This window comes from Physeter macrocephalus, chromosome 11 (genome assembly GCF_002837175.3).
Source record: "Physeter macrocephalus isolate SW-GA chromosome 11, ASM283717v5, whole genome shotgun sequence".
NCBI classification, from domain to species: Eukaryota; Metazoa; Chordata; class Mammalia; order Artiodactyla; family Physeteridae; genus Physeter; species Physeter macrocephalus.
In genome coordinates this window covers 84,368,167-84,440,255 of record NC_041224.1, presented here as the reverse complement: position 1 = coordinate 84,440,255, position 72,089 = coordinate 84,368,167, and the positions used below count along the sequence as shown (strand labels likewise).

The window sequence follows — 72,089 nt, the reverse complement described above, 5'->3', positions numbered from 1 at the left end:
AACTGTAAAATGAGGCTTGATGACCAACCAGAGGAATATTACCTCTCTCAACTCCTAAAACTGGAGGAAAAGTGAGAAGAGGAAAGAGACGAGGAGAGGAGGAACTTTCTTTTAAAAAAACAGTGTTTTGTTTTCTTTTTTATAAGAGTCAAGATACAGTCAGGACAGAGATATCCTCATGGGAAAGCAAAAAGGTCTATGGCCAAGCATCAGGCTGCACTCAAGGACACTAATTAGCAAGACTTCAGATGGAAGACTAAGAAACAGAGGCATTTGAATTCAAGGATGTGAGTTGGTTCCTTTCCTTTTTTAGGGGCTCCTGGAAACAAAGACACATGTACCCATGCAGGGTGTGTTCTCTTTTCTTTCCCCAGGGGCAAAAGCAACATTTGTCTGTATAATGCCTGCTGTACAAGTAGCCACCCAGGCATTAGTCATGAATACTATCTGTAATAAGGGGTGGGTGAAAACAGTCAGCACCTCCCTACCACTGTACTCCAATAAAATGAAGCTTGTTTATCACAGTCCATACACTTGAAACAGTCTGGGAGAGTATAGTTCTGTTTATGTATTGGGGTAACTTTCTGAAAAATTACTTAGCCCCCTGAAGAGCAAACACAGTGCACCCTCAAGTCTAGACAAGGAAGGCTCATTTTCCGACGGGCAATATGATTTAGGCCAGTAACTCGATTTTTCAGCTTCCAAAAGGTGTTCTTTTTTTTAAAACAAGTGTGGAATCTAAAGCTTAGAACCCTGTTTCTCTCAACAAGTTTAAGTTCTCTGTTTTACAAGTTAATAGCTTTAAACAAGAAGAACAATAATCTCAAGACCCTGAAGAAAACCATTTTTGAAAACTTAGTAAGTATTAAATATAAAATTACCATATGGGTCAGCACACCCATTACTAAGTATATGAAAACATATGTCCACACAAACTTACACACAGGGCTTCCCTGGTGGCGCAGTGGTTGCGCGTCCGCCTGCCGATGCAGGGGAACCGGGTTCGCGCCCCGGTCTGGGAGGATCCCACATACCGCGGAGCGGCTGGGCCCGTGAGCCATGGCCGCTGAGCCTGCGCGTCCGGAGCCTGTGCTCCACAACGGGAGAGGCCACAACAGAGGAAGGCCCGCATACCACCAAAAAAAAAAAAAAAAAAAACGTACACACAAATGTTCACAGCAGTTATTATTCACAATAGCGAAAAAGTAGAAACAATCCAAATGCACAACATGTGGTATATATCCATACAACAGGATATTACTTGGCAATAAAAGGAAATGAAACACTGATCGATGTTACAACATGGATGAACCTTGAAACATTACACTAAGTGAAAGAAACCAGTCACCAAAGGTCACATATTCTATAATTGCATTTATATGAAGTTCCGGAATGGGCAAACCCATAGAGACAGAAAGGAGATTAGTGACTGTTAGTTGAGGGGTGTGGGAGTGAACTGCTAATGAACATGGGGTTTCTTTTCAGCATGATGACAACGTTACAAAATTAGACGGTGGTAACAGTTTTAAGACTTTGTAAATATGTAAATATATTAAAAACTACTAAACTGTGCACTTTACTTGAATGAGTGAATTTTACGGTTATGTGAACTATGTCTCAATAGAGCTATTATGAAAATCTAGTGAACCTTTTTTTTCCATCATTAAAAATGACATACTTCATATTTTAGTCAGTACTGAGCTTTAAGTTAAATCTCATTTTTGCTATCAGTTTCTATATAAAGAAAGAAGAGTCAGGTTTAAGAAGGGTTAATAGATCCCTTTTTCTGGTAATTCCCATCTTCTGACATGTTAAAACTCATGACAAATTGGAAAGTCTTGTGCTCACAGGAAAAGCATTTTTCATTATAATCTCCAAGGGATCCCTGCAGGAGGGTCCATTCTAAAACCATGCTGTGCAAAAGCTTCACTGCAACATGTCCACATTTATATATGAGGGAACAAGGGAGAAAGGGAAAAAAATCCTACTGTGGATCAAAAAAAATCCCCCAAGCAAGGCCATAAATCAGACACAGCAGAGCAGGCTAAACACACTTTGTGCTCATACAGACTTACCGCCTGGGTCTTCGGGCCTTGTTTCAACTCCGGCGTAGAAGCTATGTTTCCTACAGCCACCTCTTCAGAAACTGAACTCTCCTTGGTATTACTCAGAAAATCCACTTCATCTTGAGCTTTCGTGTCTGGCATTTCTGAAGAGAACAAGGTGGTTACAAAGTACATTTGAAAAATTGATTCCTGGGCCTTACTGTTTACACAACATGCTCCAGGTTTCATGTGTTTTGTTTGCCTTTCCCTTTGTGTTAAATAGAAAGTATTATTTTGGAGCTGGTGTCATTTCTGACCCTGTGCTGAACTAGTCCCTCATCACCTGGTTATATGGTTTTCTCCAGCTTCTGTGTGGGTTTGTAGCTAAGGTAAGATCCAGTTCAATGTCCACTGAACTTCCATCTTCACTACTGACTTTTTCATGACAATTTGATGAGTGTGATGCTGACTTGCACATGGAAAAGAAAACTGACAAGCTTTAAGGGAACAGATTAATAGCTAAAGCTAGTAGTCCATCCTGACCATTATCAAAGAGGCAAGAGATGTATCTGTACAGGACAAAAAGGAAAGAGCTGCTGAGAATGAGATAAAGCCTTTGGGAAGAGTCTTTCTTTAAAAACATACTACACACACTCACCTACCCATCACAGCAATTGATAAGACTGAACTATTCTTAATAAATTAGTTTTTGTTTTAACTTTTATTTCCTCCCAAACCAAAACACACTATCAACAGCAATTCCTTTTCTGAAGAAAAAGTTTTTTCATGTTTTCTTTAGAATTATGCTCAACAGACCAAACAGTAGTGGTTTTGTTACATGACTACCAACCATATGGTCAAGCTAATACAGGAAGGAAGTGGTAAAATGATGCCTGAGGCAAATTTAGGCTTCGACACTTCTTTAAAGGGGACTGATGGTTGAACAGTCAAAATTCACCTTGATAATCAAATACAAATGGAACTACCATCTCGATTTCATTTGGAAAATTTTCTGTGGTTGTTATTAATCTAGTCACACTACTACTCTGGCAGAGAAAAATGTTCCCTACACCAGAGGGCACAGAGGCTTCTTTCACCAAAGAATAAATTATATTATATTGTATTATGTATTTTATAATTATATAAATAAAATATATTAAGATTTTATTCTAACAGCACACTGTGAGAATGTATACCTTTATACACTGCGACGTAAAAAGGTCTACTTTAGATTTAGGAAAGTGACATTCCTATAAATGAACAGTTGTTAAGTCTCCATTTTTTGCCCTAATTTTTTAATTACATAAACTTACTAGCAATTTAAAAAATGGGCAAACATGTTTCCTTGCCCAAAGAACCAAAATCTTTCTTACATTTCATAAAATGTGATTAAAGTTAAAAAAAAAAAAAAAAACAAAAAACTGACTAAGCAACCCCCTTAGAAGTATTCCTTGATCAAAACATTTCTGAATAAGATAGGGTTGTTTTTTGTTTTTTTTAGAGGGGGGCTGTTGATGATTTTTATTTTATTTATTTGGGGATGTGATTTCTGACACATCCTTACTATCCTACATCCATCAACTGAAAATACGTATCTTGGCAAGTAGCAACCAGTCACAGCAGTAAACAGAGATTAGTGAGACCTGTGGGGTGTTGGCAGCCTCCTCAGGACTGGCCTGGCTCAGTTATGCACAACTAACTTCCCAAAGCACTGTGCCAATCCTCCTGATGGGTAAAGGGCCACATCCCCTCACTCTAACTGGAAGTTTTGTGTTTTCCTCATCTCAATTTCTATTTGGCTTTGTCAACAGCAGTATATAAAAACAAAAGCCAATGCCACGTGTCTCCTTCCAAATCAGCAGTTAAACCAATGTCTCCTCACTTATAAAACAGTATGGTTAAATTCATAAATGGCATGTAAACTTCCTAGAAAATACCCTTTGGTCTGAGATCACACTCAGGTGCTTTTTCTCTAGGGCAACGTGACCAGGGACTTTCCCCAATCCTGGCTATTTTCTGAAAAAAGCACCAATTTCTTCATCACTGGTTACTTCTCTTTGCCCTTTGAGGCCATGAGCATGGAGCACATATGACTCCTCTGGACAGCAGAATAAGTAACTCGACCCCCCACACACACACCAAAATCCCAAGCCCAGAGACACTGCTGAAACTTCATTTTCGTCTCATTTTCCTTCCTAAAGCCTTAAAATCTTAAGCATAATTTCTTAGCACCTTTACTATCTTTGTGTGCTATTAAAAATCAAAGTCTGAAAAAAAAAAATCAAAGTCGGCTTGGTTTCTATCTTTTCTCTTAAGGTACTATAGCCACAAACCTTACATAGTTTGTACTTGCTTGGGTTAAATTCTGACTACTGAGCCAGAAAGATAAATAACTCCAGCCTATGTGGCCAAAGACGCAGCACCCAAATGAAAACAACATAGCCAGGCATCAGCTTACAGCCACTCCCGTTCTTCTGAAATGTCAACCTGCCAGGGCCCCCAAAATAGACTTGCTGTTGTGCCTTCTTTTAAAAATTAGAGACCTTCTCATTGAAATTCTGAGATTGTTAGTAATAGAAATTTGTTGGCTGCTAACAATCCAAGACACTTTAATAAAACAAAAAGTGTGAAATCACCAAAAATACTATCTCAGGTTTCTTAAATTCCTCAACTGGAAAAATAGATTATAAATGGTTAAACACCCTCTATCAGGGAAAATGACCACTGTGTTTAAATTGCTCTTTTTCTAAAGCCACTTCTCTCCTTATTCTATTTGTTCATTTCTATTCATGCCCCAACCCAAATCCTTAACACCTACTACAGTAAAGGGGTTTTCAAAAATTAGAAAGAACATCAAGAGCAATCAAACGGTAAAAACAAAACAGGCTTCTTACCTACGAGAGCCTGGGGGCAAGCAAGGAGATAGGTCTTCTGTCTATACCTGGTAACAGGTGATTGTCGCAAAGTGTGAATCAAACTGACCTTGAACGACTTCAGGAGTCAAAACCGAGTCCGACTCCAGTTTGAACTTCAGCCTCAACCCCCGATACGGAGTTTTATTCAGATCGTTTCTTTCCACTGAACACCAGTGGTTTCTCTTTGCTCTCTCTGGACATGGTTACCCACAGACGGAACGGGCTAGTGCTGTGTGAGCAATCTGCTTGCTGCAGCTGCTTCACCAAGATAAGCAGACACAACGTCTGCCCTGTGACAGCAGCTCAGCAGACTAGGCTCTGGCGGAAATCCTGTATCCTATCCCCTGCACTTCGCAGGGTCCTCAATTCCCAGACTGCTGCCCAAGAGCAACAGGCAATGGAACTGGAGGTCTGCTCCTCAGGCAGGAAAAGGAGGGAGTTCCCTTCCCACAGCCTCCACCAATGACCTAATACCACCATTTGGGATGCTGGGCCATCGGCTTACAATGATACTTAGAGCTGTTGGTGAAACCACTCTGACTAAATTTGCTCAGGACACAGACTAGGATGATAGGGAAAGAAAGGAGTTTCAGGTTTGTAATAAAACACACTTTTTCAGCACTGTTTGTTATGGTTCTCGAGAAAAAGGACTAAGCCATGTGAACAAAAACATCTGCTAAATTCCTTTATCATTTTAGAGCACCTGGGATCTAGGCACTGTTTTCCAGGTTAGGAAAGTCATGACTGCTCCAGTGCAACAGATAGAGCATTTATAGGCTTTAAACAATCAAGCCCAGGGAGCAAAAACTGCCCAACCCTGAGATGACGTGCCTCTCCGGATGGTGTTGACTGGTAACTTGGCAACCTACCTGATGAACGCCAGCCCTCTAAACAACAACATGATGCCTATGTTTTTACCAGCACGTCACAGAGACTCTTAGGGGAATTTGTTTCTCAAACTGTTGATTTCGTACTCTGCTTTGCTTACCTGTTGCCGGAGTTGGTCCCTGGAGAGGCAGAATAATCTTCTCTGGCTCCTCCCTTCCAGCAAAGCATCCTGCAAGGTTCCCAGAGGCTTCTCCATGACTACTGCCCATTGGCGGGGTCTCCACAGGCTGGAAAGCATTTGCCTTCCCTGCAGAAGCACTCTCCAGCTGTTCAGGCCCTGGGCCCGACTCGGAAGGACAGGGCAGTGACATGTGACTGATTTCCCCCTCTGTCATCAGTTCTCCCGAGGCCTTGACTCGTTCTATGACAGCATCCACTATGCGACTCGCAGCCTCTTCAATCAAGTCTGCTGTCTCAGGCAGAAGCACGGCTTTGGCAGCGACGGTGCAGGGCAGAGGGGCAGCATCCCTTCCCCTGCCTGGAGCCTTGTCACCACGGCTTGAGAGCCCAGTCTCTGTGGGGTGCTCTTTGGCAGCAGGCTGCGGCGGGACGTGATGCGCTTCCTCATTCACCTGTGTCTCCTTGGAGTCGCCTGTGCTACGGCTGCCACCTGCTCCCCCCACCTTCCCCTTCTCCCAACCCAGGGACACGACCTCTGAGGGTGCGGCGCCCTGAGGGTCAGTCACACCTTTGTCCGGTAAAGCTCCTGACAAACCCAGGATCATATTCTTCTCCTGGCTCGAAGAGACTTGTGGAATCTGGATGTCTGGAGCGTTGTGTGGTATATCCTTTCTCCTGGCCCCAGTGGTGCCTTGCAGAGCACTGACCACGGCACCATCCAATGCTGCATTTCCACTCACCTCACAAGCAGTGGTCGTCCCCTGGGACTGAGTGTTTTTCACCTCAACATCCAGAGCAGAAGATCGCTCACGATTAAGAACCTCGAACCCATCTGGTAACAGATTTGGCAATGGAGGTGAGCTGTTCTGCTCTGTACCTGAGGCCTCCTGGCTTGAGTCTGCAGCCAGACTTGCTCCTGGTGGCACCAGGCTCTGTGCAGCCCCACCTTCAATCAGCTGTGCGACTGGCGGGGCCACTTCCTTGTTATGTTTAGTTTCTGCGTGAAGACAGGCCAAGGGTGTGCCCAGTGAATTACCATTCTGAGGAGCTCTGTCCTCATCACAGGCAGCTGAGCCAGGTTCTTCACAGAATCCCGGGGCCTCTTGTCCAGGAGATAGTGTTCTCGGCTCTTCCTGCAACGTTCCTGAACGAAGAGTGTTGTCCTTAATGGAGGAACGGGTCACTGCTTTATCGCTGTCTTCTGGTCCCTGAGCTGCAGTGCTCTCTGGAACCACTGGATCTTTCCCTTCTTCAGTCAAAGCGGAATCAGAGGCCAAAGTGGCCTGACCCACATGGAGCAGGGAAGAGTCAGTGGCCCCCTCGACGATATTCAGGACTTCAGGGTCTGCCGAGAGGCAGGGATGCTCACACTCCCCACCAGGTCCTACGGGACTGGTATTGCCCATGCCGGGCTGAATATCTAGAGCAGAGGAGGGTGTGCACAGGCCCGCTGCACTGTCTTCTGCTGGCTGCTTCTCCAGATCATTCGAATCTCCATCTGAGCCAACTCTACAACCTGTATGCGGTTCAAAAGTTGCTGTTCCTTTTTCATTCTGGGAGGAGGGGACAAGAGAAAGTGCGTCATCTTTGGTTACTGATTCACTGCTGGGACTGCCTGTCAGAGAGAAAGTCCTGCCTGATGTCACTGCCTGGTCTGACACCCGTTCTTTCTCAGCTTTGGGGACAAGAGCATGTGGATGTGGAACTACCTCAAGCATATTTGCTAAAGATGTTTCTAGTTTCGAATCTTTTCCTTGGCTTTCTTTATCCAAAACTTGGAGAGGACAAAAATCCACATGTTCCTGGATGTCTCTTTCAGGGTCAGGGATGACTGTGTTAGCCTGTGGGCCTTCCGAGCAGCTGGCAGTGGGCAGTGGTTGTGTGTTGAGCAGCCCTGTGGTGGTGCCTTCAGGCTGGGTAACTATGTCATCACAGTGTTCTACAGGCAACACACCACTAGAAGTCCCCGTGTTCTGTCGACATGCAGAGGCAGCACAAAGTTTATCATCTCCAGTTGTAGAACAGATGGGTGATTTGCTGCTTTGGCTTTGAACACGAGATGAATCCGTTTCTGATTTCTGGTTTGGCATAACATCTTTTTGCGGCCTGGGAAAGGTTAAATCAGAAGGTGACACCGCCACACACATGCTGGCTAAGGGAGTGTCAAGTTCGAGACCTTCTGAAATCTCATCTTTTGCAGCAGCTAGAATTAACTGAGAGTTCTGAGCCCCTGGAGCATCGGCACTCTCTTCACAACTTCTAGAAGTTGCAGTTTCTGCAGTGTTTTCATCAATGGCAGTTTCTTCATCACTAACGACAAGTAAAGACTCAGCAGGCTTGTCAGCAACCAGGGAGCCAGAGGCAGAGACACCGTTTGGAACGCTGGCTTTATCCATAGGCTCGTCTGTGACTTTTACGTCAGAGGCTCCAGCTGTGCTGATACTAGAATCCTCAAATCTTTCCTTCATACTCTCCCCTGCTGCAAGCACATTCCTCTGGATGGTGGCCTCTGGGTTCATGAGACTGCGTTCCGTTTCCCCTGCAGTGTCTGGGACGCTGGCACCTGCTGGTGAAGGGACCACCAGTTCACCTCCAGAGAAAGACTGGGCCGTGCCGGGCTCCAGGGCTACGCCTCCCTGCAGGACGCGGCCTCCACTGCCTGGAGACTCCTGGTCTGTGGCCATTGCCGAAGATTTTGTTCCAGTTTCTTCATTTCTGACTCCACAGGATGGAAGGCCTTCTGTGTCCTTTCCTTTGCAATCAGGTGTGCTCTGACAGCAGCTGTCAGGATCAGACGCAGTCCCAGAGTCCACGATAGGTGCTGGCCCCACCTCGTCTCCTTTTCTCTCCACGCCTGTATTTTTCTTCCTACGGGAAGAGTCTGTATTCTCTTCCTTAACCACACTTGACAAATCATAGGAACTTTCAATCTGCCCCACAGTGCTCCCATGGCAGCACTGAGAGCTCTCAGCACCTTCAGGAGAAGAAAGCTGCTGGCTGGCTGTGGGCTCTGATGCACAGGGAAGAAACTGACCATCTGTATCTTGGTCACTGGGCAGACTTGAAGGTTCTTGTGCTGTCACCACTGAGGGCATAAGACTGTCCATCTGTTTGAGGTTTGTTTTCTAGGAGGAAATGGAAGATACTTTAAAAAAATTGTCCAGGGGAAAAGATGTCACTGACACTATAAGCAAAAATTCTGTTGGAGAGAACTCAGTAGCATTCCAGCCTCTCAAATCACAGGATAAGCCAACCTAAATAAATACAAATAAATTCTCTCTTGTTCCTGACATTAATTTCCTCTTATAGTTGCATATCCACTAGAATGATAAAAATGGCAAGAATAATATGACTATTTTCTATATTATGAACTTATTTTAGAAAATAGATAAAAACTGAGCCTCAGGCTTCCCTGGTGGGGCAGTGGTTGAGAGTCCGCCTGCTGATGCGGGGGACGCGGGTTCGTGCCCCGGTCCGGGAGGATCCCACGTGCCGCGGAGCGGCTGGGCCCGTGAGCCATGGCCACTGGGCCTGCGCGTCCAGAGCCTGTGCTTCGCAATGGGAGGGGCCACAGCAGTGAGAGGCCCGCGTACCGCAAAAAAAAAGCAAAAAACAAACAAAAAAAACTGAGCCTCAAAAAAGCTCAGTGGCTATCTTCAAATGAGCAGCTGAGAAAGATACTTTTTATAGCGGCTTTAGAGGGGCAGAGGCTGCTTCCATCCCACCTCATATATACAAGTGAAAACAAATCCTGGCCGGTCTGGTAAACTCTCTTCAATCACAAGGAAACTGAGCCTCAAAAAAGCTCAGTGGCTATTTTCAAATGAGCAGCTGAGAAAGATACTTTTTATAGCGGCTTTAGAGGGGCAGAGGCTGCTTCCATCCCACCTCATATATACAAGTGAAAACAAATCCTGGCCGGTCTGGTAAACTCTCTTCAATCACAAGGCACAGACATATGCTCCCATGACCTAAATTCTCACTGAGGGTTACACAGCATCCTTTAATCTACAAAATATGCTCCGTTCAATCTAGTTTAACAATTTTAGTTATGGGGTTGTAATTTCAAAAAGAGTGGCACGGTCGACTATTTTACTCCTTGATAAAAGCAGTTCCTCTGTTCCTCTAATACTGAATATTAAATAAATAAGAATATATTGAACTAGTAATACCTAATTCTTGATTATTCTCAGATGGTACTGTGCTTTGAGGATATTACAGGTCATCTCAAAAATAGTTTTTGCAACTTGAAAAACAGATGTAACCAACTATACAGGAATGGTTAAAACAATCATGGTTAATCAACCCGATGGAAAATGCTACGCTGTTATATAAGTGTTAACTATGAAGACCACAGTGAAATAAGGAAAAGATATTTATAACATAATGTTTAAGAAAATAAATAAAACTTATAGTTAATCTAAGGTTATAATTATGCAAAAACTACAAGTACATGTAGATAAGGCTTAGGAAAAACTGGAGAAAAACAAACACAGCTGATCTTTAGAGTGGGTTTACCTTTATATCAAAATTTCAGGAATCCTTAAAATGATACTTTTTTTTTCAACACATAAAAACTATTTTTCTCTCTTTTTTTTTTTTTTTTTTTTTTTTTGGCTGCACTGCGCAGCTTGAGAGATCTCAGTTCCCTGACCAGGGATTGAACCCAGGCCACGGCAATGAAAGCCCAGAATCCTAACCACTAGGCCTCCAGCGAAGTCCCAAAACTATTTTTATAACACCTGGTTTGCTCTTCACTCATTATCTGATCTACTACAATAATCTCACGCAAATCCACCATGCACTGTCATCTCATTCACTTACCCAATTCAGTTCCTGTGTCGAGCACTTACAGTACTCCATCATCAGCCAATTCCTGCCTACTCACTGGGTCTGATGTAAAAGTTCACACATGTAAGTGTAAAATGAGTTATGCTCACTAAAGTCCTTCTAATAATACAGTACACGAAAAATGAATTTTCACTGAAAGCGTCTGTGCTATGCTCCTTAGGGTATTCAAAATGGCTTGCTTCCCTTCCCGCTGAGAGTGTAACTGACTCCAAAAAAATTATGAAAGTAGGTCATTAAATTTAATAAAGGGTGCACATTACAGAATAGAGATTTGCAGAAAAAAGTTGTATTGCTTGAAAAATTTTAGATGCTCCTAACACAAGCATCTTCTCACAGTTTTAATATCTCATGGTTTCCTGTAAAATATTTCCACACTTTGCAGGTAGCTTTGGCATCTACAAACTGCTGTTTTCAAATGGACTATCATTCACCCAGTAAGAAGAGCCCTAAAGGAAAACCTGACCTTCCGGCAATCTCTTCAGAGGAAAATAAAATGACACCTATTCTGGAACAAATATGACTCGGAGAGGCAGAGGCAGGTACATCTACAACCTGCTATGAAGTGTCCTGGCCTGCTGCTCTCCGAAACAAGCAAGGCCTGCTCCCAAAGAAGGCTCTGGCATTGAGCTGACCCCAGATGATCTTAAATGAAATTACTGCCAAGCTTTTTCCAAATCAAATCAACTCTGAAATAAAATGGGTGGAAAAATTATCTAGACTTAGCCTTTCAGATGTTGCAGCCAAGAGAGATGTACCCATGTGACGTTTATATTATCCATAATAAATGCTACCAGGGAGTATGTAATGTTTTTATGTCTGGCAACAACTTTATCTTGCAGGCTTGAGTGGATTATAAAATCTTTATTGTTTTAGTGATCTTTTTACCACACAACTACCAATTTAAATATAGTAACACAGTCATCACTCATTGAAATAGCTGTGCTCCATTTCTGAGTAAATTTGGTTCTTATGCTTCAGCAACAATCTCAGAAACTGTTTAGCTCATTTTGTTTTATAAAGTTAAACCAACAAATTTATAGAGTTAAATAAATTTCCTTTTATGCCAGGAAAATTTAGTTCTAGTTGTTGCATATTTCTGTATCTGCAATGTGTATGTGTGTCTTTTGTTATTTTTTAAAAAAGCCTGGCAAAAAAAAATGAAAAATTCTCAGTCTCTTATTGCTACTACCCCAGTGCTGAGCTCTGTCTCTATAAATGCTAACATCTAATATAGCTAAAACTGCTTTACAGGTTTCACAATCTTTGAGGGAAGCACTGTTATGTTCTAATTATAGCAAGGCTCATTGGGGGAAGGGGTGAGGGCACAAACGCCTGAAAATCGAAATTTTCTGTCTTACCATTAGCTGCTGTTGGATGTTCATAAGTTTAAAAATATGTCCAGTGCAACTGTCTCCAGGAAGTGGGGGTTCCTGGTGTGGTTCAGACTCAGAGGTTAACGTATAGACGTCCAGCTCTCGGTGATGCCTCACAGAACAGTCTCCGTAAGGGATTTCATACGATAAACTGCTCCAGGAGTCTGGTTCTCCAGTATCCTCCCTGGAAGCAAGCAAACTCTGGTTAATATATATGTATATTTTATACATAATATACATGAATATATTATAATATTAATATATAATAACATATATACATATATGTATACGATATACATATATATGTATTCTGCCTCCCAGGCAAAGGTTTAACCCTCTAAGTCTTATGCAAAATTTCTAACCTCATTGCTCTTTGAGGCTCTGCAGCAGAAATCTGGTTTGCACAGTTCCCCAGTAATTCAGGCATATAACTGTTTCATTCTCTTCTTAAGAGGTCATAAATGAGCTAAATGAAAACTGCAGGATTCCTCCCTAAGGATGTTCTTTTGATCAAGATAAAAAGAAGACTGGGATCCTAAAATAGTTAATATTATGCTCACAACCAAATAATGAGGAAATGTAAAGGAGGATGGTTTTGCCCTGGTTTTCAAAAAAAGCAAGGTTTATGAAGCGTTTCTCTTAAAATGCGTTATACCATATGCTAAATGCAGTTGATCATATTGGGAAGGGAAGAACTAATCAATCCAATCCGTGCAAGGGTACTCCAATTTTTGTTAAAAATAGGTGGAGGAAGCACTCTCAAAATTCTCGAAGTCAACTATATAGAGGAAAACTATCAATATTATAATGCCTTATCATACTATACTTGTCAATATAATTATCAAATCCTATTGTGAATGAAGCACTTGGTTCCAAGAACTTTAAGCTATAACTCTAAATTTAAAAGACAAACAACTCTGCTCAACTCACATCATTATAGATACACCTCATATTCAAATAAAGCCGACAAATGCCCAGGTATGTAAAAAAGCATTTCTGGGATAGGCCTCAAAACATGAAATCTCTTTTACGTGGTTCTAATGAACCAGTACACTGATAAGGTATCCCAGAGATTCTGGAAGAAGGCGGAAGGTAGTGTTTGAGATCATTATCATGTTTTAAAATAAAAAATAAAACTAAAGAATTAAGAACTAATAGACATGCCATCCACTGACAAATATGAGAGGGAAACATTACTTCAACTCTCTCTCCAGTGTTCTGTCTACTAAATCATACCTGTCAGTTCTTAACAATTCACCAGAGAATAATTGGAATTTGAAAGCTAAAAATATGCTTTAGTGGAAAACCTATAACAAACTGGAGAGTCACGCACTGGCTGAAGGTAACAATTAAAGCTGCTCCAAAAGAAAACTATTATAATTTCCATACTCAAGAGTGACTCCCAAACAGTTGCTTAAAACGAACTTAGCATATGCTATGCTAAATGTTTCATGCATTTACCAAGCTGCTCTATGCTGAGCAAAGTGACCTCAAATAGAAAATACCTAAAAGATAGTCACTTAAAAGTTCAGGGCTTCCCTGGTGGCGCAGTGGTTGAGAATCCGCCTGCCGATGCAGGGGACGCGGGTTCGTGCCCCGGTCCGGGAAGATCCCACATGCCGCGGAGTGGCTGGGCCCGTGAGCCATGTCCGCGGAGCCTGTGCGTCCGGAGCCTGTGCTCCGCAATGGGAGAGGCCACAACAGTGAGAGGCCCACGTACCACAAAAAACAAAAGAAAAAAAAACAAAAAAACAAAAAAAAATATTAAAAGTTCAACTGAATCACTCAAGAAGTCAATCAGCTCCACCAAATGAGGGGAAGGCAACGTCTCTGTAAATTCAACTTTGGAGCTTGGGTTGACATTGTCACTAACTCTGCTTAACTGTCTGACAGGCATTACTGGCATATATGCTTACTCAGATTACCACTTATAGCCATGCCCCAATTTAAAAAAAAAAGGTCTTTGAAAACAAAACTTGATTTATACACCACCACTGAGTGTGAACCAAATACAACAAGCTAGGAGAGAACTGTTTGCCAAGGCAGGGGCAATTAAATAGTGATACAGTCCATTCCCAGCAAGATGGAGTTTTCTACCAACCTTGCCACTATTAATTCTCAAACTGCTTCTTTTCTAATATCTAAACCTTGGGAAATTCCCTTCTGTAACCACAACCTATTTATCTCCTACCTCTCCCATGCTCTCCCCTTCCAGAAGAATGTGCTTTTGTTGCCACAAGTGCTAACCCTTCAATCTCCCAATTCATCGTCCCTGTGGATTTTTGTTGCTTCCTAGCCCACCTAGAAACCAAAGACTAGTTAATGCAATTATTCTCCCACTGGCTTCCATGAATACCTGCTGCTATTGACACTCTTCAAACCCATCGTGCCTGTAGGTCTGGGTAAACCCCACCATTCAGCAAGTATTTGTGCCAGTATTCTTGGTGCTGGTGATACAAACGAAAATCCTTGTCCTGTTGAAGCTTATATACTTAGCAAGGGAGACAAGAGCAATCAAGATAAATAAAACACCTAGAATTCTGGAAGACAGCAAGTGTGGTGGAGAAAATAAACCAGAGATGAGGGCTGCACTTTGAAATGTGGTGGGTCAGGGAAGGCCTCACCAAGGTGACATTTAAGCCAATGCATGTCTGCTCTGTATTCAACACTGTATAAAACCTTGGCTGGATCCACTGATAAAACTTGGCAAAGTTCTATGACTAGGAATGTTTACTGCAACATTAGGTATAATAGTACTAAAGACTGAAAACACCCTAACCGAGTCAGTAACTAGAGGGATGTTTGGTAAATTAAAGAACAGATCTACAGACTATTATGGAGCCATTAAATATAACTGAAAAAACAGTTCAATAACACTGAAATCTATATTCAGAAAAATAAGCAAAATAAAAAGAGCAAAAAAATATAAGTATAGACAGTAAACTGCACAATAAAAATAGTGTCAGGGTAGTTGGGTTATAGGTTTTCTTCTTCTCTGGGATTTTAATTAATGTCTTAAATAATTTTTTAAAGTTCCTATTCAGCCAGGCCTCGCTGCTGCTCTGTAATGCTTTTTACTCATGTGTGTTAATCCATCCCCACGGGGGTTACCAAAACGTTCTATAATTTCCTCAAAGGCCTAACATTAACCTTGTCTACTTTATTCTCAGGTGACCTTTTCTCCCATCTTAGTGAAAAGCTTGAGGCCATCTAACATGAACTAAACCCATCTTCAACCCACCAAAAAATGCCTGTGCCCGTCTCCTCTAACCTCAGGGCACCTCTCTATACAGTGGGTTTGCTCTGTTCCACACCCCCGTCCTTAGGTAACTGCCTCGGTAATCACCCCCTGGATGCCTGTAGTTTTCCACCTGCTTCTGGACTAGCTCCTTCCCCATCCACCTGCAAGTACCATGAAAACCTCACCAGTAGACAGAGCAGAGGCAGGGAAAGGGATTACTGCACAGATGCCGGCAGCAGCAGCAGCAATCTTTACTCAGCCCAGCCCTGCAGACCAGCGGTTCTCTCTGAGGAATCCAGCCCCCAGGGGACATCTGACAATGTCTGGAGACATTTTTTGTTGTCACAACCTGGGGATGGGGAGGGGTCCTACGATGCACAGGGCAGCTCCCTACAAGAAAGAATCATCAGGCCCAAACTGCCAGTCGTGCTGGTGTTGAGAAATCCTGCTGTAAACCCCCGAACCCCTTTCTGTCTGCCTTCCTCTTCCTTCCCTTCTACCTCCCTACCAGCCATTTGAACAATTAAAGGCTTTGCGCCTACTCCCTCCCACTGCTACTAAAACTTCTGTCTCAGGTTCCACTGACAAAATAAATCTCCAAATCCAATGGCTTTTCTTTGTCCCCACTGTCCTTGAGTTTTGTAGAATCTTAAAATGGTGACCTGATTCTTCTTTTGACATTTATTCTCACTTGACATCCATAAAGAATCATCCTATTCACCCAGTTTTCTCTGGCTTTTTCTTCTTCTTCTCACATCCTAGATGTGAACATATGTCAACTTCCTGAACTTGATCTTCTATTAAATGGTAAGCACTGTGCTAGATGCCAGGGCTACAAGGTTAAATATGATACCTTTCTCAAGAATAATGTAAACACACAGCCTAAGGTCAAACATGAATTACTATTAGATAGCCATAGTTTGGCTTACTGGTATAACTGTCACCTCCATGGAAACGAAAAGCAGAAACAATCTCATGTGAATTTTACCCTTATGAGTGTGGCATTTTATGCCACACTAAATATACCATATTTCATCAAAATTACAATGCTATTACTTGTAAAAGCAACATCATTTTATGTATTACTAAGAAGAAAAAGAACTGTTGTGAGTTAAATTATGACACAAGTTAGAAAAATTTACATCTTAAAAGAGATAATACAGGGAATTCCCTGGCAGTCCAGGGGTTAGGACTCCTCGCTTTGGGCGCAGATTCCATCCCTGGTTGGGGAACTGAGATACTGCAAGCTGCGTGGTGTGGCCAAAGAAAGAAAAAAAAAAAAAAAAAAAGAGAGAGAGCTAACAGAGTATAAATACAGTCAACTGTCCCTCTGAATACTGGTATTGGTAGTACAAACAGTTCAAATGAACAAACAGTTCCAATATCAACTGCTTAACTTCATGTGCACATTTGCCTGTGAGTCACAAGCCTGCAACAAACGGACAGCAGATACAAGTGAAAAGGGCAGCTCAGAGGTTTTAGACAGACTTCAACACCTAAGACACTAGTTTTCAAACTTTTAAGTAGCTGAACAGTTTCAAATAAAACCACATGCAGAAACAGAGCTGCTCTGGTGATAGGGGCAATAGAGGGAAGGAAAGGCAAAGCCCGGCCCTCCCTCCAGCCTCCATCCCTCCTAGGTGGGCTCTGAGACTCATACCTAAACCCGAGGAGTAGCTAAACGTTCTTATTTCCCAAAGTACAGGCTTTCTTTATGTACAACTACATTTCCCATTTGAAGGTCATTCTCCTTGTTTAGTCTCTTTTGCACTTGTAGAATAACTACTCCACATTCTCCTGATTGAAGCCCTTTGTATGCTTGCAGTCAGTAATTAAGTTGACCCCTCGGCCTAGTATTTCTGCCATGGAGAAGAATATGCCTGGGTATCTAAAATTTACCTTAGAAATACACACAAAGATTTTATGTAATCAAATCAAGTCTGGCAGGACAGAAAAGCACATCCACGAATGCACTAGAAATTCTGGTTATTTCAGTTGGTGAATTAAGAGGCACCATAGCCTCAGCTGAGGCTTTTTTAAAAAATGAGTGAAAGGGAGATCTGTAGATGAAGGAGTATAAACGCTGCGAGAAGGTTTACAGAGCTCTCCACGACCTTTCATTTTTCACCCCTATGAGGACACCATCACTCTGAACAAAGAAGAGGATAGTTTTACTACCAATTGTGGCAACTGTGCAGTATAGGCGTTATTTCATTACTACGACATGAGATGGTATTGGGGTAGAATTTCTTAGATTGTTACATTCAATGACATCCCAGAACAGACTTCAAGATATAAGGACTGATATTATGATTACTGGAAACTTTCAATCATCCTGTCAGTAAGGCAATTAATATTGTTTTCAACCATTCTCGGGCGCCTTGAATTCATCTGGAGTATCCAGCACAACTCCAAGTGCAGTCCCCCGCCTCTGAGCCCTGAAAGACTTGTTCTGCACTGTAACCTTTTCTTCATTCATCTGGAACCCCTAAGGAGGAGCAGGACCATACACCTTCTGACTTGCTGGGTCTCACTACTCTGCTTCATCTCCTGACACATTGTAGGTATTCAAATATTTGTTGGGATTTCACTCCAGGGCAAAAGAGTAGGGATATTCTTTATAAACAAATGGTTTGAGATCACTAAGAACTCACTCTCTGTGAAAGGACAGATAACCTAAAGAAGTAATTCTAGTAAGACCCAATGTAGTGGCAGTAATGGCTTAAAAGGTCTAGTTGGTAAAGGAGACTAAAAAGTCATGACAACTGAATTCAGTATATGATAAAGATGAGGATGAAAAATCATTGCTTGAAAGGATATTTTTGGCAGCTGGTGAAAAGTGAATATAAACTATATATTAGATAATCATAATATATTAATGTTATACTACTGATTTTGATAACTGCCCTGTTATAAGAACATGCTGAAACAATTAGGAACAAAGGGGCATGATATCGGCAACAACTCTCCAAAGAGTTCAGTAAAATTCTATCCATCTATCTACACACACAGATAAAGCAAATAAAACATTAACAATTGGTGGATTTAGGTGAAGGATACACAGTGGTTCACTGTACTATTCTTCAATTTTTAAAAATTAATTAATTTATCTTTGGCTGCATTGGGTCTTCATTGCTGCACGCGGGCTTTCTCTAGTTGCAGCGAGCGGGGGCTACTCTTCGTTGCGGTGCACAGGCTTCTCATTGTGGTGGTTTCTCTTGCTGTGGAGCACAGGCTCTAGATGCGCAGGCTCATTAGCTGTGGTGCACGGGCTTAGCTGCTCCGCGGCATGAGGGACCTTGCCGGACCAGGGCTCAAACCCGTGTCCCCTGCATTGGCAGGGAGATTCTTAACCACTGTGCCACCAGGGAAGTCCCACTGTACTATTCTCACACCTTTTCTATGAGTTCAAATTTTTCACAACAAAAAGTTAAATATAAAACATCAATTTTAAAAAAGGCAGAGGGTAGTAATTCTTTCACTATTCTATGATTAGCATTTACTTCCGGCAGGGAAGAAACTAATATTTGGGTATCTACTAAGAGACAGGCACCTTGATACCCCATATACTTAATCCTCATACGAGTCTTTCAAAGAAGTGTTATTTCTAGTTCAGAGGAGGGAAAACTGAGACTCAGAAATACTAATTCATTTGCTTAAGATATAACACATACATCAGACTTTGATAAACCTGGCCTCAAACGACAAATTTTACCACTTACGAGAAGTAAGCATTTGGTCTAGATATGTAGTCTCTTTGAGTATGTATCATAATCTGTAAAAAGACAGTAAGAGTCCCTTTAAAAGTTGCAGTGGTAATTAAAGGGGACAGGAAACAAAGTATCTAATAATGCTGGCACACAGGAGGCAGTCAGTAAACATTAGTACTCAAATATGTAATGGAGTAACAGATCTGGATCCATGTTGGACTGACCCCAAAGCCTGTACTCCCCCCCACCTAATGCTGCACTGCTTCCAGTGGAAAGGGCTGGTCTTTATAGGAACTCATCAGGTGCCACAGCAGGAAGCGCCGAGGGTCATTTGAAGGAAGCATGGAGCGAAGAGGCCTTTAGGGGAAACATTTCTTCACGAATTAAAAGAATGTCCACTCCAGGCAGAACATTTTTCAACACACAAGCATTCTCCAATGAAAAGTTCTAAAGTCTGCCCTCTTCTGAGTTTCTCACAGAATGAGCAAATCAACCACAGTCATTCTCTGGTGTCTGGTGAGACTCTGACAAAGTGTAGGACAAATCGCAGAGCCCACATTCTCATTACCTAGCTATTTTCAAAATGAGCACATTCTACTCATTTGAAGGACAATATCAACTTGGGCATTTATCCCTTCAATCTTTTTCACAAATGACACACCCAAACTGTTAACCACATTTTCCATAGAACTGACACCAATCGGTACCTACCACCTTTTCCTAATGGGAAAAAATATTCTACTCACCATAAGAAATCACCACAAATTCATCTAATTATGTTTAATTTAGATTTCCCTAGAGGCTAAATCACCAGGCAATATGAGGGGAAAAGCATGGGTATTGAGGTCTGCGTAGAATCTCATTTATGCCATGATCTGATCTAAGAAAAATTATTTAGCTTCTATGAGCCAGAGTTTTTTCATCTGCTTTTTAAAAAATGGGATAATATTAGCTTTCTTACAGAGTTGTTTTAAGGATTAAAAGATATATGGATAGAGACAGCCTTACTATATATATGCCTAGTTAAGTACTCATTAAATATTGGGTTCTATTTCCTTCCACAAGCAAGGGGTACAAACATAACCACTCTCTTTTACAGCTAAATTTAATTATTTAAAGATGTGTCAAATACTGAGCTGTGTGTTTTACATATCACCTAATTTATTCTTTTAACTATCCTGTGAGGGAAGATACTATTACCCCAATTTGCAGATGAGGAAACTGAAACTGTGAGAAATTTAATAACTTGCCTAACAGTCTGTTAAGCCAGAATTTGGGCTGACATTCTAAACCACCACACAAAACTACCGCTGCTGCCTTTTGTTTTTAATTTTTTAATTTAATTTTATTTATTTTTTTATACAGCAGGTTCTTATTTGTTATCCATTTTATACACATCAGTGTATACATGTCTATCCCAATCGCCCAATTCATCACACCACCATCCCCACGCCCCCGCAGCTTTCTCCCCTTGGTGTCCATACGTTTGTTCTCTACATCTGTGTCTCAACTTCTGCCCTGCAAACCGGTTCATCTGTACTATTTTTCTAGGTTCCACATACATGAGTCTCTGCTGCCTATTTTGCACTAGAAAATGCAGACCAATGAAACAAACTAAATATTTTTAACATACAGACTTTGGAGGATTAAGTTTTGGAGATGCAAGTTCTAGATTATTGTGCATTGTGGACATGGGTATAGTTTGTGGTCCACGGCTTTTGTGGTCATTCTTCTCTGTTCCTTTTCACTCTGAGGGGCTCCTTGGGCTCTCTTATTACTCTATGGTTCCATGACTTTTGGAATACCTTGCTCCTCTAACAGCCGAAGTTCTCTATTTTCTAGCTTCACCTTATTGCACTGCTTTCAAATCCTGAAAAATAATTTTTAATACCTACCATGATACTAGTTATATTTACATCAATACCTAATATACCAACATTCACAGGGTAAGTAAAAATTAAAGTCAAGTTTATACTAGATTAACATCTAAATATTTATTGAGGTGATCAAGCTACTTAGTTGCTGACTGTTCTTACTTAATCAGATTTAAGCCACCAACCTAATTCAACAAACTCTCAGGAATTAATTTTCAGATGCAATGTTAAGTCTAATTTTCCCACTAAAGCAAAGTTCTTAATCTTAACTGCATTTCAGAATTACCTGGAGAGCTTTTAAAAATCCTCATGTCCAGGGCTTCCCTGGTGGCGCAGTGGTTGAGAGTCTGCCTGCGGATGCAGGGGACGCGGGTTCGTGCCCTGGTCCGGGAGGATCCCACGTGCCGCGGAGCGGCTGGGCCCGTGAGCCATGGCCGCTGAGCCTGCGCTCCACAATGGGAGAGGCCACAACAGTGAGAGGCCCGCGTACCGCAAACAAACAAACAAAAAAAACCTCATGTCCAGATCACACCTCACACGAACTAAATAAAAATCTCTAGAGGTGGCCCTGAGGCATCAGTATTTTTTAAAGGTTCCCAGGAGATTCTAACGTATAATTAGAATCCCCATGTGATTCTAATGTGCAGCTAAGGTTGTAAAACACCACATTAAAGTAACCTACAGGTCCCAGTTCATTTACATAAGTATAGCTAAGGCTAGCAAGACTGCAATGAATACTAGAGTTGTTAATATATCCTTTGACCTAATTATACAGTTCCCTGGAATTTATCCTATATAAATAATTTAACAGAAATAAAAATCAGTAAGTAAAAAAATGAGGCTCACTGCAGCATTCATTAGTTAATTTCTGGGTTTTTTAAGATTAAAATTAACATTCAATGTTAAATGGTTTAAATACTCATGATAAACAAAATATTTTAGATGGCCTAAAAGATAATTATAAAGACCAGAGAAACAGATTAAGAGTATGAAAAAGTGAAAATATATTAGAATAGAAAACAGAATATCAGGTGCAACTATTTAAGCAATTCAATGCAATGTGGGAGGTAATATCTGATAATAAAATAAACCTGTCTTCTGGTGGCAGCATTATGAATAATTTTGTTACATAAACTTAATTGTTTTAAAAAAACGCTAATTCTTCCCTCCCTGTTATCTTTCTTGCTTCTGGCCTAAGTCAGAAGACAGAGGCAGCTTAGTGCAGGCATCGTCGAGAGTTGCATCAAGGGAAAATGGAGATATAAACCACAACACAGGGACTTCCCTGGTGGTCCAGTGGTTAAGAATCCACCTTCTGATGCAGGGGACACAGGTTCGATCCCTGGTTGGGGAACTAAGTTCCCACATGCTGCGGGGCAACTAAGCCCCCGCACCACAACTACAGAGCCCATGCACTCTGGAGCCTGCGTCCCACAACCAGAGAGCCTGCGAGCTGCAACTACTGAGTCTGCGCACTGTGGAGCCCGCATGCCACAACTAGAGAGCCCGTGTGCTGCAACTACTGAGCCTGCGTGCTGTGGAGCCTGTGTGCCACAACTAGAGAGCCTGCATTCCACAACTACTGAGACCAAGTGCCGTAACTACAAGCCCACGTGCCGCAACTACTGAGCCCGCATGCCACAACTGGAGAGAAGCCAACGTGCCACAACTAGAGAGAAGTCCGCACACTGCAATGAAAGATCCTGCGTGCTGCAACTAAGACCTGACACAGCCAAGAATAAATAAATATTTAAAAACAAAAAACACAACACAGAAGTCTCAGCTTGGACTCTGATACAGTTACATTTAATTCATCCCCAGAACAACATCAGACACTTCAAATAGATCTTCAGCTAAGAAGCAACCCAGATGGATCAATCTCTACTCACTCAGTAATGCATCCTCTCTTTCTCAGCCCCCTCACTTCCCAGATGACTTTAGGTCAGCTAAGGGATAGAGATTTCTATTTAAATATTACTGGGTTTATCCTTATATAAAGATAGATTGATCTCTCACAGAACTTATGATTCTCTGCCTATTCCATGACAGTTATTGGCTTAATACCTACTTATGTCCTTTGCCTACAAAGTGCCTGATGTTACTTAATGAGAGTAAGAAACACAGGCACGTGGGAATTATTTTGAAAGGGAGAACATTATCACTGTTGACTAAAATTAAATTCTAGGTTGGGAAGAGAGACAGAAATGCTTACAAAATAGTCTGAAACTTGGGAAGAAAAATAGAACTGTATGAAGTAACTTCAGACTGATGACAGAAAACAGATCAGGAAGAAAAGTCCAATATCCAACTATTAGAAGAGAGGTAATATGTCTTTAAAATGTTAGTTTCTTCTTCTTTAGCTTTCTCAAGGAGCAAACACACAAACAAAATCAAACAGCAACCTTATATGTTTACCGACTTAAATAACCTATTCATGATAGAGGGAAAGGAACGCACATCCATTTTTTCCAATCTTATTTCTGACAAGCACTTGCAACTCAGTATGATAGAAAGATTAAGAGCTAAATATGAATCCCAAACTCCAATGTAATGGTGACCATTAAAATCAGTTGAGTAACAGGCTTCCAACAGTGAAGATTCCATGATTCTACAGATAAGCTATTTGTTCTACTTATAGAAACTGATAACTTTAATACAAGTCATCACTCTGTAAACTAGCTTTTCCAGTTCAGGAAAAAGAAAAAGAATTTTTGTTCATTAATCTGGGCAGGACTCTTATCTTCAGACATGAAGTTCATTTGACTTTATAGCAGGTTACTGTCATTAAAATTTAAAAAAAGAACCCATACTTAAGTCCAATAAGCTTCTAAAGATCTTGTGTATTTTTATAAACCCCACTGCCCTTATTCAACACTTTTCATAATTCAACTGATGAAATGGATTAATCTTACTTAGAAGCAGTTAGATAAGTAAAATAAGTCAAAATAAACACTAGTCACAGACCAGATGTGAATTTTTTCAGGTCTCCTCTAAGTTGCTACTTTTGCAGAAACCATAAAACATTGATCTACTCTCCCTGATTACAGCACTATACAATAAGTAGATTAAATGTGTCAGACGAGAACTTCTCAAACTATTTATGAATTTCCAATTCATCACAGAAATAAAAATTCTAAAAATTATTAGAAAAACAAAACTTACAAGATAACAAAAAACTTATGCCCAAAGTTTTAATAGATTCAATAGACATATAATTACTCTGTCAAATTACTATTAAAAGTTTCTAAACACATACACTACTCTCATTATACATTATACTGATCTCATCATGGACCAGTGACAAAGAGTTGGCAGATCAGTCCTGATTCAGGGCCTCCCTCATTTTGAACAGCAGTGTGTTATACAACAGAGATCCTTCCAGACTGCGAGGAACCACATCTTACATTCTTAACATCTAGAGACCCTGTAGAGGAGGTAAGTGGCAACAGAAAGAAAAGTCATGGCATAGACTAGAATATGGAATGTGGTACCAGCTACAGACCCACTGGACAAATTTCCTTTTCTCCCAAGGTATACTTCACATCGGCCTGGAAAAGCTGAAAACTAACTCAATAATATTCAAGAGTATTTTAAAAGTTCAATCCCAAACAGTGTTTATAATTATTATTTTTAGAAAATCAAAAGCACCTAAAAAAATCCACTTTAACAGACACGTCACAAAGAGCTTCTGTAATTTACTGACATGATTTCCTTTAATCAAATGTGAAATACAGGAAACTAATCACTGTACATAATAAAAATGATACAGTTGATCCTTGAACAACATAAGTTTGAACTGCACAGGTCCCACATATACATGGATATTTTTCAATAAAGACATATAGTACTACACAATCTGCAGTTGCTTGAATCTGAGGCTGTGCAACTGCAGATACGGATGGCCAACTATGGGACTTGAGCATCCATGGATTTTGGTATCAGTGGCAGGTCCTGGAACCAACCCCCCGTGGATACTGAGGGACTACTGTACACTGTAAAGCAGTACCCAGCTTTTCAGAGCTCTTTCATTATAAATATCATTTGTAATATTCCAAGTGATAAGGCTGATGTTCTGCGTGTAGACGGAGAACAAAGTTCGGGTAAACCAACCAAGGTTTCACAGAGCTAAGGGCTGAATGAAGGTTAAAACACAATTTTAAAAATTCATTCCAAGCAATCTATTCCTAGGCAATTTAGTATAGTAACATTAATGAGCTAAAAGAAAAGCTACAAGCTAAATGTTTCTTTAGATTACCCTTAAAAAAGGTACTAAGAAGTATCCTACTGAACACCTGTATCTTAACAAACTCATTTTCATATTAGCACATATTCTCTAAAATGGTATATGTATAAAAAGATCCCAGAAGATATTTACAGCATAAACATAGAGAATTTTAACTTACTCTGTACAAGTTTAAAATGAAAATCTAAATCCTATTAAATAGGAGGGAACTGGGTTACATATGTGGCAATTACAAAAATACTATTTCTCAATATATGAAAAGCTCTGTATGAATACTTGTTTTCAAATGTTCATATACATATTTTTCTATTGCTAAATAAAATGTTACCAAAAGTCCATTGAAAAGATAACACTACAGATGGTATGCCACTGTATTACAAATGCATTCTACCTGGAATTTGGTCTTCTCTATGTTGTTCTTAAGTTCATATTTCAAGATATTTTAAAAAATCATATTTTCAGAAAATGAATAGTCTAGGTTATATATTTTTTCATTTATTCATTCAAACATTCAACAAACATTCATGCAGTATCTTTTATGTTTCTAGGTACAAGAAATATACTGATGAATAAATAAGACAGCCAAGCTTCCTACCATAATGGAACCTATAGTATAGAGGGGTATGATTCCAGTTAGAGGTAAGTGCTTTACAGAAAATAAAGCAAGGTGTTCAGCGCAGAAAATTCCCTGGAGTGGAGACAGTGGCTTCTGAAGACAGGTGTCAGAAAAATCTTTCAGGAGATAAGGCAATTGATCTGAATCATACAACAGAGCCAGCATGTGGAGTTTACTGGGACAGAATGTATCAGGCAAAGGGTACAGCAAGTACAAGGAGCCTGAGGTGGCAACCAGCTGGCCAGTGCAGTTGGGGCCAATGTAGCTGTACAGAGAAAGCAATGGAAATAAAGAGAATGTTATGAAATGAGGTCTGAGAGCTGTACAGAGTTTGGATCTCATGGAGCTTTGCAGATCATGTAGGAACCAGAATTTTATTTTGAGTGGGGTGAGAACATATTAGAAGGAGGAAGCCAAAGGGGAAAAAACCAAAGAATGAAACCAACAATACTAGTACAATTAGTATGGTACCAGGTGTATATTACTGACTTTTAATCCTTACAACCAATTTGAGGCAGGCATCAGTGTATTTCCATGTTTCATGTGAGGACACTTAGGCTTAAGGAATAACTTGCCCCAGTTCACAGTTAGTAAGTGAAAAGGCCAGAACTTGTACCCAGATCTAATTCTAAAACTTCTGTACCTCTTTACACTATCCACAGTAATACTTACCCTCTAACAGTTTCAAACTATGAGTACATATTCAAATTATGCAAATTCTAAGTCTGATATAATGTTTATCAGAAGCTAATCAGTTATATTGGGTTTTCTGTTATAAATTTTATAATATCCACAGCAAGTTTTCAACTGTAGAAAAACACAAATTAAGACGCCATTCCTCAGAGAGAGGATTACATCATCCAAACTGAGTATCCATAGCTGGCCCAAAACCTCAAGGTTTATGTATGTGGTACAACAAAATTCAATAAGCTCAGAAGGAATTTCAACTTATTTCCCAGCATTCCGGTTGTTATGCAACAGTCAACAACCAATCAACCTCTGCCTTCTTACCTTGTCTAGCACGTTGCAACTCAAGAAGAAAGTTCAGTTTGATGCTAACGTACATGTAAAACCCTGTCAAATCAACTGCAGAGAAAAACATTTTTCCGGTACTAGTCATTTAGGCGGAACCTCAAAGATACTTGCTAAGATACAGCAAAAAGCCAGATCAAATGGCAGAGAATAAACAATGAAGGTCAACAATGCAACAGTTTGGAAGCTGATACTCACTTATGGCTGCCCAAGCACCACGAGTATCGCAAGCCCATCCTATTTGGGTCCTGGCTTTAACAGCAGAGGAAACCCAGCCAGGTCAGCCCTCCCAAAAGGCATGTTTTGCTGAGTCTACGTCTGACAGGAACTGCAGCACCTAGTTCCTTATTTGAGGGTTACAGCAATATCTTCCATGAAACCACATCACCCTAACAGTGCCAAACCTCAAGGAGTCCTACAGAATCAACCACAGCTCCACTGAGATGGAGTGGGAGAAGCTAAATGCCAGAAAAGGGGGAGGGAGGGGGTGGGGAATCGCTGATCCACCTCAAAATGAACAGGAGGCTACTGCCTTAGGTGTCAGTAGGGAACTCACTGCTAGACTAGTTATGCATTCACAAACATGCAGATTCACTAGAAATTTTGGCACTGATACTGGCAGTTTTTGTCCTCCCTCCTTCCTTTTTGACATAGTACTGCCACTCTGCCCTTAACAGCTACAATGGGATGAGCGCAAAGGAAAAAGAACACATAATTTGAACAACTACTGTGCATCAGCAATTTGGTACAAATTCTATGCTGTTAAATAATTTAAAACAAAAGTTTTATAAGGCAATGGTTAGAACACGAGCTGGAAAGTCAGACAGACTTGGTTTGACTCCACACTTTAACACCTGTGGGATCTTGGGCTACTTACCCAAATTTCTCTGCAACTCAATTTCCTCATCTGTAAAGTGGGAGTGACTAGGTTTGCTGTGAGGTCAAATGACCTCGAATGTAAAGTGTTACCAGCATAGCGTTTGGCTCTCCCAAAGTGCTCAATAAATTGTGACTATATGGGACACCAGGGTTGGTGTAACTCTAATGAGCAAAGCAGAAGGCCATTTCTGAGTATTAGACGTTTAAAAAGGAAAAAAAAAAAAAAAAAAAGGCACAGAGACCTTGTTTTTGGAGTAACTGTCAGGCAGCCACCCCTAAATCTCCCTACCACTAGAAGAAAACAGGACTCTAATTCCCTGCTGTTTCACAGGATAGCGTTACAGTTGCAGGGTGAGTTTGACCAGGAAAAAATACATCAGAAACTGGATGGTGGTGCAAAGAGATGTCATATTCATGTAAAGCTGAGTGACCATCTCATTTCCAATGAATCTTCATTCCTAGCTCTCTGAATAAAGGGACATGCTAAAGTTCCTAACAACTTTACAAGCATGTTCTCATTTAATCATAACAGACCTATGAGGAGCATGCTATCATCTCCCATTTTACAGATGAGGAAACTAAAGCTCACAGATGACAAGCAATAGGGATGCACTCAAGTTCAGCTCTGCCATTTTTTAAAATATTTATTTTTATTTTTGACTGTGTGGACTCTCTAGTTGTGGTGTGGGGGCTTAGATGCCCAGCACGTGGGATCTTAGTTCCCCGACCAGGGACTGAACCCGCGTCCCCTGCATTGGAAGGTGGATTCTTAACCACTGGACCACCAAGGAAGTCCAGCTTTGCCATTTTTAAGGCCAAACAGTTGAATGCCTACCAAACATGTATGTGATCAACGATCAAGTACATAATTTAAAGTGCACATCTCCTTATCTGCTTTTGATGCAAAAATTCTAATGACCACTTAAAGCATAAATGTGTATTTACTATAAGAGTAAAACACTACAATAATTAGTGTTTGTGAAAATTGTTAATGCTATGCACAATACAAGAGTGTTTCAAATGATTAAATTAATAGAGAAATAGCTTGACAGTTAATATAAATATTAAGAGAGTGCAGTGGCTAGATAACTTTACGAAGATCATTTTACCTTTTCTGAGCCACAACTGTTTATAAAAATTTAAATGATATAAGGAAGAATTACAGAATTATAGATATTACATTATATTTTTAAAAAACCTAATTTTGATTAACTTTTTGTTAACTCATTCGTAACATTAAATAAACATTCACTAGAATAAATGTTTTAAGCTGTACATATCTCTTTCCATTTAAACCAAGTGTCCTTCAAGGGAAAATTCTATTTGTAAATTATTCACATCTTAAAAGAAAAAAAATTAAAAGCAGAATGTCAACACTGCCACCTCCAAATTTACGAGGAGAAATGGCCAAAACCATGTATAACAACTAAGACAAATCATCCTCAATCCAGATATAAATGTATTAGAAAAAATGTATTAGAAAAAAATGAGGTACCTCAAATATGTTTTGGTTTTGCTAACCAAAAGTCAAAACAACAGACTTTACTAAGACTACTACAAGGATATAACAATATACAGGCCATGCCTCCGTATCCACAGGGGATTTGTTCCAAGACCCCCCATGTATATCTAAATCTGTGGATGCTCAAGTTCTTTATATAAAATGGCATAGTGTGTAGTTATAAGTGTATATGGACACTAAACATTTGAACAAAACCTTGTCAAAATGATTGTTTTACAATGCTAAACAAGTTCAGCAGCTCAAGTACCTTTGAGATTCAATAAATCAAGAATCCTAAGTACAAAATTCCTCTTAGAAAACATGTTCTGGAAAAACTTCCCTGAATTATAATCTTCTATCACCCACCTGGTTAGAGATACTAATGCTCCAGTAGAAAGTGAGTGTGCTGTTAATGAATCGAGAGCAATCTAGAAGCTGGTAATGCTGAGAAATCATTGTTCTTTCACTACAAAACTTTTAAAATAAGACTATTAAATCTTAATAAACATACAGAATTACATTTTATACTATTCCATATTTATTCCTGTATGACACAACTTCACTCTATACTGGTGGTATTCAGCTTTGGCCACATACTGATTTTAGCCAAAATGTTTATTCAACAACCCTTATTTTTTTCCTTGCTTAAAAATCATTTTTATTTTTGTTAACAATAAATGCAGGTAAAATTTTCAAGTCACTCTTTCTAGTGGTATGCCTTGAAGGAAATTTCAGAACTGATCAAATAATGTGTAATATACTAAAGGTTTGTGTTTTTTAGAGGGCAGAAGGTGCCAAGTGATCCTTCATTTTCTCACATACACCTATCAAGTCCTATACTCCAGGTTCACGTTTACTTCCAACTGGGTCTGTAGTGAAGTCAGAAATACTTTCAAAGATCACATGCTGTTGCCATAGAGAATTTGTTACCACAGGTTAAGCTGTGTAACTTCATAACTCTGAAGAATACCTCTGAGGCCTAAATGTTACACCAAGAACAAACACAGGCTGGGGCCATTTGTGCGCATACAGCAGGGAGAAAAAAGAACCGTACGGTAGGAACCACAAGACATATGAAATGACTTTGTTATTCCAACCAACTTCCAATACCCACGCATCTTCTTAGAAAGCCCAAGACAGTGTAAAAGGCCATGGGTTTTGGATTTGTAACCTGGTTCAAATTACTGCTCCATAACTTACCAGCTATGGTGATCACCTTGTGACCTGAGGATAACATGCCCACCAGCAAAGGGTCTGGGAGAGGAGAAAACCTGAGAATTTGCACAAAATGCCTAACACAAATACAATAAATGGTAACTAGCGTAATTGTTAAATAAATACAAACATTATCCTCAGAAAATACATTTTTCAATTTTCCAGCAGGTTGCCAGATAGGGCGATCCTGAGATTAGTAGTTGAATGCTTTAAAAAAAACTACGAAATGTCAAAATTCTTAAAATGCTTCAGTGAGAAATTTACCAAAAAAGGGGGGGAAAAGTCACTGAAAGTCAGATCTATGAATCATTGTAATTAAATTAGTTTGGTTATAAGTCTGACAATGTTACCAAACATACCTCCCCACAAAATTCTATTAAAAGAGTTTAAAAACAACCAAAGACAGGCTTGTGAATAATGGCAACTTACTAACTATATGGCCTTGGGCAATCTAGCCTCTCTGGGTCTATTTTCTCATCTGTAGAAAAATACTAACTGTATTAACTATGTCTTAGACGTTTCCTGAGAGGTTTTAAATAAGAACACATGTAAACCACCAATGCAGCAGGTAATCAACATTCAGTAACTGTTACTGCCCTCCTCCTCTTTCTAGTTTCCACTCAGTCCTACCACCTTATCTTTACCAAAACACAAAGATCCAGATCTTACAATGAGAAAGGAGGATGAGTGGATGGATAAATGGATGGATGGATGGGTAGGACTTAGGCCGGAGAAATGTAAAGTTAAAAAAAAAAAAAGAATTTTTTCTCTCTGGCCATTATTTTGAAGATAAGTTTGTACATTTGTTTCATCCTTTCCCCTCCTAAGCAAAAGCAAAGGCTCCAAACTTGTTTTACACCAGATGGGCTACTTAGGACTCACTTGTCTAGTACCTCAAGAGAACCCTAAAAAGGCAACCACTATGTTAACAGAACATCTTGCTCAACAGAACTCGGTTCCATTGTGAAATATGTACACTTGAGTACTAGCTACTCTACCATCTGACCCTGACCCAGGTTTCAAGGGCAAATGTGTCAAAAGAAGGACTTGGGAACTACAGACACACTCTTTGAGAGGGGCCAATACTGCATGCTACAATAATAAACCACTGACTGAGAGCCTAGTGTTCGCCAGGCTGGGTCTGTGCTCTGCATATGCACACGGGTCATCTCAACCTAAGCAGATCGTTCACTGGACTCTGAGCCTGAGCCTGGTTTGTAGCCTTGTGATGTTGGGCAACTCACTTTACCTCTCTGGCCTCCGTTTCCCTGATTATAAAACAGGGATAATACCACCGACCCACTCATTAGGCTGTCGGGAGAATCAAAATGTAAAAAGACAGCCTAAGGGTAACCAAAAAGTTTTAAAACCATATGATGGGTAGTACAAATGTAAGAATTTTAGTGAGGATCTTGTTCTCCTCAGGAAAGTAGAGGCTAGGACTAAATGGAAAGGCTGTTACCCTTTCCTAATTAAGTGCTGTTCATCCAGTATCCCAGGGGCCTTTTCCCAAGTCTCTTTTCTTCTGTCAAATTTTTGTAGAGGGAAGAATATGGGCCTTGGAATTCCACAGATGTGTGTGTACTAGTAGCTCTACCATTTCTATAAAGCCTGGCTAGTTACTTCAATTCTCTGAGCCTCCATATTTCATCTGTAAAACAGATAATACATATTTCAAAAGGCTGTAATAAGCTTAAAATGAAACATTATGTGTAATGTACCAATCATGACTTCTAGTGCATTGTAGGCATTCAACAAATAAAGATTTGTTGAACTGATACGGAAAATGAGATGAAGTATGAGGACAAATACTTTAAAACTTACTCTTAGGGCAAATAAAATATTTTAGCACTTTTATGTCAACACTAGAGAGTTGACATTCTCCAAAGATATACTCTTCCTGTAAGGGTAACAGCATTGTAAATGATTCCTTACCAATCTAGAGCTCCTAGTTCCACCAACATCACAGCATGTATCAGAGAGCCAAACTAATTTTTTAAAGTGTTATCTATTACACAAGGGAATAATTTCAAACTCTTATTAAAAAGGGATGTCCAAATGCTGCCTGAAAATACTTCAAGACTGTGGCCATATTTTCTTAATGTATGAAAAATTGATACAGGCCTAGAAGGAAAGGAAAATTAAGAAAAGAGCAATAATATACAACATTTATGTCAGTCACTGTTTTATGCCCCCCTCTCACTGAAATGTTATGCATTCTTTTGTTCATTTCTCAAAGCAACCCCCTGAAGATAGTCTTCTTATTCTTTCCATGTTACAAACAAGGCACTGAGGAGGTTAAGTGGATCACCCAAGATCACGTCACTCCACAAGAGGGAGACCACGGAGTCAAAACTAGCCTGCCTCACTACAATTCTCCCAACCTTTCTACTAACTGTAATTCACAGAGAACTACAATAAACATTACAAAAAGAGATAGTGTAACCAGATCAATCAATGGGAATGTGAGTTTCACTGATCAGTGAACTATCATTTCACTGATTTTATGACTACATAGGAAACTTTCACATAGAGCCCCTTAGAGTTTAACAAGGTATCTGCACAAATCTCACTTGGTTCTAACGACCTAATGATGTCAACAGACTAGATATACTATCCATAAGGAATGAGAAACATGAGACTCAGAGTGGGTAGGTGACTTTTTGTGAGTCACACATTCTACTAAGTGAGGAAACTTAGACTTTAATTAAGTTTTTCATCCCTAAGCAATTCCACCATACTATACTGTCTCTCTTCAAGCTGAAATATTTATAACCCCTACATTTGCTCCAGGAAATAACCATAATCTGTGTGACAAATAAACCCTAATTTTTTACACTGTACACACCCAGCCCTTAGTTAGCATTCTAGGAAGTAGACATAATTATCCTTTTTTAAAAAAAAAATCAGATGAAGACATTGAAGCTTAGAAAGGAAAGTTACTCAATGTGACCAAAGTAATACAGCTAAAAATGGCAGAGCTGAAATGCAAGCTTATGCTTGACTCCAAAGTTTGCACACTTTGCCATTACCAGGAACTGCCTCTCAATCTCAGCTCTAATGAGTGACCCAGGTCCTAAGATTTCTTATTTGTCATATGTGAGTGAGATATCAGGCAGCATCTGGCTCTAACATTCTCCTGTTAGATGGCTCCAATGCAACACTCATCTAATATCATCACTTCCTAGCACCCTAAACTAAGAGCCTGAAGACTCGGGGTCTCTCCCTACTCTACCCATCGCTAATTAAGGGACCTTGGGCAGGGTGTTTAACCAACTCCTCTTCAAAATGTGGGGGATGACTGTGCATCTACCTAAGAGCAGAAGGAGGTGCAGGTGTTCTGGGTACTCTTCCAGGACTAAGATTTCTCAGGCAAAACTCGTTAACATTTGTGTTTAAGGTGAATTTTCAGATCACAAATGCATCCATATTCATAATGTAAATCAAATATAAGCTAAAGCAAAAGAGCTATAAGTCAACAAAATCTCTCTCTTCCCTGTCACTGAACGAAGTGAAAGTTAACAGTTTCGGGTTACAGAAAAGGGGAACTGCCAAAAATGTCCTAAATAGAGTTCCCTAAAGACATGAGTCTTATTTAGAGAAAACTACTTCTTCTAAGCACAGGAGAATCAATTCTCACATAGAAATGACTCAGTTTATCAAAATGGACTACCTAAATAAGCCTTAGGCACACAAACACAAAAATAACTTGGACCCTAAGAAGCACAATGCCCTCTCTTCCCCCCCCGCCTCAAAAAAACCAGCGTAAGCAGCAAAGAATTAAAACAACAAATTTATTTTGGGAGACGTATAAAAGGAGTAAAATAAACTTGATACTTCAGTTAGGGCTGGAACAAATGTAAAGTGTATATGCTTCAATTAATAAATGTAAAGTGTATATACTTCAATTTCGTATTAACTGAAAAGAGAGGATAAGAGACAGGCCTATATGAAAATTTTCAATTTGAAAGGAGGGAGGGGTAAGAACACCCAAGTCTAAAGATTTTAGTGAACTACTAGAAAGATATCAGTATATAGTGGAGCAACTCTTAACTTTCCACAAATCTCTTTGTGAATTTCACAAAACAAACCCTTTATTCAGAAACACACGTGCATAAACTTTTACCTGTAATTTCAAAGGATGCAGATCCCATGAAGTCTACTCTTGGGTTCTTTGACTCCTACAGGTGGAAGGCGCTCTGGACAGCCTCTTAGGAGATATGACTTCTGTTTCTGGCCCTGCCACCTTGTCATTCTAATCCACTCAGTTTCCTCATCTGTTAAAGATGATCTTTCCTGACTTCATGGTTGAAATTCTAGCAAAGTCTACTGACATCACAGTAAGAGCGAAGGATTTAGGAAAATCACCACCTGATCTTTTTTAAAATTGTTAATTACGACCCTGCATTTTTTTCTAGGTTGCAGAACAATAACAGCCAGAAGAATCTAAGTTCAGAGCTAGACCTGCAGCAAGGTGCTCCTACTCTCCTACTACAGTCCTCTATTAGAAGACTTCTCAAGTTGGCTTTCCCTTACCCATTCCCCTTCAAAAGGAGCTAAGTTGCTCTCCAACATGTAACAGAGGTAGCAAACTATAAAGCAAGCCAAAAACTATTCTCCAAGAACAAACACACTCTAGTTTCCTTAAAGCTGTGCTGTAAGAACAGCCTTGTGACATCCTCACCCAGCATATAATGAAGCTGTTGTAATCACTATTTCCCCATTTGGATGGCAATCCTTAACCAACTCTGCTTCCCAGCAAAACCTCTAAGCTCTAAGATTGAATTTAGAGAAACTGCACTTGAACTTCACGATAGTCATACTGAGATAATTGTTTCAACTTCTGGGAAGAAGCCTGTCTTCCTAAGGCCATGAGGCAAACAAGCAGAAGGAATCAAATCACTGGCCAGATGGGAAGTACAAAGGAATGGAACATATCACTCTCTGGAATACTGTCCTAGGAGAGCTCAAGTATCCAAAGCTCATCTGAGATGAGGTGTGCCCCTCCTGCCGTCACTGTATCTAGAGCACCCATCAGAAAGCTTTCTGCAAAGAACCTTCTGTCTGGCTTGACTGGGGAAGTTATAAGCATGGCAGATAAAGAAAAACAAACAAAAAACCCCTATTTATATAACACTAAGTATCATTACATTCTGCGATCTCTTCTTGGCCCTTCCAGATCCCCCCTCACACACAGCTTAAAATAGTAAAAGAATAAAATGCAACTAAATTAAGTCTAACATGGGCAAAATATCTGAGAATTTGGGAATACTGACTTAATTTACAAGGATCCTTCAAAAAATAACATAGATCCAATGGGATTGATTCTTGTTTAGATTATGTGGTGGAAAAGATAATGACGACCATAAAGCAATAAAAAATCATTAAACAAGAGAAACTATACTTGAAATTTTCTGCCTTTTATAATATTCCAATGAAAAGTGTTGGCTGTCATAATGCATTTATTTTTCTATTTATTGAAGAAAAAAGAAAAAAGAACTAATGTTTTGACTAACAACCTTCCTTCAAAGGACTCTCTATAAAGAGTCAGAATGTATAACAATTGAACCCACAAACACATAGACAGGATTTCCTACTGCACATTTCCAGGACAGCTCAGTTGCTTTTTACTGCTACTCATATGAAGAGACCACTGCTCTCGATTTTATTTATAGAAATTACATTCAAACCAAAACTCAGTGTTCAGCATACTTTCCATAAGCAATTATTAAAGTATTTCTAGTTAACTCTTTCAAAGCTTGAAGACATACCAGAAAGAAAAGTATATGGTACAGCAAAACCATTTCCTCTTGTACTAAACCGGGAAAAACTGGATACCTTGGTAATGGAGTGCTACCCCTACAGACCAGACTTATTCTGAGTTTTCAGTAAAAATTAAGAGGCATGAAGCAGTAAGGTCAGGGAAACAGAGGAGAGGAAAAAAATGGGAATATGACTTACTTGTGTTACTCTCAGACAATGAAGTCGTGAGCGGGAGCAAGCTTATAAACCTCCAGCAAAAGGCAAGGAACAGAGCTGAGGTTTTAGTTCCTGGCGAAGGCTGGAGATGCCAAGGGGGCAGGGTTACTATGAATCGGGGGTGGGGCTGGTGCTGAGAAGAAGGAAATGGGGAGAAGGAGCACTTACTCAGTTAGAAGCCTGTGCAGCTTGTGATAACCCCGCTCCAAGGCCAAGCTCACAGGGGTCGCTCCTTCTTGGTTGTGGATGCTGAGAGCTCCGCGGCCACCTGGCTTCTGCAACAGGAACCACGTCAACCTCAGCAGCCCCAGCCGCGCAGCAAAATGCATCAATGTCTCTCGGGGGCCACCATCTGCAGATGGGGGAGAAAATGAAAATCAGTGAGGAGAATGTGAAAACCCAAAGTAAACAAACAAAGATGGTTCAGGTAAACACCACTGCCTCCAAGCACCTAAGATCCTCAAGTTAAGCCACAACATACAACATGAACAATTTTCTTGTGGCAGAGTAGAATCAGCTCTCAAAGACAAAATGAAGCTAGAAAAAATATAAGAAGCAAAATCTCCAATAGGAGACAGTCCTACAAAAGAGAATCCATTTCTATATTCTGATTTAATGCATTTGTTCAACAAATTTATACAGGCAGATTTTAAGGGTGACTGTACTACACATGTTCTTTTCCAGAAAAGAAAAAGAAAGAAAGAAGTGAATGCAGCCTCATAACATGAGGATCGGGATCCAAGGGGAATAGTTATTGGGGCTTAGACGGGTATATCAAAAAGGGTGTAATTACTTAAAAAAAAAAATAACACCCAGAGAGCAGTTGGCTAGTTAAACACTAAAAACAGGTTCTGCTTGTTAAGTACACACAGGTCTTTTTATTCTCCCACATTAAGGGCAAATCAAATTGCTGGCACAGTCAGCTTTTTTGGTTGTTTAATGAAAGAAAGAAATGCATCTCCAGGCATAAGAAAGACTAACTCTGAGATGATATGCTAACACCTTCAGAAAGAAAAACATGTGTCTATTTCACCTGAGGTGAAGTCAAGGCCCCTGCTTGGTACTGAGTCACTCTGAAAGTGACAGAGGGGGCTTCCCTGGTGGCGCAGTGGTTGAGAATCCGCCTGCCAATGCAGGGGACACAGGTTCGAGCCCTGGTCCGGGAAGATCCCGCATGCCGCAGAGCAACTAAGCCCGTGCACCACAACTACTGAGCCTGTGCTCTGGAGCCCGCGGGCCACAGGTGCTGAAGCCCGCGTGCCTAGAGCCCATGCGCCACAACAGGAGAAGCCACGGCAGTGAGAGGCCCACGCACGGCGGTGAAGAGTAGCCCCCGCTCGCCACAACTAGAGAGGTGCCCATGCGCAGCAGGGAAGACCCAACACAGCCAAAAATAAATAAATAAATAAATTTATTTTTTTAAAAAAAGAAAGTGGCAGAATGAGGAAGGGCTTTGGAGTCAGACAAATCTGGGTTCAAATTTGGCATTTACCATCATGTGACTGGGCATAATCCATTTCAGTTCTCTGAGCTTCGCTCTCTTCATCCCTAGAGGGGGGTACCACACCACCTCACTCCCATGGCTGCGGTAACAAATCAGAGGGGTAGGTGACATGCTAGTGAGATGATGGCCTGTAGCAGGCACTCACTGAATAAACGTTGGGCTCCTTTCCTCCCCACCCCCTTTCTCTGTCCCTCCCAACTTCCAATCACATTCTAGGTTCACTGGCAACACTCTCCATGCCTCGGGCATCCTCTTGTGCCCAACCTGTTAAGGCGGGAGCTACAGCTACCCCAAGGCTTCAGTACACAGCCCACGATGCTGGCTTACTTAACCACAGGGAGCACCACTCAGAGTCTGGAAACAGAATGGTGCCCTGCAGTTGTGCTTGCTTTCATCCCCTCAGCTGAGCTAACATCGCTCATTCTCCGTGGCTTCCCACAGGTCTCAACTTCCTGAGCATTCTCAGACTTCTTGGACCCCAGTGTTTTCTCCTTACACTGAAGTCCCCGATGCTTCTGTACATGAGCAGCACGGTAAGAATGAAGGCATCTTTGACCCTGCAGTTTTACACGAACTGCACTGTCTTCTAACGTCACATGTGCCTTAGTCTTGTCTCCTTACTGCCGGGGTAAATTTCCTTGGAAGCAAAAACTATCTTTCATATTTTACACTTTCCCTATAGAACTCTGCACACTGACTAATTCAGGATTTATATGATGTTCAGCACAGGCACAGGCTGGAAAGACATCAACACTACAGAAGAAACCACTGCATGTGTAGGTACAAATTTTAATAATCAACAACTCAGAGCAGGTGGCCAGGCCGGACAAAAGGACAGAAAGAACCTTCAGAAAAGATCAAATATCACCATCTGACTTGCGCCTTACAGTTGTTCACAAGCACTCTGACATCCTTATCAAATACAAAAAAGCTAATAAGGTACTGCCCAGGAACTAGGTGATTTTTTAGAGACTAGCTAAGTCCGGTCTCACTACCTGACACCTCCTTAAAGTAGTTTCCTCTACACCCCCGCCCTTTCTCATCCCCTACTTGCTCTGAGTCAGCTCAGCCTTCAAGAGTAGAGTTCCAACACCAAGCGGGGGGAAAGTGTGGGTGGCGGGTGGTGGTGGTGGGATGAATTGGGAGATTGGGATTGACATGTATACATTAATATGTATAAAATGGGTAACTAATAAGAACCTGCTGTATAAAATAAATAAAATTCAAAAAAAAAAAATCTCACATTCTTGGTGGGGGAAAAAAAAAGAGTAGAGTTCCAATAACAAGGTCATACTCCTGCTCCAAGCTGGCACCCCAATTCCAGCACCTGCAGGCTCCCAAATCTCATCCTAACGTCCTTAGCAGCAGGTGCCACATCTGCTTTTCGGTCACCCCCTCTCTGCAATCAACAGATAATAAGAAAAGTAATATCTGGTGAAGACTAAGTGCCGTGCACTGGGCTAAGCGGTTCGTATTCACTTTTTTCATTCTCACAACAACCCTGTGAGGTCTCGTTATCCTCATTTTGCAGACGAAGACAGGTTAATAACTTACCCACGGCAAAAAATCATCAAGATTTGAAAATTCTTGTCTTGGGTCTAGAAACCATACCCTCTCCACTACTCCACCCCATCTCTTTTTGTAAAAATCAATCATGCAAGCATCCTAATGCTGTAGTTTAAAAAGTACCTTCTCATGTTTTCCTCCAAAAATAATTTTCTCTTACCTAACATACCTTGCATCATTGCTTTTGTTCCTTTTGTCTCAGTTTAAAATCCAGAGCACCTACAATTTAGAATCAACCTCTTTTCTCGACTCTGTTTCTTTCTCTCTTGTGATCTTTGTGTTTTCCCTCTATATTATGAGAGCTACTCAACTTTGTTTTTCAGGTCACTAACTGCATTTCCTATTATGTCAATTGGGTCCTTTACCCCAATTTGAATTTAATTATGCTCTGGGATTCTGGATGTCCTTGCATCATTTAAGCCAACTCCCTTCCATCTTTGCCCTCATCGTGATGGCTTTTTTGCAGTAATTAAAGTGCCTAATCAGTTGATTTAATAAGGAAGATTATCCTGGCTAATCTGGGTAGGCCTAACACAATCAGTTGGAAGGTTTTAAAAGCAGGGCTGAGATTTCCCCTGGAGAGAGAAGAAATCCTGCCCGAGGAGGACAGAGTCAGGCTGTGCTCATGGAGTGCCATCCAGCTCAGGATTTCCCCTTCCTGTCTGAGGATGACAGCTTTGGCTCGTGCTGGTGGGTTTGAGCTTGCCCGTGATGTTCTCTTCCACTCTTACCCTACAAATTTTGGACTTGCTTAGCCAGCCCCCACCATTGTGCAAGCCATTCCCTAAAACAAATCTTAATACATATTTTCCTACTGGTTCTGATACTCTGGGTGACCCTGACTGACAAAATCATTAAACTTATTTTTCTTCTTGTTGCTTCCTTCGCCTTCCTTCCTATTTTATAATAGGTCTGACGTCTTCAATCTTTTAAAGGACAAATGGCAAAGCTCTTCTAAATTTTTCTTTGGTTTCTTAACGAAAATAAGAGTCTTCCATCTGAATATTCATGATACTTTTCCATTTCCTTTATGCTATAGTGTTATTTCATAGGCCATATGTTGGTTGGTTAGTTTTCCTGTTTAACAGTGTTCAACTGGAAAAATCTCTCTGTGGGCCTAGCTTCCCACGGACAAGGTAGGAGAAAATGTCTGAAGACCTGCTTACTATCTGCTTGTATGCTGGAAGCACCCCTCCACGCATTCCCTCAGCTCTGCAGAGAAAGGTGCTGGGCCTCACAGGCATTAAACCGTGAGAAGCTGGCGAGATGGCTGCACCTTTTCAAGTTGTCAGATTTTCTGTCTAAGCAAAACATTCTAAGTTCTGTGAACAAAATAGTATTCAAAGGCTACAGGTACTTTTCCTACCCCATCGATCCACCCTGCTCACAGGACTCTCTGACTGTGTATCTACGAGACTTCAAAATCACCATTCTTTCTACTATTCTGTACTACTTCTTAAATAAACCTCAAGTCCCACATGATGCAGGAATTCTCACACCCCGTGGGGAAGGGAAACAGCAGGCCCATGTGAGAAACGGGCATCTGGAAAAATGACACCTGTAATCTTGTGACAGAATCAAGGTTTGAGAGGGAACAAAACCTTTTGGAGTTAAAGTGCTGCCATTACGAGGAACCACTTGTCCTGGAGTCAATCCCTTAGACTATTACAATATATAATTAAAATATCTTTAAATATTTTATTATTTTCTTTTTTAGCAGCTACGATAGCTTAAAAACATACAAAATTACTAGTGGGTGTAGCTAAGGAAAAATTTTCATGGAAAGCTATCAATCTGGAAAAGGTGTGGGAACTAAAACACTAAATGATTAAGATTGTGGTTCTATTAACCAACCTCAGATGTAAAGAACTGAGAACACACAGACTGCTTTTAGTGCAGCCTGGCTTAAACCTGTCTCATCCTTCTCTCCATCCAAATTTCTCTATGTGGGGAGGGTTCCCACCCCAGAGGTGATTAGATCTTCTTTTCATTTAGTTCTACAACACCATGACTAAATAAGAATGCAGATTTCCCCCAGGACCTTTCTCCTCTTTGCTTTCTTCAGAGCAAGTCCTCAAAGGCCCACCCTTTGTTACCTGAGAGTTATGCTGATTGCTACAGTACAAGGGTCTTTCAGGGGAAAAACCATCCTAATTCACCATTTCACTAACCACAGAGGCACTGAAGAGCTGAGACAACTAAGTGAAACTTGGTAACTCAGAGGAAAGATATTCCAACCCCACCATTCACCCTCCACCCAGACGAATCCATATTATTTGCCTTTAAGGCAGAACTAAGGCTAAAAGTACAGTGCTTTATGTAACTAGGGGTTAAAGAACTCTTGGAAGAATAAAATGGACAAATTCCCTCTTGCTGATGTTTAAAGTAAGGACTGCCTGTAGAAATAAGCTTAAAAAAAAACAGTCTCATTCTGCTTCAAAGAGGTTTTTTTTTTTAAGTGCTATATACTGTTTTATCCTTTTATAGAACATGTCACTTTCCCTCATCAGAGCTCATCAGTGTTTTGTCTCCAAAAGGTTACTGGACATTGGTCATGGTACATTAAAAATGAAGAGCCTGCAAAGTAGCACACACCATTGGATATATTTTCCTCCATTTTACAGATGAAGAAATTGAGAAACAGAGAGATTAAGTATTCTGCACAAACTCTTGCAATGAAGCCCGGATATCAACAAACTGACTCTGCAGCCTATGCTCTTTCTACTTGACAATATCAAGCCTAAGCCAAGAGTTCTTAACATCATGTTCACGCCTGAGGTTCAGGGAGACTGAATCCCTGAAACAATGTGCAAATTTTTGCAGGTAGCCCCTATGTATACTTTTTCCTAAGGAGAAATCCAAGCTATTTTCAAAGGAGTCACTGACCTGAATAAAAGTTTAAAAGCACTACATCTTAAATGATTAGAGTGGGAGGATTAACCATAAATCTTACATGACTCCTTTGTACAAGTATTAGGCTGGAACACCTGTAAACATCCTAGCTTTCAACAGCAAGTAGTCCTGTTATATAACAAGGTGCCCTATTTAGCTGCATGATTATCCCAGGCAACAAGCTGACTTCGTACCTTCTTCCTTTAAACACCTTTAAAAAAGCATCTGAGGCTTCCCTGGTGGCGCAGTGTTGAGAGTCCGCCTGCCGATGCAGGGGACACGGGTTCGTGCCCCGGTCCGGGAAGATCCCACATGCCGCGGGGCGGCTGGGCCCGTGAGCCATGGCCGCTGAGTCTGCGCATCCGGAGCCTGTGCTCCGCAACGGGAGAGGCCACAACAGTGAGAGGGCCGCGTACCGCAAAAAAATAAATAAATAAATAAAATAAATAAATAAAAAAGCATCTGATGTGCAACTCACTGCTGTAAGCAGAGTGTTCCTTTGCATTTGTCCCCCCCAACAGCAAGCAAGGACCTCTTAATTGATGCTATTCAGCCTTAAAATACCCACTGCTTGCAGATTCTAATCCACAATTAACTGAACAATTTCAACTGCAGAATGTGAATCCAGCACTTGAAATCAGACTCCTGATCCCAAGGCGGACAGGTCCATTAGTCCCTTGCATGCATTTCACCTTGTAAAGTATACAGTAAACTTGTTCAATTTCTTTTGTTCTTTTGTTTTTAGTTTATGTACAATAAAGTTCACTTTTGGGGGGTGTACCGTCCTATGAGTTTGAGCACATGCATAGATTCTTAAAACCACCACCACTAAGACACAAAACCATTTCAACACCCAAAGAATTCCCCCATGACACCCCTCTGTGGTCAGACCTTTTCCCTACTTCTAGCCCCTGGCAACTACTAACCTATTTTCTGTTCCTACAATTTTGCCCTTTCTAGAGTATCATATAAATAGAATCACAGAGTAAATAACTTTGGAAACTGACTTCTTTACTTAGTGCAATGCATTTAAAATGCATTCAAGTTGATACACATGTCAACAGTTTGTTCCTTTTTTATTGCTGAGTAGTATTCCATAGTATGGATGTACCACAGTTTGTATACATAGTCACCCGGTGAGGGAGATCTGGGTTGTTTCTAGTTTGGGATGATTATAAATAATGCTGCTACAGGCACATTTGTGAAAAGATTTTTTTGAGTAAATATAACTTTTCATTTCTCTAGGACAAAGAGCCAAAAGTGGGATTGCTGGGTCATATAGTAAATGTACATTTAACCTTATAGGAGACTGCCAAACTGTTTCCTGGAGTCGCTGTATTATTTTGCATTCCCACCAGCAATGTATGAGATGTTGTTCTGCATCCTTGCCAGTGCTTGGTATTTTTAATTTTGGTCTTCCTAAAAGTGTGTAATGTCACGTTACTGTGGTTTTCAGGCATTTCCCTAAGTGTTCAAATTTGATTTAGTCTTTACTAGCACTGCTTGAACAATTTTGTACATCAGAAACTTCAGAAGCACATGGAAAGACTATAAAATATTAAAGCTGGCGAGCTGCCTATTAAAGACAAAGATGCTAAGACCCAGAGAAGGGAAGGATATGCCTAAAGTCTCAGACCTGTGCTTTTCTAACAGTTCTTTCTAATCATGTGGCGTGAACCAACTATCCAATTCCTGTACCCTCTTTAAACAAGACAAAGCAAAACCACACAAAATAAACTTTAAACCCCACAAATAACTAATGAAATCCTTTTTGATACAGATTGATAAAGGGCAACCAGAATTATCATTCTGATCACAACACAGAAACAGCATGAGCTAGGTTTCCAAACATTAGATTTCTGAAAAGGTGCCCGTGCCCTGTATAATGGCAAATATTTTGATCTCTAGATCTCAGCAATGCAGAGGTTTCTTAGACGTTGTATTAATAAGAAAGGAAAAGGGACAAGTGCTTTTTCCCTTCATTTCAGAGTCCACGCTTTCTTTTGTATTTTACCTGGCAGGAGGGCCCCGGTCGTTACCTTGACAGGAAGCCCCTCATAGAGAGGGACATCATTCTTGCAGCTGATCACCACCTTAATGGTTAAATTCAGTGGGTTTAAGGGAGCCAAAACTAGCAAACACCTCCTCACCATTCTTCCATGGGAGGAAGAACACAGTTACTTGACAGGTCTGCAGGAGCAGGAACTGAGCATGCCCCTGGCTCAGCTCCTCTCAGCGCTTCTCCTCAGGATCTGCTTGCCTGCGGTGGGGCTGGGGTGGGGGGGTGACTTCTGGGTGCTCCCCTACAGAACACAATAATCAAAGCTGGTGGACGCTGAAGGGCAGTCCTGTGATTGTCCAGCTCTTTCAGAAATAAAGTAGAAAGGATACGCAACCCCTTCCGGCAAGCGGTCTGAAGTCAGCCTTTCAATCTAGCTTTTGTCAGGAAAAAGGCAAACATTTTAAACTCTGTGTAACTCCTAAATCTTTCCATGATTTGCACTCAGGAGGGAAAGATGATGTTATTTATTGGACTCCAGGTCTATGTTGCTTCATTAAATACGTGTGTGTGTATGTGTGTATGCACATACATATATATTCACAATATATAGTAGATGTCATGTGCCACAAGAATAATTACATAGGAAATCCCCTGTCTGAATAAGTAGAACATAAATAGACACTACATCAGTGTTTTCTAAAAAAGTAGAGCCCTTCCTTCAATGAACTCTCATATGGAGAGCCAGTAGATAAAATAAACAAGAGTGAAAATACTCTGGTTAAAAATGTGCGGGATTTTCCAGAGCTCAGCCTGCTCTCGTGCTGCCCCCCAATTACTTCCCAGTCTTTTCCTTTCCTCCAACTTCGTGGACTCTCTAGAGAACTTGAGAAGACAATAAGGAAAACCCTGCTTTGATAATTAAATATGAAAGAAGTATCCCAAGTTACTCTGCTACCCTCCTCATGAAGGTCAGGTCTCTTTCTACACACAGGACATCAAGCCTGAAATCTGGGCCCATGGAGGGGCAACATGCCAACCTCTACTTTATTTTGTGGGGTTTTTTGGGGAATATTATTTATTTTTTATACAACAGGTTCTTATTAGTTATCCATTTTATACATATTAGTGTATATATGTCAATCCAAATCTCCCAATTCATCCCACCATCACCACCGCCACTTTCCCCCCTTGGTGTCCATACGTTTGTTCTCTACATTTGTGTCTCTGTTTCTGCCCTGAAAACTGGTTCATCTGTACCATTTTTCTAGGTTCCACATATATGCGTTAACATACGATATTTGTTTTACTCTTTCTGACTTGATTCACTCTGTATGACAGTCTCCAGATCCATCCACGTCTCCACAAACAACCTAATTTTGTTCCTTTTTATGGCTGAGTAATATTCCATTGTATATATGTGCCACATCTTTATCCATTCTTCTGTCGATGGGCATTTAGGTTGCTTCCATGACCTGACTATTGTAAACAGAGCTGCAATGAACATTGGGGTGCATGTGTCCTTCTGAGTTACGGTTTCCTCTGGGTATATGCCCAGCAGTGGGATTGCTGGGTCATTTGGTAATTCTATTTTTAGTTTTTTAAGGAACCTCCATACTGTTCTCCATAGTGGCTCTATCAATTTACATTCCCACCAACAGTGCAAGAGGATTCCCTTTTCTCCACACCTTCTCCATCACTTGTTGTTTGTAGATTTTCTGATGAAGCCCATTCTGACCGGTGTGAGGTGATACCTCACGGTCGTTTTGATTTGCGTTTCTCCAATGATTAGTGATGTTGAGCAGCTTTTTACGTGCTTCTCGGCCATCTGTATGTCTTCTTTGGAGAAATGTCTATTTAGGTCTTCTGCCTATTTTTTGATTGGCCACCCTCTACTTTAAACGAGAGCTGCCAACGACAATAGCGAGCTCTCTCTGGGGTCATTTCACTGCAAGAACAGGACTAACAGCTCAGCTGAAGAACCCAGGAGAGAGGCCACCGAGGTCACTCCACTACAGTAACTGCAAGGTCTATTCAGCCACAGTGGCAGATGTGAAGACAATCGCCATATAAAAGCAGCCCCATCCAAAAACACAAGAATTCCAAATTCAGAGACTGTGGGTCACTGAAGTTCTTACCATGCGAAGTTGCATCTGTTCCCAACACATTCCACTCCGCTGGCAGCTTCAGGTGCCTGAACGCCAGGGAAACCTTCTCATCAAGGGAATTCACGTCCGTAGACGGGGGTCCTGACCGATCCAGGAAACGGGTGAAGTTCAGAGCCTGCTGATTTCCAGCACTGGTTGCCAGGAACTGGGCTGCATCATAGGCCTCGTCCTGGATGAACCTGAAGTCTTCTTCTGCCACCACAAACACAGGCAGGCCCTCTTTGGAAGCACAGAGCAGCACCTTCACCGTCTCGCAGCAGTCATGACCTAAGGAAACACACGCAGCAAGGAAAACAGGATTAGAGCCCTCCTCCTGAAAGGTGGACACTGCGGGGTGAGGGGGTGCTTTTCGGTTCTTCCTGCGTGACATACAAGCTCCCCTTCCTAAAACAAACCTCTCCTTCCTCTGAGCTCTAACAGCAATCTTCCAAAACTCCAAATCTTCTTAAAACTCCATTTCCAACTCATTTTTACAATTGCTATTTGCAAATATGAATTGGTTCCCCTACCAAACAACAAATAACTTTGTATTCCAGCTGCCACGATGCCCAGCATAGTGTTTGGTACTAACAGTCTCTGAAAATCTCAATATACATTGAACTACAGTGGTTCAGTTTGAACAAATTAAAGAATGAAAGCTGAAGGACCTTGCAAGGCCTAGCGTACAATGGGAAGTCTAACCCTTCCCTAACTGCGCTGGATCCGAAAAGCCAACAGGGAAAAAGTCACTCATACAGGTTACATGGCAGGAATTGTAGATGCCCCAGAACCTGCCTCACTTTCACCACAATACAACTGAGCAACTGAGGAAGCACTTGGAAAAGTACAAAACGACTTGATTTTATTTTACTATTATGAAGCAATTCAAGGCCTAGAAAATAACTTTTGCTCTGAGATACACGTTCTTTCCTGTAACGTAAAGAGAACTTCAATCAAATCACCTAGGTCACCCAGGGATGACACAATGCTGTGGCTAGAAACCTGGCTGAGGAGAAGCAAGCATGCCAGAGACTACAGTGCCCACTGTCCAAAGGGGCAGAGACCTCACGAGCTGCAACACTGGCAGCAAGCTACGTGTCACCTCAAAGACCTCTGCTCAAGTAAGATCAGGAAGGTTTAACAGCAGTGTTTCCCGTGGGGAGGACTTCCTGGAGAATCAGACTTTCTCTGGGTTTTCAGCCTCACAGAACTAAGTATTTCCAAGATATAGAATATTCATCAAAACACGTTTTTCCTCAACTAGCTGGAACTATGCTCCTAACATCATCGTTTCTTTCATAAGTATCTTTCTGATGAGAAAAAAGAAAAGGAAATGGAGTTGATGCTTCTGTTTGAGTTGCTCCCCCTGGTGCGCTGCCTGATAAACGGCAGGCACCTGAGGCCTGGGCTGCCCTGAGCCCACCGACACGCACTGACCGCTTCCCAGCAGCAGGATGAGGAGGAGGGTCCCTGAATCTGGCTCTCCAGACCATGGGCACAGCCAAGCGAGGCTTCACACTTCACAGAACAAAGTAAGCTTTCTGCTGTCTTTTTTTTTTTTTTGCGGTATGCGGGCCTCTCACTGTTGTGGCCTCTCCCGTTGCGGAGCACAGGCTCTGGACACGCAGGCCCAGCGGCCATGGCTCACGGGCCCAGACGCTCCGCGGCATGTGGGATCTTCCCGGACCGGGACACGAACCCGTGTCCCCTGCATCGGCAGGCGGACTCTCAACCACTGTGCCACCAGGGAAGCCCCTTTCTGCTGTCTTTGAAAGAGAAAACAATTATTTTTTTCCACATGACCAGTGAGGGTAATAATAGATTTTCCACATATACTTTTTCCCCAGGTGCCTCCTTAAGCTTTTACTTTGTGACAAAAGAAATCTCTCCCTGCTGTGTAATTTGAGGATGGTAACAAGTATCAATACTTACTAAACAAGAACCTACCACATACCAGGCATCTGACATGTCATTTTCCCTACACAACAAATTTATGAGGTGTGTATTGTCCTCACATTACAGATGAGAAAACTGAGACTTCAAGACGTAATTTGCCCAAATTTACACACATGTGAAGAAGCAGAATCCATCATTCAAATTCAAGTCTGATGCCAAAGGTCATGGCCTATTATATCATGATGTGAAAGTTTTGTAACACATTGCTTATAGATAAAGAGGGAAGGGTGACAGCTACGTCCCTACCTGCGAGGAGCCCAACACTTGGAATGACAGGCCAGTATGACTATTAAGCAAGAGGAACAGGTCCATCAACCACCAAGATCAGTCTCCACACAAACGCGTAACTCCACCAAGGTGCTCCCAACTGCATTCCCAGTTGAAATCCTTCCATGAAGGCTGTGGGAAAGTGAAGCATCCTCTGGCATGCATGCGTGCACACATGTGCATGGCGGTGTGTATACACCCATGTTTGTATTTCAATTCAATAAATATGTTGAATTTATACATCTACTATGTGAAATGAAATTAGAAAAAAAGAATCTTAATCTTTCTTTGAAGGGCAGCCAGCCTAGTTACATAAGACAACAACATCAGGATAAACAAATCAACTGATTCAGGTAATAAAGCTTTGGGTGTTTTTCTGGCAGAAAGTAGTTCTTCTAAACTGTTCTGTAACATTTAACGACTAACATCTGGGGAATTCCCTGGCGGTCCAGTGGTTAGGACTTGGTGCTTTCACTGCTGGGGTCCAGGTTCAATCCTTGGTCGGGGAACTAAGATCTCGTGAGCTGTTCGGTGCAGCCAAAAATAACATGTGGACATCCACCAAGCCTAGCACACTGTAATCAGAAGCTAATCACAGTGAATCTGAGCTCTCCAGATGTTTATAGTCTATGAGGTGGCAATCAACCAAGCTGCAGATCACTGCAAAATGGGGTGGGTTCTAAAGAAACACATACCATGCGACTCGCCAGAGGACCAGTGCATTTCACAGGTGAGCAAAAGAAAAGTGGCAGTCAAGAGGACCTTTTTGATAGGCATCCTGCTCCCAACTCTCCAATCGCAGCGGTTCTTCACTGCAACCCTCAGAACTCAGATGCAGAGTCCTATCCTATCCCTCCCTCCCTATCTATCACTTCTCTAATAATATCTATCTATCTATCTATCTATCTATCACTTCTCTAATGATTTCTCTGTGCCAGGCACCATCCTCAGTGATTTCCTAATAACAGTTCATTTAATTCTCATAACAACCCTAGCAGTAGGTACTATTATTATCCCCATTTGCCAGATGAGGAAATCAAGTCACAAAAATGTTAAGTAATTTGTCCAAGGTTATAAAGCTCCTAAGTGGCAGAATTAGAATCTGAACCCAAGTTTCCTTGCTCTCCTGTCTGCCCCTACACCCAAGATTCATGAAGACAAGAAGGCTTAAACGGGAAATAAAGGTACCATGGAAAAACTAACAGGAAAGGAAGGAAAACACTATGCTCAAATCCTGACTATAAGACTCCTAAGTTGCATGACCTCAGATAATCTGTGCTTCTCCAGGCCTCAATTTCTTCATGTACAGAATAAGGGCAGCCTCTGCAGGCTCTATGGTTAACCCAGCTGTACAAACCCATGGGTTTTACCAGGCAGAAGGTGGGCAGAGACAGAAACTTAGGAAGAGATTCCAGGAACAAGAAACAGTTTCAAAAACATAAAAATGGAAGCAGAGAGTAAGTTCAAGGGATGGAATAATTTCTGCAGGAGGCAGTTTCAGGAAGATATTAACTAGGCTACACCTAGATGTTTCGTGTGAGGAGAGACCTGGGTTCAAACCTATTTTGTTATTTCCTAAGCTATGTGGCCTGAGGTAAATGATAAATTCTCTAACACTTTAAAATCTGGAGAGTATCCTAATCTCGTAAATCAAGAGCTATAATTTAGAAGACTCCTCTCAAATTCTTTAATACTATCACCCAAAACAACATATACAGGCTCATTTCACTTCCAATCAAACTAGACAGACAGACACAGCAATATATATTTCAGTCAGGATAATTACTGTTGACCCTTTAACAAGATGGGTTTGAACTGCCTGGGTCCACTTATATGTGGATTTTTTCCTTCAATACTACATATATGTACTACTATATTTACGATCCATGGTTGGCTGAATCTCCGGATGCAGAACTATGGATACAGAGGGCCAACTAAGGGACTTGAGCATCTGCAGATTTTGGTATCCATGGGGGTCCTGGAACCAATCCCTTTGCAGATACTGACAGATAACTGTACTTTAAGAATGTTGTGGTTCTCATTCATGAATCTCACCAGTAATTATAGCATTTCCCATTTATTCAGGATTAAGCTCATTTTAAAATTCCTGACAGTCCTTTGAGGTAGATACAAATAAATGTCAATAAAAACTAAACTTACAGGCTTCACAATTCAATGATGAGAATGTGAATAATGTGGGATCCAAACTGAATTCTACCTTCAAAACTTAAACACACTGTCTTAGAAGAGATATTAAACTAACCTACAATAATGACATCCACTGCCCCACCCATCCAAACAGTTATTCTTTCTTACTCGTCTCCTTCCCCAAGCCTGTGCAGAGGTGTCAGACACCTGAGCGCTTGAGCCAGAAAGCGAGTCACACCGTCGCTAAAAGTCAACATCATCACTGCTCTGTAAAATCACCTCCTGTATATACACAGGGTCCAGGCCATAGTCCATACCTTCAACTTCATCTCACACTCTCCTGCACGGGCGCGCGCGCGCCTAAAATGACTTTACTTGGCTAGGACGGGGTGGGGAATACAAAGAGGGAGAAATAGAAGGTGGTTTAGGGGTGTGTATGTGTATGCACATGTGCTTAGCAGCATAAGCATGAATAATTCTTTCTGCTGCTTTAGCAGAATCTCTTAGAAGGTGGATGGGTGGATGGGCAAACTATCATCTGCTCTATTTATGGAGAACTAAAACAAAACCGTGTATTAGAGAAGATAGAATGTCAGCAAAGGCCATGAAATAGATATCTAGGAGAAGCCATCCAACTGTTAGCCCAATATTTTCCCTTTAGACATGAACTCACAATCTGAAGGAGAAACTATGAATCATCCTAAGTAAAATGTGCCATAAATCTGGAATTTGTTTGGTATGATTATAGGCTTCTTTTTCCAAAGAAAAACTGAGGGTTAAAAGAGGAGTGAAGAACTGAGGGTTTCCTGGCTCAGTCTTTATTAAACTTTCAGTAAATTGGAAGAATTACTATTTAGCTCGAGCAAAGTGCCTCCCCTACCGTCTGGAAAACCACCTCGCAAGGCTGGCAGGGCTACTGTCTCACATTCACGTTTTCTATTAGGCTCAAATGGTTCACAAGATTAGTTTTTAATCCCTATGACCTTTCAGATACAGCATCTAGAAAAAAAAAATCAACGTTTTTCAAAAACAAAGGTTATGTAATATGGACCCATTAATAAAACTGAAGTCACTGCATCTGTACACATAAAATCTCTTACTACCATAAATTAGCTCTAAAGACACAACTGTTTTCAGGGGCCATTAGTCTTATGACTGCCTTTGTACACACAAAATACAAGGCATTAACGATGTCTATATCTTCAGGGCAAAAACATGGGGATGGGAAACTATACCCAATTCGACATAATAACCACAATTAACTTCTTTTTACATGAAGACAGAAGCTGCAGCATAAAGAAGAGTAACAAGGTTTTCAGCTAGTTCCATGGTGTTTTTCCTTCCACACAATTTCCTGGTAACAAAAAAAGAAAATAAAAATCACAAGTCCTTTTAAAAGGGGAAGTTCTGAAAATTTTACTGAGCTTCTTCTGAGGGAAATACCCCCAGAGAATTGAGACAGGGGAAGAAGAGAGATGAACTGTTAAGGAACATGGCCTAAACCTCAATTCCATTTTTTAAAATTGACTTCTGAATATATGCTACAATCAAGTCCGAGTCAATTACAACAGAAGTATGAAGTAAATTTTGGGGAGGGAGAGATCGAACCCTTACTGAGTGAATTGTAAGAGGTACTGAAGTATGCTGACAACTAGCTGTAGAGTCAGAAGATATCAGGTTTGAGTCTCACCTCCACTGCAAACAGGCTGGGTCAACCTGAAAAAGTCACTCGACCTTGAAATCTGTTTGCTTGCGCACAAAAATGGGAACATCACCAAACTTCCAGGTTATTAAAAAAAAATCAGAGATGGCTGTACACAAAGCAGACACCTGGCATAAACAGGCATCTAAACCTGGTACTTATTATCAGTATTAGCTATTAAAATCCTCCTATTCATGTGACTCAAGGAAAAGAGATGCCTATTACTCTATCAAGAGCTTCTGCATAAGCCCAACACAGCAAATGTTGCCCCTGACACTGTAGAACTGAAAAAACAAAGGGAAGGAGAAAGAAAGCCGAATAAACAACACACAACCAGTAGCACCTAGGTGGGAAACAAAAATTTAACTGCTGATGGTCCTCTTAAAAGCATCTAATCCAAACCTTTTTTAAGCTCACACATCAGGAGGTGTGTGCTCCTGAGGTTGGAGAGCTTTTCCGCAGGCTCCTTATCACTATATGAAGCACCCATACCCATGGAAACGAAACAGTGCTACAGATAAACAAAACTGCTGAAGCATGACCCAAGAATTACTTCATTTCCTATTAGGCTAAAAGTGGCACACATCCCATCCGGGCCTTCTCTTTTGAGAATGAAACAATTGGGACTTTGTTTCACCAGCTATCCAAAAAGGAACCCTGGAAGTGCTTGCTGGGCCAACCAAGCCCAGACCCACTCAGTCATTTCCTACCAGAAGGCTGCATTTGTAGTCAAAGGTGGAAAATATAAAAATTATATGTTTTACTACTTCATTTTGGCATCAAAAGTATTTAAAAATTTGGTGTCTTTTTCTTCCCTTTGAAGTGGCTATACAGGGTTGAAGGAAATTTTCAGTCTTCAGACCCACACTCTAAGAGGCATAGGATTATGTGCAGAAGTATGTACCTACTGCTAGTTTTCGCTGGTCTAATGGTAGATGTGCAAATTTGGGATAGGTATCAAAGATCTCTATGTACAGGAGTATTTACGCAGAGGGGGAAAAGACGGCAGGCACAGGAATCATGTACTGATACATCTGTGGGGAGAAAGGGGTTAATTAACACTAAAAATTTGATGTGCTATATAATCCAGCTTATTACTCTAAGGCAGTGCTTCTCAACCTTTTATTCACTGTCATCCCCCAAGGAGCCTTTTGTTTTGTTTTGTTTTGTTTTGTGGTACACGGGCCTCTCACTGTTGTGGACCCTCCCGTTGCAGAGCACAGGCTCCGGACGCACAGGCTCCGCCGCCATGGCTCGCAGGCCCAGCCGCTCCGCGGCATGTGGGATCTTCCCGGACCGGGGCACAAACCCGAGTCCCCTGCATCGGCAGGCAGACTCCCAACCACTGCGCCACCAGGGAAGCCCCCCAAGGAGACTTTTTAAACATTTCTATTTGCCACACCCATCCCATGAAACTTTAATACCACAGATATACCATATATTTGTATATGTGTATCTGTGCTCTCTATATAAAGAGTTAAGTTTTTTTAACCCCCCTAAGAACCAATTCTCACTCCCTTGGGGGGATACTGGCCCCAGTGCAACGTGCGTGCTCCATTCTAGTGCTGTGTTCATAGTTCCAAGGTGATGAAGTATCCACACAGGCATTAATTACAACAGGACAGCCGACAGCAGATACACTTCCCTTCAACTAGTCCTCAGTTTGTTTTTCCAGGATAGCCACTATATATACTGACTAGCATTGGGACAGTAATTTAAGCCTTTTAAAATATAAAATCATGTCTGTCTAGAGACAGCCTTGTACTACGGAGTATTTTAGGATGGTATTTTAGGATAACTGATTACTTTGGCAGAGAGAGAGGGCACCAGGATTCTCTGATTGCGCCAGTTAAAAGCCTAGAACTTCTTTTCAAATGTGTTATTCAATTTGGCAACCTCTGCACATCCGCTGCTAGAAACAGAGTCTTGGTTCACAAGAACTGAGAGACACACGATTTAACTGCAGGACTACTTGTTGAGACCTGGGCTGTAAGCACTGGTTTTTAATAAAGCCACAAGAGACTTCTGATCATGGTAAATGTACTTATTTCTTTCTTTTTAATAACAAATCTACTTTATATAGTACCTTCCCTTTGATTAAGTGAGAAAGAAAAGAAAGATACGAGAGAGCGGAGTCAAACTCTGGGTCAGTGAATGTTTGCAGTTTTCCTGTCAAACAAGAACCCTTGCTGTGAAATCTAAAAGTAAGTAACAGACATGCTGAAAAAAAAAAAAAAAAAGATTTCATTTTATGATAGATTCTGCACCAAAGCCTTTCACAGAAATAGTATGAGCATCCACTAAACATCCTGTCTCATTTTCCATTCTGCAATTACTGTCTGCTTGGTCTAAATTCACATCTAAGTAATAAAAATGAATCCATGACAGTACCTCATATCCCTCAAGAATTACCTTCCAAGGATACTCAGATTTCTTTATATTACTTACCAGTCCTATAGTCTTTTAAAGAAAACATCTTGGCTTCATCCCTCAAGGGAAATCACTGTTTTGTTAAAATGGGATTTGGGGTTGGATTTGTTTTATGTGAAGAGAAAAGAATAGAGATATTTTATTTTCATTTATTACAAAGGCAACACCTTTTGTCTGTAGAGATATATTTTCATTTCAGGATGTATTTCACAGCAAATTATATTCTTAAACCAGCCAATTCATAGGTATTTTGAATGTGGTGTTTTATTATAACGCTTGTTTGTCTTTGTTTAGTGTTCATTAGCACAAAGATAGTTTATTTTCAAAAGAGAGGACATTATTTCCGAAGTCTTCAATATGTTTTTATTAAAAATTACCATATTCAATATGTTAAAAATAACATGTGCACTTTTAAAACATTTAAAGGCAGATAAAGCCTCCAAAGGCTCCAACTAACTGTCCCTTAAGATGCTACTACTCTTAACATAATTTCATTTTTAAAGAAGGAGGACTGTATTACATCTACAGCCTTTCTGTAGTGTTAAAGCAAGAGAAGATTACTTTAAAAAGACTTTACAATTTCTTTATAACTAAACATACATACACAATTCATTGTAAGCTTCTCATCAGAAAACAAACAAAAGAGTGAGAAAATATGAAAAAAGGAAAAAAATGGACTGTAATCTCGGTATCTCAAGTCAACGAGGTTTTTTTCCAGGAGACTATTAAGAAATGTCTCATCTCCCTACCCCCCAAATCATAAAAGGTTACAGACTAACATCAAGGAGTAGCTGTCTGTGAAGGTCAATCAATCATCTGGTTTTAGTGAAAACTAAAATAGTACAAAACACTGACAATGAAACACGCAGAGAACTCAAAGAAAAATCAGAGCCAGCAATCTGGATGAAACATGACATTAAAAGCAAGCTCAAGACACACAGCTCTTTTTCTTCCCATTGTCAGCAAAATGACTAGGACCCGAGGAGCTAGCCCCACACAGGAGCAGAAGGGGTGCAGGTACATCCCGCCTGGTCGCAGCTGCTGCAAACAAACCGTGCACGTTTACCCAGTAACTGGGATGCACGAAGCAATACAGACTTTCCACGAAGAATCCTGACTGATCTGACACTGCCCTCCACAGACAGGAAATTTGAGGCTATCAATATGGCTAACTGATGCACAGAAATCATTAGAGGCAGCTCTGGAAAGATCACACAGAGCCCTGACCCTAGCCAAGAATTCAACTCAAGAAGCCAGACTCCTCTTGAAGTTTTCAAAAGAAAGGCTGTGTGTGTGTGTGTGTGTGTGTGTGTGTGTGTGTGTGTGTGTGTGTGTGTGTGTGTGTGTGTGTGTGTGTGTGTGTGTGTACACATGCACATATGTATGCACAACCTTTCTAGAAGGGTGCTTCTGAGAACCAGGATGAGTTTCAACACCGTAGAAACTCAGTCCCATCAAGTGGTAGGAATTCACAGAAAAAGCCTTCTTAGCATATACCGATGAACATAACAGACACAAATCCTTGCCCTCAGGAAGCTGACACTGCAGTAGAGGCAAGTAGAAAATAAATAATATATATAATGTGTCCGACGTTGATAAGTGCAGTGGAGAAAAGTAAAGCAGGGAAGGGGAACAGGGAGCGTGGAGAGGAGGCAGTTGTATATTTTATAAGGTGGACAGGAAAGGCCTCACTGAGAAGGTGATATCTGAGTAAAGACCTCATGGAAAGTACAGAACAAGTCAAAGAAATCTCCCAAAGCAGATTTAAGGCAGTTTAATTCTAGACAAAACTATTAACTCCACGATATAAACAAGCAATTCCAAACTAACTTAACCCCCGAAAGTCTCCCTATCTCTACCCCCATCCCTCTACAACAATTACTGGGCCAATCTGGACAGCAGCTGAAGAAGACAAGTGAACAGAAAAATGACACGTGTGATGACCAGAGCAGCAAGATCCACTCAGGAATCTCCTTTGTTTCAATAGTTAACAGAGGTTCTACTTCACCAAGGAGGGAGGCTCACTGGGACCCCTGCACATATCAAAGTCTCACATGCTGCCTTACTCTTTGTTCAGCCTGCTTGTACAAGAGGGCCTTTCAGGGACTCTAATCCTTTGTCACCTCTGTTGTGATTAGGGGCCTCAGGCAGCAGGCTGACTGAATTCAGGTGGGTAGCAGAACATTCAGGCCAACTGGGGGCAAAGGGGACAAGTTGTAAGAATATGGTAAATAGGTAAGATCATAATTTGAGGGGAGGAGAGCTGATCAGTGAAATATTAGGAGAAACCAGGTACTGTGATTCCAGGCCCCAAGCAAATGGGTCAGGAATGATTACTGAGGATTCAGATCAAATGAGAGGGAAAGAGCAGAATACAATGCCCATTCTGGCTGGCTGGAGTCAACAGGTCTAGGGCACTCAGAGTCAGTCAGTACCAAAGGACACCCAGAGATGGGTGGGACTGGAAAAGAGGGGGGCCTGAAACAGACTGAAGAAGTGTTAGACCAAAGGCAAGAGAAGAAATGGGAACTAAAGTTCCAAAACAGTAGGCTGGGGACAGTATACAAGGATGTGGTACAAACCTAGAGCTCTTGACTGTCATACAAGTACCATGGGGTCTGTGAACCCGAGGAGAGTAACTGCTTGCAGTCCACACTAATTTAAGTACCTCGTCATTGAAGGTATACGAGCCACCAGGCACATCCCTCTCCACCAGGAGGCTGGACTCTGCTGGTACCTGTGACTGAGGACGGCAGTGAGGGCACAGGGCTATGTCCTTGTAATAGCTAGCCTTCCTCGAACATTCTCCTTATGTCTACTTGCACGCTTTCTCGCTCTCTGTCTATATATATATGCACACACAAACACATACACATACACACACAAACTTAAACTGCTAAAGCACTTCTACATCAGGAAAAGAGTAAGTCTATAAAAATTACCTCCATTCCCTTCCTAATAAGAGCCCAGTCAGGGACTGACTGATTCTACCTAGCTGAGGGTCTGTTTCTCACAGTCACCCACACCTAAGAAATGTTTAGCAGTGGTGACACTGGATGGCACCTGCTAGAGCAGATGTCAGGTTCCAGATCAGCCTCTCTGACATGATATACTTCACAGGAAACAAGACTAGAGCTTTAAGTTACAAAGAAGGATACTTAATACTCTTTAGGGAAAAAATCAGTACCTATCCTGAACTCCGTGCTAAATTTCCTATCCCTAAAAGTTTGGGGGGAATATACATAGAAATTGCCAAGAATCTTTAAATCCTGTATTTTCAAAATCACTGTTGTCGAGTAGGAGGATAAATACAGCTTTCAACTGTCATAATCTCAGTTCTTGAATGTGGTTTAACTTCCAGGATCTGGTAGGCATCAGACATGAAGATAATGTATGGAAAATAGCACAGCAGCAACCAAAAACTGATAATCTGATCTAATACCAGCAAGACCAGATATTGAAAGTGCTTGATAAACTAATACTTTTTTACACCATCTATTTCAACAAAGTGGAATCAGAGTTACATAAAATCACTGGTTACAGGAAATGTTTCAATAAGAACTAAATCCATTTTATTTTCTAAAGGCAAATGGTTCAACTGTCAACATTTTTAGGGGTTCCCCCTAAATGTGCCCTCTTTTGTATTCTGATGAAAATTAACCAATTATTAACTTTGAAGCAAGGTCAATTAAAGAAAGAAGAAGCTCATTTCCAAACATGAATCAATACACCTTCAGGTACCTGGGGTCGGTCAAAAGACTGTCAAAGTTATCGGCCACTTCTGGTGGAAATAGCAATGACTTAATGACTTTATAAAGAATTTTTAAAAGTAAACATTTTCCTTTTAATTCTGTTAAATGGATAAATGCAATAGTGACTGATTAAGTATTCATTTCACCATGAACTATAATCTGTTAATTTGGGGAAGCTCTGGCTTTTACGGAAGATTTTTAGTCTTTCCCTCACGGATACTGAGGAATGTGTTACTAATTGTATTTTACCTCTGCTTTTGCCACAGTGATATTCAGAATCAAATATGCAGTCACACCATAGTAACCACATGAACTTTTATCTTTCAAATGTGTTTTAGTTTTCTTCCACATTCCAATAAATTAATATTTTTGATCTTAATTACTGTCTTTCAATTTATGACACCATTTTATTTCAATTATTTCTAGTTAGGCTCAGATTTTTGTGCAACAAGCAAGAAATAAAATACTTTAAAGTATATTTAAAACAAAGATCTAACAATAGTTCTATCACCCTGATTACTCTATACCAGAACACAGAATAAATAAAGGCTAGTAAAGATTCCACTCAAATACTTACCAGGAGCAATGGTCTCCAGCGTATCAGAACTGACCTTCCGAGTACTTGTACAGTGATGGAGAGTGGAACCCGAAAATACCAAGTAAAAAACTACATCATCCTCAACTTTGTCCTCCTCAGAGAGCAGTACAGTAACAACACAATCGCCCTAGGAAAAGGGAAGAGAGAGCAAGTTTGCGTTAGTAAAGTTCCTCTTGGGAGCTTATCTTTAGAAAACATCAAATTTAAGGGGAAATCAAATGTATCATCCAAACTGTGCCCATTCTAGTGAGTTTGTACAAATATAAACACTGATTGAGCCCCTATGTGCCAGGAAGTATTCTAGGCATTGAGAATACAAAACAATCTGAAAATAAGATCTCTGTCCTCTTTAAGCTTACATTTTAGTGGAGATGGTTAGACAAATAAGTAAACCAACAAGATAATGGTACCTTCACTTGGAAAAAAATTTTTTAAAGAATGTAAAATAGCTCCCAAAAAAAGCTCTGTAAAAATTCCAGGAAAATCTAAAAGTAAGGCAGAGAGGATGGAGGAAGTATATTAAACAGTTACATCCTTATACTCACAATGCCCCTTAACCTCTGTGTTCCGTTTGCAGCAATAACTCTCTGAACTCTACATCCCACAGAATCACTGCCAAGTCCACCCATTCTCCATCAAACATGGAGAGCCTCTAACAGAGCTGGCCTGGAAGTGGTAGAGTGCAAAGAGCTTGGGCTCCAGACAAATCTGGGTTTAAATTCCATCTACAAAGACTTTACTTAAATCCTCTAAATCTCAGGTTCCTTGACTATATAAATGGAGATAATACCTTCTCTTCTTACAGCTAATATGTGAGAATTCTTGAAGCATATTCACCACTCAGCCTAGGATAATATTCTTAATCTATGAGGATGGGAGGGGCGCTTTTCCAACAATTTGTGTTTCCTGACCATCTGGAATCGCTACTCTTCTTTATCCACCCCTCCCTTGAGCCCACGGAATCAGACATAAATCTTGTGCCAGTAACTCTGCCCGTGACTCTGCAACTATTTAGAAGTTAAGACATCTCCGTCCTTTATTTGCAAATATTATTCTAGCAATTTTTATACATTTTTTAAAATTGAGGTCACTGGATAAATTAAATTTATTCTATGAAATACAGTCCTAATTACCATTCTGCCAATCATAAAAATTATATAATTCATGTGGTAACCATAAACAAAAGATTTTAAAGCACTGAGGTTTAGTACTGTGTAAACCTTAATGATGCATTATGGAAAATCCAATTTAGAGAAAGCCAGGCCATTTTAACATTAAATAGGGGAGAGAATTCCCATTACTTAAAACATTTCTTTCCTTTCCACTTTAGCAGTAATAAAGCCTATTAGAGAACCATGGCACCCTGTGGCCACAACTTAATGGCCAGCAGCAGAAAGGAGCAGCAGGTAGTGTTTCACTAAATAATAAAAACCAAAAATCATGAAGTCAAACTTGGGATCAAGTCTAGTAACAGAAATGCTCCAGCAGGTTGATTCTGAAGACCAAATTCAAAGTATTTCCTATAGCCCTGAGTGTCTCTTTCTTATTTCTCCCCAGTACTCCGTGTAGCGCCCTATATACGGTAGGGGTTCCAACCTGCTGTAAGAAGTCAGAATGAACTACAAATAAGCTGTAACTTACTAGGACTGCTGAACTGGAAAGCTTCAAAGCACCGTAACACAGGAATAGCACAGTCGGTACAACAGAATTATCACTGACTTCAGACACTATTTAGAATTATACTTTTGGACTTGTATATACGTCCCTATCTTGGGGACTCTATTAATAGTACTGAAATCACCTTTATGTACTTATTAATAAGTAAAAAAAATATATGTTATTTCCACTTAGATTTCTAACCTGGAAATCTAAGAATAGATCTTCCTTTTCTAGACCAAGGATTCTCTCTCTACATTAGACCTACCTACCATCTTGCTGAGAGACTCTGCATGCCCCAAGATATTAGTTGTGTCTGGGGCCTTCCTTTAACTGGGGACAGTAACTTGATTTGGGGAAAAAAATGAAATCGGGAAGAGAAGAGCATCTGAGAGATGGGAGAGAGTGACTTACAGTGTGGGGCAAACAAGGCCTTGGAAACAGGGAAGATGTTAGGTAGAGATGAGAGGAATGAGATAGGGAGTTTTGTAGGAGGGATGTTAAAAGAAGGGATAGCACTGATCTCTTAGATAGCAACACAGTGTCAGTCAAAAGGCTCCTGAAGGTGGGCACAGTCAGCAGCAAGATAACTGCAGTGGTATGCTGGAGCTGGCCTGTACAGGCTTGCGAGAGCGCATCATATTTTCAGGGTTTCTGCAAGCCAGGTGTTAAACACGGCCATTATTAAAAAGTAAATGATATAAGCTTACAATTAAATAAATTTAAAAGAGATGTAATAAATACTCGAAACATCACATTTTAATCTTTTGCCACATCTTACTATTATCTACGCTCCTGAGGTTTACATCTGTTGTACCTGTTATAATGGTGTGCTACTGCACATCTTTTCCCAACACACCTCTTGCCAATTCTGTGTTCAGTGATGTGGCATTGATATCTTGAAGTCAACAATTATGGGTATATTTACACCACTGAAATTGGCAAACGCTACAAATCAGGGTTTGGTTTGGTTTTTTCTTTTTAACCGTCACATCATTGAGAACAGGTCAGTAGAAGGGAAGAGGGGGAAAGTAAGAGAATTTCCTTAAGGAGGCCCAATCAAGAGAGGTCACTGCTTACACGGAGTAAGAGTGGAGGAGTAAGAGAAAACCCTAAGCAAGTACAAAGCATCTCAGGTATAGACAACAATGCTGCCATAGTTCTGTTCCCAAGAGTTCAACAGAATCACCACCTTAATTTGTTTTCTAACTTTCAGACTTGGCTTATAACTTGTTACCATACCACAGTAGTTAAGAGGATGGTCTCTGCCTGAATCACAGTACGGCACATCACTGTGCAGCTGTTTAACCTGGGGTATACTAAATTCTCTGCCATAAGAGAGCAACAATCACACTTACCTCATAAGGTTGTTTTCAGAATTAAATGATTGATAAAAGCAAAGCACCTACAGCAGTGCACTGGCACATAATAAATGTTCAATAAATGATAGTTAGAATGTACTGTACAGCATGAGGACTACAGTTAACTAGTTAACAATACTGTATTGTTCATGTGAAAGTTGCTAAGAGAAAAAATCTTAAATGTTCTCATCACAAGAAAAAATCTGTAACTATATGTGATGGATGTTAACTAAACTTACTGTGGTAATCATTTTGCAATATACACATATATCAAATCATTTTGTTGTATACCTCACTCATACAATGTTATATGTTAATTACATCTCAATAAAAAAAAATGATAGCTATTATTATTTACCAGAATGTAAGCCCCATGAGAGCACATTTTACTCACTGAGATATTCCCTTTGTCTAGAATAATAAGTAGCAGGTGCTCAAAACACATATTTGAAAAGAAAGAAAAGGAGACCCCAAAACTTTAATAGTAATTATTCCTAGGTAGTAATTGAGGCCAATTTTAATTTACTTTGTGCTCTGGCTTTCCAATTTTTAAAAATAAAGATCGATTATTTTAAAAAGAAAAAAACTACTTTTAAAAATAATCTGCTCACTTACAAATTACAAAGGGAAAGATAGAAACCTGGCACATACCACACGAATCAAGTGATCAAAAAAGTTAACAACACAAATAATGAAATGAACTAACATCTCATGTCTTCTGATCCCACCCACTGAGGACACAGCATCACTTAGTGTTCCTAATAAAAATGCATAACCTCAACCTAGTCAGAAGAAAACATCAGACAACCCAAATTGAGAGGCCTTCTATAAAAATTTAAAAACAAACACACACAAAAAAACTGGCCTGTACTCTTCCAGAATGTCACTAATGAAAAACAAAGAAAGACTGAAGTACTATTCCAGATTAAGGAGACTGAAAAGACTTTCCAACTAAATGCGATACATGATCCTGGGCTGGATCCTGAACAATAAAAACAAATTGCTATTAAGGACATTAAGGGGACAAGTGTCCAGATTTGAATGAGGTTTACACATTTAACACTGTAACAATGTTAAAATTTTCCTGGTTTTGGTAACTGTGCGGTGGTTATGTAAGAGAATATCCTTGTTCTTAAGAAATACACAATGAAGTATTTGGGGTAAAGGAGCATGTCTACAAGTTACTCTCAAATGATTCAGGGTAAAAAATGAGAGATAATGATTAAGCAAATGAGGTAGAATGTTAACAGCTGGTGAATCTGGGTTTAGGGTATATGGGATTTCTAACTTTTCTGTAAATTTGAAATTATTTTAAAATAAGAAGTTTCCAAGAAAAAATTTTTCAAATAATTTATATGATCAGATATTCAAAGTTAAAAGGTACAAAATTAAGTTATATTTCTGAGGCTAATTTTTATATCTTGCAGACATAAATATTTAGTACAGATATTCTTGCAGGATCCCAGAATGATGAAGTTATAACAATAACTAGCTTTTATTCAAGAATCTTAAAGGAGGTTTACAGGTCTTCCCAAATCAATTTCCCAGTTTGCCAAAATGACAAGATTTATACCCAACAATCATAAGGGAAAAGTGAAACAAAGACAGTAAGTAATACTAAGTAAATACTGAGCATTACTCCAAAGTATTATCTTTCCATGAGGTGGTAAATATTATAGTACCAAAAGAATAACTTCAAAGTGAGTCCTTGTATAATTCAGATACTATATGCATCCATGCAATTAGCTTCATTCTCGCTTTTAAATACAAGAGTAAAGGCAACTGACATACCATTTTGCATAATCATTTCCTAAAGCAACCAAAGATCGACAGTCAGCTATAGCTTTTCCACTGTCTGAAATGCAAAGTCTATCCTCTGGAAACGCAAGGCAGCTAGTTTTTAATTTCATTAAAGCCTCACACCACAGAGGGACACCCAGTAGCAATGATCATACCTAATGCTCAGATCTTGGTCACTGATAGCATTCTCCACTAAAAGGAACCAAGGCTGCTCAAAGTAATGGCTGTTTCCAGGTCTAGGTCAGGGTATGTACAAGATGAGACTGGAACATCTTGTTTTGACAGAAAATAAGGAAACTGACAGAAAATAAGGGAACAAAACATCTTGTTTTGACAAAAAAAAAAAAAAAAAAAAAAAAGGATGGGGACATGCTGCCATGCTGCACATTCACGTAGCTTCCTCTGGCCAAATCTGGGACCAATTTTAGACCAAACTGTCAATTAAGAACAGTAATGAATTATAAACAATAAAAAAAAAGAAAGTCATGAATCTATATTAACAACAGACAGAAAGAGGAAAAGCGAGAACTCTTATGTATGGTGGAATGATGAAGCCTGACAGTCAAAGTGGGAAAAGTGCTGAAGTAGTAAAACTATCATTTTGCAATCCTAATGGTAGAAATTGATTCCAGCAAAAATGTTCAATGAATGCTCAACTTAGGGGGAAATTCTGATGAGTAACAAGATAGGTACACTGTCTTAAACGTGTCTCCCCCCAGACTTCTAACAAGTTACAAGGAAGAAAAAAAGCAGTATTTATTCAGGGAATAAATCTACCAAAACCTTGACCAGATAATCAAAATAAACATCCTCAGTAGAGATAAATGAATACTGTGTGCCTCCAGATGTGACACCCTGAGAAGGACATAAAATTACCTATGCATTACTCTGACCAGGAACACAAAACCTCAATCTAACCACAAGGAAGCACGAGACAAATAAAAAATAAGAAACGTTCTGTTGAAAAGGAGAGGGGTACTGTGTTCTTCAAAATGGTCAAGGCCATAAAAGATAAAGAGAGGCTGTGGACATGCCCCATATTAAAGAAGTCTAAAAGAGACATGACAACTAAAAACAGTAATTAACCCTACTGTGATTTATAAGAGAGAAGTTCCAGTCTTAGAAAATTCAGACTGAAGCACTTCAGGGATAAAAGGCCAGGATATATGCACCTTACTGACAGATAGTAAAGGAAACACTGTGGATGTATATAGGTTTTTAGCTAGAGTGTGCAAATGATAAATCAAATGGGGTAAAATGTTAACAGGTGTAATCCTGAGTAACTCATATCTGGATATTCTTTGTACTGTTTTTTTACCACTTTTCATAAATTTGAAATTATTTCCACACATAAAGTTTTAAGAACATAAAGATAAGGAAAAAAATGTTTAATTCAAAAGGCTTTAAAGGACTTAAGGACTGGGAATATGTTATGCTCTACCAACACAGATGTGGACAAAGCTCTATACCAACAGCAAACTTTGCTTATAAAGTTCCGTTGGCGCTCCACCCCAGGCTGGGAGCATGGAGCCTGTCCTCACCCCTGTACAACTGTCTCTTACCCAACAATAGAGGAAAAATAACTAATACAACGCAGCAACCATTTTAATCACAAATTAGTATTCTATAAACAATAAACACGACAGGAGATTGCTGACAGGAGAAAGGGACACAGGCTCACTACAACCATTTTCTGCAGGTCAGAGGCAGAACCAGCTGCTTTGCAAACACTGCAGGGTGAGTATCTTCACCCCTGCTTTGGAGATGAGAAAACTGTAACCCAGAAGATTTGTAATGTCTTGTCTAAGAACAAAGCTAGAAAGGGCTAAAGCTGGGATTCAAACCCAAGTAGGATGCCAAAGTCTGTATTCTTTCCACAATTCTGACACTAAGGTTAAGTGCAGGAGACAGAGTTAAGTGGCAGAAAGGAGAAATGTGCAAAGAGGCAATTATCAGTAGAAGAAACACATGTTCAATAGCAAGCAAGTGACAGACACCAAAAGGTCTATAGGTAGAACAGGGGTACTGTATTCTTCAAAATGGTCCAGGCCATAAAAGAGAAGGAGAGGCTGTGTGGACACGTCCCGTATTAGGTAGGAAGAAGGAAGAGGGTGCTGAAAACAAGGGAGACAGAAGTATCCGGAGGTGCTGAAGGAGAGAGCAGGCAGGAGACATGCTTACATTTGCGGTAAACTCAAACCTAGGCACACCGGCTGCCTGGACCCAAGGATGTGTGACACAGCCAGAGTGTGTTTAAGTGTACACTCAGCCCACTACATCGTACATACTTCTCATCACCATCTGAAGCTTATGGAAAGCAAGAATTGTGTCTTTTGGGGCACTTCACACAATGCCTATGTAGCAACAGGAAGCTTTTCAATAACTATATGAATGAACAAAGGTAGCAGAGATCAGTTTACGTAGCATATTAATGGCAAGCCAGAAGATTCATACTTGAACCTGTGTGTAGGCAAGAAAAAAAACACAGCCTTGTGTGGTATGTACTGGGAGAAAATTGGAGGTCAAGGAGTGGAGGGTGACATGCCAAAAGCAGCAAATGTTCTAGAAAGGTTTATCTCACAGCAGTATCCTAAGAAGGAAAAAGAGAATAGAGGCAAGGAAACCATCTGGGGAAAATATTACAAAAACATAGCGTGAGGAAGCAAAATGGGCTTAAACTGCTATAGTACCAAGATGATCTTAAAAGAAATAAATGTGAGAAAGGCATGTGGTTGAAAATAATTTGATGAAATATGATAACTGACGATGGGGGCTGAACAAAGATAGGAAGAGAGTAAACATTAAGCAACATTAACAGAAAAGGGAGTATCTCTCTAAGGAAAAAAGGGAGGGGGTATGGGAATGATTTGTGAGAAAGAGAATAATAAGCTCTAAATGTCAAGTTTCATCTACCAACAGGATGGGAAATTGTAGATATTATACATCCAAGAGGTAGTTAGCAGGACAGGCTGTCAGGAAAGGTCTGGGCTGGTGAGGCAGATCTGAGAGTCAACCTGCACTAAGTTAAGAAGCCCTGACCATCAATGAGGTCTCCACGGTAACAGAAAGCCAAGGACTAGACCCCGGGTTCCTTCAGGGGAGGGCAGGAAGAAACAAACCAAGCAAGGAAAGGCCAGCCAGATAAGAGGAGAAATCAGGGAACAGAGGATCAGTGATGCTAAAAGAGGCAAGGGTTAAAGGACTTGCAGTTTTAAAAGGAATGATATTTAAGCAATCCTCAGAACACATAAGGGAGGAGAGATCCAAAGACAGAAGAGCAGCAAACTACAGAACTGTTTCATTTTTCTCCAGCCTTAAATGGGTCTTTTCACAACATACTATTCATCTACCTATTCCCATGCCTCAACCCCAGAAATAGAGTCCTTTGGACCCAAAAGCTCAGACTCAAATGCCATCAAGAAAGATTATGAGACTTACCATATTTCTCTTTGTTAGTGGCAGCCACAATTGAGCCCTCTTTAGCCAAAAACTTAAAATACTTAGATTTTCTCATTTTGAGTATTCCAGAGAGCTCATAACTAAAATAAATATCATTTCCTAGATTCATGATGCAGTTAATTTCCCACCATCTAAAATATTTCAAATTTCTCTTTATTTTAACCATCTTGTTAACAATACCCTCAGTAACTACAAAAAGTCTTTGGGGATGATATGATCTAGGCAAAATATAATTGTTGATCTGTACTAATCAGGTAGAAAGCTGGACTGAATTAATGAAAGTTAAAGGACTTTCCAATGACTTATTGCTATCACATATAATAGGACTACTAACCATTAGTATTGGGGCTATTTTGAAAATATGAATATTTGAAAATATGAATATTATACTAAACATTAATGTTATATGTAAATGAGCCTTAAAATACTTGAAAATCTTTTATTACTTTAAACACTTCCTTTCGTTTTACTTTGTTATCTCATAATTTTTTACTGCTCGTATAAAATTTTTATTCTAGTCCATCCATCAAGTAGGTAAGTTAAATAGTTGAAAGATATTTAATAGCCCAATATTAATGTGTTCTTTACCTTCCTTTCTGTTCTGTTCCCATTAGCAAAGCCTTAAGTTATTCATCCATTCATGCTCAACAAGCACGAAGTGCCTCTATTTAATATAGTTTGTCTCTGCTATGAACTGGTAATAGAATTATAAATACTTCCTGTTGCCTGCCCTCCAGAAGCCTAGACAGACATGCATATAGACAGAATACCACCGGGTAAGTGCTATAATTAGCATAAACACCCAGCGTCTCTAGGTGCAGAGGAGGAGATGGGCGCCCAAACTTTGCCTGTGGGGTATACGAGGAAAGCCTCTGTGGAGAAATGGCTGTGCCCAGTGCTGCTCGTGGCTCAGGACAGATCACCCCAGGCAGGAACATACCTTCTGAAAGCTTAGCCATTTACAGTGAAGTTGGAGAAGAGACTATCTAGTTCATCTTTGACTATGTAGTTGATCTTTGTACACTCAACATCTCTTCAAAGGGCCTGACATACAGCAAGGGCTCAGCGTTTGCTGGGCTGAACCAAAAACATTTCATCCTTTTAAATAACAAAACGTAAAATGCTACAAATAAGCCAAACACTAAGTTTGTCTTGCTTATCAATTCCTTCACTTAACTAAAGGTTGGTTGAGCATCTGGGTAGGATACTACAGTAGATACCAAGGATATGAAGACAAGACAATTTCTGCTTTCTTGGAGTTCACAGTTTTTCAAGGGAGAAAGAGACACATAAAGCAGTAATTCAGCCACAATAATTTTGCTGGAAAAGCAAGGTTCAGGTACTGTACGAATTAGAGGAAGCACTGGACACAAGACTGAGCAAAAGTCAGGGGAGGGAGGCTTCCCACAGGGTCATCTCAAACACAGGCCATTGGAAGGAGCCAGAGGAACAAGAACTCCCTCTGAAAGAGATGGTGGTTGCAATGAGTGGACAGGGGTGTGGGAGGAGGTGAAAGAGGATACAAACTAAATGAATCCAAAAATCATTCAGGAAACAGCTGCCAGATCAGAGGGGTTTTAAACACTGGATGTAATGAAGGTTAAAGAAAAGAAAATATATATATATATGTAATATTAGCAAACCTCAAAGAAGTAGCAATCTTGTATTTCTACCTTTGTGAGCACCCCAAAGTGCAGTTCCTTGGCCTTCTTTAAACTGGGATTCATTCAAAAGGAGAATACCACAAACTTTAATTACAGAAGGACACAAGAGTTACATTTGTGCTGCCTAATTTACTGGAGTGTTCTAGGTAGGGAAATAAAAGGCAAGTTTATAAGGCACAGTCATGGCAAAGTAGTACCCTGAGTGCCTTTAAGATAAGAACTAACATAAATGCATGATGTTGTTGCCATCAGGCTAAAAACAGAAGACTTACCAGAAAGAAAAAAAAAATCCCAAACCCAAATCACTGGACAGGGCTGTTCAGTTCTGTTGGCTTTTTAATATTTCCCCAAAGTAACTTGTATGGTTCTCAGAGTGGCTTCCATTTTCTGGGCAACTAACACCATCACAAAGCACTAGCACACACATACACACACACACGTGTGTGTGTGTGTGTGTGTGTGCGCGCGTGCATGTGCGCGCACACGAGAAAGAGAGCGAGAGAGCACGCACAAATATGCCCACACATACACAAATCAATATTATTTAGCATCCACTATTTCTTCAATGTAACACGTTACACACTAACAGAGTATCTGCCACCACAAAGGGTAGTGAAGTAGGAAAAAACGCTGGCACCGGAGTAAGGTCAGAATCACTTCATAGCTAAGTATAGCTGGTTGTTTTATAGATCTGATAAATAACCACCTGAAACTCATTTTGTTTGTCGGCAAAACGGGTTTATTCATTACAACATTTATTGATCATCAAACATGTGTCAAACACTGTTAAGAATTAGGGAATAAACCTGAAAGAGACAAGGCTTCTGGCCTCATAGAGCTTATGTTTTAGCAGGTAAAACAACCAAATTATAAAAAATAACATCGGGGGAAAGTTCTGTTACAAAGAATAAAACAGCATAAGGGATTAAGGCGTGTCTGAAGTAGGGGTGAGAGGCTGCTTCAGGCAGGCTGGTCAGGAAAGGCTACTACGGGCTAAGTCACATTTGAGCAGAAAGCTGAATGAAGAAGCAAGTTACAAGTGTTCGAGGCCGAGAGAACAGCAACTGGAAGACAAGTATAAACTTGGCATGTATACAGAACAAAGGTCAGTCTGGAAGAGCAAGTGAATAACACTGGATAGGAGATGAGGATGGAGTTTGGATTTTTTCCCAAGTGTGATGCTAAGCCCCTGGAAGGTTCTGAAAAGAGTGACATAAATCTGATTCACGTTTTAAAAGAATCACTGTCGTTCCCTCTCCTTGGAAAGACTTCATCCTTTGTCTGCCTAGTCCACGCCTACACGCTTTGAACAACCATGGCCCATTTGAGGAGTAACACGCTGTGGCTTGAGCATAGAGAACAATAAGCAGGAGATGAGTTCACAAAGAAATGCCAAGGATTCTGGCCTTTATACTAGTGCAAGGGGAGCCATGGAAGGCTTAACAACATTACTTCTCCCGTGTACTTTCTACACATTGCTGAAAGATCAAATAAGAAAATCATAAACAACTTTTATATAACATTAATGATTATTCTTCAAATGTCCCCTTATCAGTGAGGTCTTCCCTGACCATCCTAAATGAAATATAGAACTCCCCCGCCCCAACTCTCCTTAGCTTGCCCTGTGTTTTTTCCCCATAGCAATTTTTACTCTCTGACACATATATTTACGTTTATGTGTGTACATGAGTTTATATATACACACTCAGTGTATATTTTACATACATAAAATTCTAAGAGTATATATTTATTTACATATTGCCCTGACTCCCTCTTCTCCTCCCAACTATTATGTAAGCTTCATGAGGTCAGGGAGCACATTTGCTTTACTCAATGCAATATCATGGCCTAAAACTATAGCTGGTTGTTTTAAGTGCTCAATAAATGTTGGATGAATGAATGAATTAATGAATTCCTAACTGGACTTTCTTCCTATGAACAATCTGCGTCTCTCTCCTAAACCCATTTAAACACTTAAGATGACGAGATGAGAAATTAGAAGACCATAAATCTAACGCTCTGGCTATGCCAAATTTTTAGCTCAGTGGTCCTTAAACAGTCACGTAAAATATAACTAAGGCTCAAAAGGGCCAGTGACGAGAAGAGAACAAAACAGCATCGTCCCTGTTTTTTTTACCCTAGGGACTTTACCCATCTCTCTGTTAAGTGGAAAAATATTCAGATACTCTTCCACTCCCCTCAGAATAAAGGCCACTCTCCAGACTGGCCAGCAAAGCCCTTTTCATAACACTTCCCTTGAAAGATGTCTCAAAGCACCTCAAGTAACGTGAACAAAGTCAACTGTGAAATTTATTAATTTGGGACATAAACTAAATTCATTTCATATAAGCAGATTTGGGTTGATTTTAATGTTAGAAAACAAGTAACCATTTTATTTGACATTCGAAGTTAGTTTTTATTTCAACCAGGCTAATCTTTTGCCAGATATAGATATGGGTCAGTGAAATCCCTATAACCTGCCTTCATTTTTAATCAAATATGTCTATATTCCAGCCAAAAAGCATTTCCCTTATCAATGCAAAACTATTATTTTAAATACTACTACTAATTATGATCAAAATTCATATTGTCTTCCAGCTTCATAATTTTGCAACACTAAGATATACACAAATACTTAAAGATTTCCAAGCACCACCTATTCGGTCCATTAAAATAAAACCAGCAGATGGCGCTCAATGAGTCTGC

The 72,089-nt window shown here is 40.3% G+C and overlaps 2 protein-coding genes across 3 annotated transcripts in view; both read right to left on the bottom strand.

Moving 5' to 3' along the window:
* The window catches only part of AKAP13 (A-kinase anchoring protein 13), a 166,994-nt gene extending 161,653 nt beyond the window's left edge, over window positions 1-5,341 (bottom strand). The window contains exons 1-2 of one of the 2 annotated variants that reach the window (XM_028495273.2): window positions 4,940-5,341; window positions 2,076-2,209 (exon numbers count right to left, since the gene is read on the bottom strand). In XM_028495273.2, the coding sequence (XP_028351074.1) occupies window positions 2,076-2,207 (132 nt within the window). In that variant the 5' untranslated portion in view covers window positions 2,208-2,209; window positions 4,940-5,341. The remainder of the gene's footprint in view (window positions 1-2,075; window positions 2,210-4,939) is intronic. The other variant, XM_028495274.2, reaches the window with a different exon arrangement.
* A 6,592-nt stretch (window positions 5,342-11,933) lies between these two features.
* Window positions 11,934-60,072, bottom strand: LOC102984766 (A-kinase anchor protein 13-like). The gene is made up of 5 exons (XM_028495094.1): window positions 59,989-60,072; window positions 59,423-59,570; window positions 46,582-46,878; window positions 36,651-36,834; window positions 11,934-12,376 (listed from the first exon to the last, which is right to left on the bottom strand). The coding sequence occupies exons 1-5, from the start codon at window positions 60,070-60,072 to the stop codon at window positions 12,121-12,123; spliced, it is 969 nt and encodes a 322-aa protein (XP_028350895.1). The 3' UTR covers window positions 11,934-12,120.
* Window positions 60,073-72,089: the final 12,017 nt, after the last annotated feature.

Excerpts from the sequence above, each read along its gene's own strand:
- LOC102984766 (XM_028495094.1), bottom strand. The coding sequence starts at position 60,072 with ATGGGTGGACTTGGCAGTGATTCTGTGGGATGTAGAGTTCAGAGAGTT. Across the intron at positions 46,879-59,422 it reads GCTGGAGACCATTGCTCCTG|GTCATGACTGCTGCGAGACG; the intron begins GTAAGTATTTGA and ends GTGTTTCCTTAG. Across the intron at positions 36,835-46,581 it reads AACAGATGCAACTTCGCATG|ATGGTGGCCCCCGAGAGACA; the intron begins GTAAGAACTTCA and ends CCCCATCTGCAG.